Raw genomic sequence first — 72,089 nt, forward strand, 5'->3', positions numbered from 1 at the left:
AAATTCAGCCAATCGAACCCTGTTTATTGTTTCAATAATGGTTCGACGACCCGTTTAAATTCCGAAAAATGTTTAAAACTTCGTAATAAATATCCGAAAAATCATTTTAACATCAAATCATCTTTGAAAAGTATTTTCATCGAACATCTTACGTGTTACATGCTAAATGTGAACTAATTGATGTGTTAAATGCGTATGTGTATATTATATGTTTGTTTTGATTGTATCTTTCAATCCGTAAATCGGATTTGAGTGAAACGAAGGGTAGATGAAACCTTATGACGTCCATGTGACGATTAGAATAATTTGAGGTGAATATTGATAGATACTTATGATGCCTAGCAGAGTAAGAAAGGCGTAGAAAGGGAAGCAGGTGATCAGAAAATGGAATTGATGCGTAGAAAATAAAGCAAGTGATCTGAGATTAGAAGCGAGGCATAGGAAAAGTAGACGAGTGGTTGTTGAATAAAGTCATTAGACGAGTTCAAGTGAAGTTGGAATCAATTATGATAAGGCAAGTACTTCTAAATCTTTTTCGAGATATAATGCAAATATTTTTTAACTCTCTCGTGACATATTGTTAAGTATTCAAATAGCTCTATTTTATATTGTAAGTACTTTGAATCCTTCAGCCTTAAACCTGAGCCACATCATTTGATCTTTGACCCATAAGCCTTATTCTTTGTGAACTATTTCTTGTTGGTTTACCAGATACTAAACCACATAAATACGATACTACTCCACAAATATATACACATCATATACCAAATACTGCAACAGAATTGTTTAAACATACAGAAACTTTTATACTCCACCATACATTGTGACATCAAAGAACTAAACCTTGTAAGATCATTGCTCAGGGTTAGTGCGTGACTGATCAGCAGCCTAACCTTGGTTTTAAAAAAAAATCAAAATGAACATCCAATTCAAATGATTGTGTAACAAGAAACTTGATTCCTCTGAATCATCTCGTTTGATCATTGATTAACCTCAGTTATTGTTATTGTGACTTGCTGAGCTAGTTAGCTCACTCTTGCGAATCTTTTTATGTATTCTACAGTTAAGAAGGATACGGTTGATAGCGAGGTTTCCCAGTTTAATGTAGGAGCTAGGATTCCAGATTGAGTTGGATCGAGCTAGCAGGAGCTTGCTACGGTAGTAAGATAGTAAGATTGTAAGAATAATTTCATTATCAATTATAAGGTAAATTAGTTGGGATTTGGTACGTTATAATAAAAGTTAAGGTTGTGGCTTGTTTCATACTTTAACCTATTGCGATCCGTGGTTATGTAAAGCAGGGTCATTGCAAATAATATTTCATATACAGGTTTATATATTGTGTATGTGTTGTGGACCCCAAACTTCTGACCCGGGTTTAGAGGGCGCCACAGGTTGGTATCAGAGCTACAAGTTATAAGTCACTGAAACAAGCCTAGATTGTCGGGATTGGGTAGAGGGTTAGGATTAAGAATAGGAAATAGAAAGATAAGACGTCGTGAGGTTGAGTGCGACTGTATAGTAGGTCTCCGGCACGGTTCGTGTTGCGATTCGAGATTCCGTTTTAAAAAATAAATAAATTGTAAAAATTCCATCACTTATCCGTCGTGTTATGCTTACAATCTGTAAGTATACTCGATGGATAATGTTCAGGGAATTAATGGATAGGATTGAGACAATTCGACGGATGAGGATAAATCAGTTATCCGTCGAGTTATAAAATATTCCAGAAAAAATAATTGATTTTATTGACAAATTGTATTCCGACAGATGATCAAACTCGATGGATAATGATCATCCGTCGGGATGTAAATTTTGACTTAGCCAAAATTTCATCCAAAACAGAAAAGTCAATTAAATTTCTGGCTACATAACCACTTGCAAAAATATCTGAAATAATTCAAGAGAAATTAAGCATACCTAATTCACTTACCAACCTTGAAAAGGTGGATTCATCAAGTGGTTTAGTAAATATATCTGCAAGCTGCTTTTCACTTGGAACAAAATGCAGTTCCATAGTACCATTCATCACATGTTCTCTTATGAAGTGGTACTTGATATCTATGTGCTTTGTTCTTGAATGTTGTACTGGATTTTCAGTGATGGCAATTGCACTTGTATTATCACAGAAAATAGGAATCCTATCCACTTGTAGACCATAGTCCAATAATTGGTTTTTCATCCACAAAATATGTGCACAGCAACTACCTGCAGCAATATATTCAGCTTCAGCTGTAGAAGTAGAAACTGAATTTTACTTTTTACTGAACCAGGACACAAGCTTGTTTCCTAGAAATTGACAGGTTCCAGTTGTACTTTTCCTGTCTATTTTACAACCTGCATAATCTGCATCTGAATAACCAGTCAGATCAAAACCAAAATCTCTAGGGTACCAAATGCCAAGTTTTGGTGTTCCCTTGAGATATCTAAAAATTCTCTTAATAGCCACTAGATGAGATTCTTTAGGATCAGCCTAAAATCTGGCACAAAGACAAGTAGCAAATATTATATCTGGCCTACTAGCTGTTAAGTACAGAAGTGAGCCAACCATGCCCCTATAACTTGAAATATCCACAGACTTTTCAGTAATGTTTAATTCAAGATTAGTTGCAGTGGCCATGGGAGTTTTTGCAGATATGCAATCCATTAGAACAAACTTCTTTAAAAGATCATGAATGTATTTAGTTTGACTAATGAATATTCCATCACTAACTTGCTTAACTTGTAAGCCAAGAAAGTAAGTTAGTTCTCCCATCATGCTCATTTCATACTTACTTTGCATCAATTTGACAAAATTTTTGCAAAGTTTTTCATCTATAGAGCCAAATAAATATCATCTACATAAATTTGAACAAGTATACTAGAGCCATTAACATTTCTAAAGAATAAAGTTGTATCCACAATACCTCTTGTGAAGTGATTTTCCAAAAGGAACTTTGATAAAGTGTCATACCAGGCTCTAGGTGTTTGCTTCAGTCCATAAAATGCTTTCAAAAGATAGTAGACATGATTTGGGAAATTTGGATCTTCAAAACCAGGAGGCTGACTAACATAGACTTTCTCCTCTAAATCTCCATTCAGAAATGCACTTTTGACATCAATTTGATAGACCTTGAAATTGGCATGGGCTGCATAGGCTAAGAAAATTCGGATGGCTTCAAGTCTTGCAACAGGAGCAAAAGTTTTATCAAAATCTATTCCTTCTTGTTGACAATAGCCCTTAGCAACCAATCTGGCTTTATTCCTGACCATTATGCCAATTTCATCCATCTTGTTTCTGAATACCCATTTGGTGTCAATTGGATTCTTTCCTTTAGGCTTGGGTACCGGCTTCCATACCTTATTCCTTTAAAATTGGTTTAGCTCCTCCTGCATAGCTAAAATCCAATCAGGATCAAACAAAGCTTCTTCTACCTTCTTTGGTTCTTCCTTAGATAGGAAGCTGCTATATAGACATCCTTCTTGAGTTGCTCTTCTTGTTTGAACTTTAGAAGATACATCACCAATGATGAGCTCAAATGGGTGATCTTTTGTCCATTTTCTTTGTTGAGGTAGATTAGCTCTAGATAAAGAGGCTCATTATTGTCTTGATGTGTAACTGAGTTTTGATTATTAGAAACTCCCTCTGAGTTTATGGATCTTTGATTTGAGAAAGAGGAATTTTCTGTAAGTGATCTATTTTGACTTTCAGCTTCTCTTAATGACCCGACGAATGGTGCACTTTGTGTTCCGACGGATGAGGCTGATTGTCTCCCGATGGATAAAGCAGATTGTCTCCCGACGGATGAAGTATTTTGCAACTCGACAGATTTTGGATTTTGTGCTTCATTAGTAGTAGATTTTTCTGCATTATCTTTGGCCATTATTTCCTGATCACTCTCATCATCACTATCAACACTAACCATCTCCACATTATCAAATTTGAGACTCTCATGAGAATCTTCATCTTACAGTCCTTCAATCTTTTTATCATCAAACACAACATGTATTGATTCCAAAACAATGTTGGTTCTTAGATTGTAGACTCTATTTTTTTTTCCCACAGCATATCCAACAAAAATTTCTTCATCTGCTTTAGCATCAAACTTCCCATTTTGATCAGTTTGATTTCTCAAGATATAACATTTGCAGCCAAAGACATGACAAAAATTTCGAGTTGGCTTCTTGTTCTTGAACAATTGGTAGGGTGTCATACACTTTGCTTGACTAACCAAAGAAATATTCTGAGTATAGCATGCAGTATTTACAGCTTCGGTCCAGAAGTATGTTGGTAACTTTAAATCTTCAAGCATTATCCTTGTAGCTTCAATACGTGATCTGTTCTTTCTTTCCACTACTCCATTTTGTTGTGGAGTTCTTGCTACTGAAAACTCATGCATAATCCCATTCTCTTCACAAGATGCTCTCATAACAGAATTTTTGAACTCAGTTCCATTGTCACTCCTGATTCTTCTAACTTTGAAATCAGGATGATTGTTGACTTGCCTTATATGATTGATGATGATTTCACTAGCCTCATCTTTAGACATTAGAAAATATGTCCAAGAGAACTTTGAGAAATCATCTACAATAACTAGGAAAAATCTTTTCCTTGAGATGGACAACACATTGACTGGTCCAAACAAATTTATGTGTAGCAATTGCAAAGGTTCTTCAATTGTTGAATCAAGTTTGTTTCTAAATGATGCCTTGATTTGCTTTCCTTTTTGGCAAGCATCACATAGTCCATCCTTTATAAACTCCACTTGAGGAATACCTCTAACCAGTTCTTTCTTGACAACCTCATTCATGGTCTTGAAGTTTAGATGGGACAGCTTCTTATACCATAACCAACTTTCATCTTGACTTGCTTTACTAAGAAGGCAAGTAACAGATTCTGTATTTGATGAGTTGAAGTCAGCTAGATACATATTTCCTTTTCTCACTCTAGTGAGAACCACTTTGTTGCTCCTTTTCTTTGTCACAACACAGGCTTCTGAATTGAAGGTTACTGAATAGCCTTTATCACAAAGCTGGCTGATACTCAACAAATTATGCTTGAGACCATCCACTAAGGCAACCTCCTCAATGATGACATTGTCTTTAAAAATCAAGCCATATCCCACAATATAACCCTTATTATCATCTCCAAAAGTAATACTTGGTCCAGCTTTCTCCTTGAACTCTATGAGCAGGGTAGAATCTCCAGTCATGTGTCTTGAACAACCACTATCCAAGTACCACAGATTCTTTTGGTTTCTCTGCATACATCAAAACCAAATCAAGTTAATTTTGGTACCCCAAGTTTCCTTGGGTCCTGCCTTGTTAGCTTTCTTCTTTTTTTATTAGGTTTGATCTTATTTGACTTGGGGATATCAGATTCATCCTTAGTCGTCTGAGTTGAACCTTTGAAACCAGTCATTAAAACAAAATTATCATGTACATTTTGATTAACAGGAAAAGGCATGCTGTTTGCAAACATGTTATTCCAATAAGGCATGTTATATGGTATTTGAGGCATACTAAATGCAACATAATAAGGATTAGGTGCAAATGGCATATTAGCAAATTGTGCATTCATATTATGTGCAGACATAACATTCATAGGCATAGAAGGCATGGCATTCATGTTGGGAAAATAAGATGGTACATATATAGGAGTAGGCATAGCAAGTTTGCAATTAACAGACAGATGATTAACACTACCACACTTAACACAGATTTTTTTTGGAGCATATTTATCAGGTGTGTAGTTGTTATGTTTGTTAATCCCTACTTTTCCATTTCTATTGTTTTTCTTTTTAGTTTCTGTTTTAACCTCAATATTTTCTAATCATTCAATTGCTTGATAGACTGATGACCAACATTTATTTTCTTCTCCTTCTTCACTTGACTCGATTCTCCTGGAATAAAGTTTTTGGAAACTGATCAATACTTTTCATTTAAGTTGGCAAGTTTGGCTTTGCTCACAGGTTTGCTCACAGCCGACAGATGAGGATTTGTGTCACTTGACGGATAATCCTTTTAATTATCCGACGGATGACTCTCATCATCCGTCGAATCCACATTTATTAGCAATCCTTCAACTAAATTAGATTCCAGCTTCTCCTTACTCTTTTTCCAGGCTGCATCAGAAAAGGACTCAATACCTTGAACTTTGGTGATTTGAGCATGAACATCTCTAGATGATTTCCATGCCTTAATCACCTCCTATTCTCGTTCAATTGCTTCTTCAAAATCTCTTCTTTCTTCAAGGACTCAGTTGATTCCTCCTTAGCAATCTTACATTCTATTCTCAATTTCTCAAATTCAATAAACTGAGATACTAGCACATTATTCCTCTCACTTAAAAACAGATTATTTTCTTTGATTTTAGCATTTTCCTTAGTGAGAAACTTAAGTGTAACACGCAAATGATATAATTTTGTAGACATGTCATTAATTGCATCATTACTCTCAGCTTTAGATAAATGTGCTAGGTTAGTGGTGATTCCTTGATTACTTGAAGAACTTGTTTCTGTTTCATCAGATTTGGCCAATAGGGCTAGATTTACATAGCTGACATCTTCATCCTCATCCAAACCATCTGCTGCCCGGTCATTTTCTTGTGTAATAAAAGCCTTTTCCTTCTGTTTGAGCAACTCAAAATACTTCTGTTTATAATCCACAGGCTCAAACTTCTTCTTGTTGGAATCTGACTTTCTACACTCACTGGAAAAATGTCCTGCCAAGCCACATTTGAAATATTTGAATTTTGATTTATCCACCATGTTTCTATTTGGCTTAGTTGCTCCAAAGTTCTTCTTGAACTTGAGCTTGGAAAATCTTCTGGAAAGGAATGCAAGATGTTCATCAATATCATCCATATCATCTTGGCTCAAAGAATCTTCATTTTCAGCTACCAGCCCCTTGCCCTTGTTTTCACAGACCTTTGTAGTAGACTCAACAGCTTCTACCTTCAGTTCCTTCTCCTTCTCCAACTCAGCAACCAGTGCTATGGACCCTCCTTTCTTCCTTCCTTTCTCCATCCTCTCATCTTGCTCTATTTCAAGCTCATAAGTTTTCAAGATGCCATACAGTCTCTCCAAAGTAAACTCCTTGTAATCTTGAGAGTTTCCCAATGAGACTGTCATTGGTTTCCATTCCTTTGGAAGAGATCTAAGGAACTTGAGATTGTAGTCTTTTGCCTGATAGACTCTTCCATGCAACTTCAGAGCGTTTAGTAGTTTTTGAAACCTACTAAAAATGTCAGTGAGAGACTCACTATCTTCACAATAAAAGTGCTCATATTGCTGAATTAGCAGTTGCATCTTATTCTCCCTTACTTGCTCAGTACCATCACAGATAATCTGAATTGGGTTCCAAACTTTCTTCATTGTTTTGCAGTTAATGATGTTATCAAACATATCACCATCAACTCCATTGAATAATATATTCATGGCCTTCTTATCTTTCCTGACTTGCTCAATATCAGGATCTGACCATTCATGCCTAGGCTTGGGAACAGATGGTTCATTACCTATTGCAGCTCTCATTGGCACATGAGGACCTCTCTCTATGCAATCCACATAGGCCTCATCTTGAGTAAGAAGATGTAGGTGCATCTTCACCTTCCAGTGTTGATAATTGTCTTTGTCCAAAAATGGAATCTTCACACCAACATCCTTCTTATTCATCTTGCTGTTTGTTGTGATCTTTAAACTCTTTTTACTTCAAGAGCTTGCTCTGATACCAATTCTAATTCCCTAACAATACAACAAGAATTACAGAAGGGGGTTGAATGTAATTCTGGCTTCTTTTTGGGATTTATGAAAAATGGTTCTAATTTAATTTATATCTAACTGTTTGATTTGCAAAGTGCGGAATATAGAGTTAAGTAATTCAAACATAAAGTAATAAAAACTCAGGTCTTCAAAACTTTCTGGTGGATTTGAATGTATCCACCAGAGATATATCTATATATATCAAGTGAACCCTGTGAAGCTTGAATAGCTCACAGCTGCTTTACAAGTGAACAAAAAAATACAGAGAAATTCTACAGAATATAGCTTACAAATGTTTCTCTGCTAAAAATGTGTTTGCTTAGTTAGTTTGTTCTACTAGCTACACTTGGTTTATATATCACCAACTTTACAAGGTAATAAGACAAGATAATAAAACAAAAACTATCAAGTCTAATTCCATGCTACTTCACTACTCTATTCCAGCATCTTTGAATATCTTCATAATAGCGTGGAAATGGTAATGCTTCTTTGTTCTCATTTTCCTGCTAAACAGGCTGCCACATTCCTTTTGCAAACACTCGACGCATGTGACTGTGTTGTCAATGTCAACAGATATTTAAATTGATCATCTGTCGGGTACATGCTTTTTATCCGTCGGGTAGCCTTGTTGATCATCCATCGAGTAGCTTTGTTGATCATCCGTCGGGTAGCCATTTATCACTTGACTCCATTTGATTTGTGCAGAATTATAAGACATCTTATATTTACATTTAATCAACCTATTCTGCATATCTACTAGCAGTCTACATGATTCATAAGCTACTATAGAATCTATACAAAGTTGTTTGCATAAATGTGCTACAGTACTTATTGTTACATAAGCTACTCACCCGGTGGATATCAATTAGTCATCCGTCGGGACTACATTGAATCATCCGTCGGGACTATAATTGATCATCCATCGGGTGCTACATAATTCATTAAGTTAAATCTACTAAGGTGTTTTGTTTAGCTTATCATCAAGTACACAACATAATCCTAACAAGTTCCATTATCACTTCTGATGATCTTCACTTTGTATGTGGAGAGTAATAAACTGACCGCTATATCTATATTATATCTGTTAGGAGAGTAAAGATAAACAAACTATCTAAAAGAATATTAAGAATAAACTGACCGCTATATCTATATTATATCTGTTAGGAGTTTTGTGGGTTTAGCAGGATATTACCGAAGGTTCGTGCAAGATTTTGCTAAGATAGCCGGACCACTGACTAGACTTACCCGGAAGACAGAAAAGTTTGTATGGACAGAATAATGTGAGGAGAGTTTTCAAGAACTAAATAGGAGGCTGGTGTCAGCACCAGTGCTCGCTCTTCCCGATGGAAAGGGAGAGTTTGTGATATACAGTGACGCATCGCTTAAAGGATTAGGATGTGTACTAATGCAGCACGGCAAAGTTATAGCGTATGCCACTCGACAATTAAAGGAATATGAGAGCAGATACCCTACGCATGATCTAGAATTAGCAGCCATAGTGTTTGCCCTGAAAATTTGGAAACACCACCTATACGGTGAGAAATGCGAGATCTACACTGACCATAAAAGCCTCAAATATATTTTCACTAAGAAGGAACTGAACATGAGACAGAGGAGATGGTTAGAGTTGATAAAAGACTACGACTGTGAAATTTTGTATCACCCGGGTAAAGCTAATGTGGTGGCTAACGCCCTTAGTAGGAAGGAAAGGCTCAAGATGATAATGGCATCGGAGGAGTTGATTAAGGAATTTGACGCCCTTAGAAGGATTATTTGAGATTAAGCTAGTGCCAGAGCTGACTGAAAAGATACGAATATGTCAGGAAAAGAAGATGAGTGAAGAAAGAGGAACATTGACCGGTGAAGAAGTGAGATGCGAGAAGGATGAGAAAGGGATCATGAGGTATGCGTCCCGAATTTGGATTCCAAGTGTGCAAGAGTTAAAGGATGAGCTGCTACACGAAGGGCACAGCTCTAGATATTCAATCCACCCAGGAAGTACGAAAATGTACCGTGACCTTAAGGAATATTATTGGTGGCCTAACATGAAGAGAGAAGTAGCAGAGTGGGTTAGCAAGTGCTTGACATGCCAGAGAGTGAAGGCTGAACATCAGCGACCTAGTGGACTATTATAACCCCTAGAGATTCCGGAATGGAAATGGGAGCATATAGCCATGGATTTTGTGACAGGCTTACCAAGAACACAGACCAATCACGATGCCATATGGGTTATGATAGATAGATTGACCAAGTCCGCACACTTCCTACCAATCAACGAAATATACACCGTAGACAAGTTGGTGGATATTTACTTGAAGGAAATTATAGTAAGACACGGCATTCCTGTAGCCATAGTGTCAGATAGAGACCCAAGGTTTAATTCCCGATTTTGGAGAAGCTTCCAGGAATGCGTAGGCACCAGACTAAACATGAGTACCGCTTACCACCCCTGACTGATGGACAAAGCGAAAGGACTATTCAGACCCTAGAAGATATGCTACGAGTATGTGCCATTGATTTCAAAGGAAATTGGGATGACCACTTACCCCTGATCGAATTTGCTTACAACAATAGCTATCACGCTAGCATAGGAATGCCCCCGTATGAAGCTCTTTACGGAAGAAGATGTCACTCTCCCCTATGTTGGGATGAAGTTGGAGAACACAAGATATTAGTACCAGAGTTAGTCCAGCAGACCTGAGAAATGGTAGGACTCATCAGAAAAAGACTGGTAGCAGCCCAGGACAGATAAAAGAAGTACGCCGACCAGACCAGGAAGGATAGGGAATATGAAGTAGGAGATTCTGTGCTATTAAAGGTATCTCTGTGGAAAGGAGTGATGAGATTTAGAAAGAAAGGGAAGTTGAGTCCCAGATTCATAGGACCCTTTGAAATTTTGAGGAAAATAGGACCTCTAGCTTACGAGCTCGCCTTGCCTCCTAATTTGCAACAAGTGCACAACGTATTCCACGTGTCCATGTTAAGGAAGTACCATGCAGATGCACGACATGTAATAGAATACGAGCAGGGAGATTTACAACCAAACCTAACCTACATCGAGCAGCCAGTAAGGATAATGGACCAGAAAGAACAAGTGCTGAGGAACAAAACTGTGAAGCTGGTTAGGATCTTATGGAGAAATCAAAATGTCGAAGAGTCAACTTGGAAACTTGAAGACGCAATGAGGAATAGATATCCCCACTTATTTTCTAATTGATTCCGGGATGAAATCATTGTTAGAGGGGAAGACTGTAATAACTTGAATTTTTGAGACCTTGTAAAACGTTTAAATGAATAGTAACCCTGATGGACGGGAAAAACTTTTGAGCCCACAATATGTAGTGCATGAGAAAATGAGTTTCGGAGTTGATATTACGACTATACATATCAAATGTGTGTATGTAAACGCTATTAGTTTTCGAAGAAAACGAACTTTGAAAAATAACCGTATTTACGACTCATCGAGGATTACAGGAATCACAATATAATTACGAGATTAAAACCCTACAGATTTATATTTAAGTAGGATAATTAAAAGTATAAGGAATAAATACGAAAGGAATTACGTCGCGAACCATTTACGAGTAACTATTACGAAGAACGTTTAAGTAACCGAGCGAACGCGTAAATGATTAAATAAACGTAACGCACTAACTTAACCATGGTAAGGAAGTAACCATGGTTACTTCATCAAATAGTGATATTACCATAGGATGACCAAGCTAGCTAGCAAAATAGTGTGCTAAGGAAGCTAAACCTTGTAGTTAGCTTGTAAGCTAGCAAGCTACAAAGATTTGTCCCTAAGATTTGCAACCAAGAATCAACCTAGAATGCTATACTAGGAGAATAAAATCAATTTTAAGATATCACCCCATCTTCCTAGAAGTTACCTAGCAAATCAACCAAGCTAAGCAACCAAGAGAAGTATAAATACCCCCCTTGATGCTTCCATTCAGCCCTAATGCAAAAGAAGGAGAAATCAAATTCAAAACTTCAAGTTCTAGCTCTTGTAAAATCATCCAATTAATTCTCAAGCCTCCTAGAAATTAAACTAAGGTAAGAAAATTATTTCATCTCTTTTTATCAAGGTTTGATGGGTGAAATAAATTCAAGAAACTCACTAGTGAATAGTATGAATAGTAACCTCTCTTTGGTTTCTTGATTTCAATGGTGGTTTTAGGTTCTAAAAATCACACCAAGCACTTCCAAGCATCCACCATCCTCAAGAACACATTTCAAGCTTTCAATAAAGGTTAAAATCTTTGACCCAACTTTATTTAAGATTCATTTTTGAGATCCATTTAGTATGCGGTAGAAAACCTAGTGTAATGAGTGTTATTGAGGAAATCTTGATGATTAAGTTATGTAGATTTAAGGTTGGTTGTTATAGGATCAAGAACATGATGTTCTTGAGAGCAATTTTTGTGTTGATGATGATATAATTATTGTTGGTGGTTGTGTTAAGAGTTAGGGTGTAAACGAAACCCCGATCGTAAACGTAACTTCGTTAAAACCAACAAATCGTAACTTTAAGTTTCTGCAGAAAGTACCGAAGTAGTAAACTGTAGTTTCTTAAAAAATAACCTTTTTTTAGGATAGACAATTTTATAAGGATCGTTTAGGTGCTTGAATCGCTTGATTCGGATTTACGGATCAAAAGTTATGACCGTTTTAGTAAAAGTGATTTATGAGACAAAAACTGCTACGAATTACGAATTTTGAAAATATAAAGGATCGACTTAAAAGTGTTCATAAATCATGAAATTTTTACAGAGGGTAACATAGAGAGTTTCCTAAATTCCATAACAATTTCAAGTAAAAATAATGATTTCTCAATTTTATAAAAATATCGGAGCCGAGACCGCGCGAGTAAAAACCGTAAAAATCCATAAGCGGAGCCGACGGCGATAATAAGAATGAACCTAAGATAGTTAGGAAAAATAAAGTGACCATAATGTGAATATGACTTAAAGGAATAACAAGGGTAGTATAAGTTGAGAGGGTGCATAATAAGTAGCGCATGAGTGCGAGTTGCCGTAAATTAGAACGGGACCTAACGAAATGAAATGTGTTTATGGTTATAGATTTCCGAGCGGAACCTAGAGCATCCTCCACCTCGAGATACCCAGGAAAGTTTACGAACCCAACTCCATTTTTACTGTTGTGTTGTGAAAGGATTGTTTTACTATCATTGCATAAATACCATGCTTGCCATGATATGTAGTTGTTGAAATTTCGCATAATGTAGCAATGTTGTACGATAAAGTATATATCGTGAAATGTTATTTCGCTTTAAGCGTGACGTATTATATAAGACCGAGAGTCGGTCAGGATTTAAGATAAAATCCGGGAATCATTTCCGGTGATATTATAGGACGATTATAAGTCCATTATAGTACGTTTTAAAGGGACTCATTGTCCACTTACGAAACATTAAAACACCTCGAACTTTTGTTAAAACGATTTCCCAACGATCATATTCCCTCAACTATATTTTATTATTCGAATAATAAATACTATATACTTATTCCTTATTATGGGAGTAGTATACTCCAACGATTATTTATTTCAAACCCGATTAATCACTATAGATTATTAATTATGGAAACGCAAACTAGTTGAGGAATATTATTTTAAATATTCTTTTAGAGAGTAAACCCATTCGAGGTTTAATTATTTATCGACTATTATTTAATTAATTATTATTCTTAAAGGGTTTATTATTGATTTAAAAATCATAGATCCTGATTTAAAATATACTTTCTGATTTCAGAATATCATTCGAATAATTTCAGATCATCGGTGAATATTATCCCAACTTATTTAATATTTTGAATATAGTTTCAAGGAGAAACTTTTCCCCCTTATTAATTATCTGTTGACAACGGTCAACTCACATCCTTAGTACTTCCTCCAAAATTCTCGGAAGTACATATATATATACACTTATATCTTAGAGAGATAAGTTGTATCTATCAACAAGCAAAACGTTTGGGGAACTTCGATGTGGTTCGAGTTCTCGAGATTGATAGAATTCTTTTAAAGGATAAGGGAGGGGTAGACTCTGGTACTATGTGTGCTAGATGGACTACCAAAGGTACCGCAGGCGAAGGTACTCAGTGTACTCAGGAACTTGTGAAGTATGTGTATACCCGAAAATGGGACACGTAGCCCGAATGCGGCAAGGGTAACCGGGATACGAAGGTGTCATCCTTCGACTAGTAGAAAAGGTTACTATTATCGTATTACGACTGATCATCGTATATGGTGGCTCCAGCGAGTGTCCTAATTCTTCCAATTGGAATTGTGATGCAATATCGTAACCCAAGCCTAGGTGCTGGGATTACTATTAAGGTATTCGCATGATATTAAATCCCTTAAAGAATTGTTTTCATAAGAAGGTGTGTATCATCAAGGAAAACTATTTTCGAATAAAACATATTTATCATATATGATGTTATCATACAGTCATTTTCATACTGTACATTATTATGCTGGGCATTATAGCTCACACTTGTTTTCTTAAATTGACACAACATAACAGTGAATCAAGATGCCTGCCATGAGAACCACAGCCAGGAAACAGGTAGGAAATGGCCAGCTATTCTGTAGATTATTTGGTGTTGTACCACAGGTAGTCAGAATAAGCTGGATTAGTTTTCAGTTGTTTATAGTTCGGCTTATTTATAAGTATGACTTATGTAAGGTAATAAACAAGAAACGTATATTTGGACGGCGGACTAGCCTTACCTAAAGGTCACTCCCCGGTAAGATTAATTACTTTCGGGTTGTAATAATTATCACTTGATGGTTGACAATTACTCTAGTTATGATAGTTCATTTCGAAGACAGTAACCTGTAAGTGTGTGTGTGTGATAAGTGTGGGATCGTGAAGCGTGAGTATTTATATATTGTAGTGTGAGTTGTGTGAGTTTAGATGGTGTGGCCTCGGAGACTCCTGACCCCGGGTTTTGGGGCGCCACATACCATGTCTTACACCATTCAATGCAATCTTGCCATCAGACTTACTGACAATTTCACAATATTCCTCATAGATTTGACATGGCAATCTCTGTCACAGATTTGACTCACACTGATCAGATTATACTTGAGTCCTGCAAATAGAGCTACATTTTCAATGATGACATTTCCAACTTTGATTTTGCCATATCCCAAGATTTTTCCTAAGTTGCCATCTCCATAAGAAATGCTTGGGGCAGCCTTCTCCTCAAATTCTGATAGCAGGGATCTATAACCAGTCATATGTTATGAGCATCCATTGTCCAAGGCTAGAGCATTCCTCATGTCACCCTTTAATTCAACATTGTTATCCTCAACACCAGATTTTTCCATGAGAGCATAATTGACTCCATCATCTGAATCTGATGAATCATCCCAGTTTCTCTTCCTTGAGATCAAGGCTTGTTTCTTAGCAGCTCTGGGTTTTCTGCAGTCAGCTGCAAAGTGTCCATTTTCATCTCCAGATCTAGATTCCTTCCCATCAGCATTTCTCTTGTTGTTCCTCTTATCAGAGTTTGAGGAACTGGAATCTTTTCTGGAAAAATCTTCTCCCTTTCTTGAAGTTCTTGTAGAACATCTTCTTGAAGATTTTAACCAGTAGGGTAGCCATTTGATCCATGTCTTCATTATTGTTATGATCTCTATCAGTATCTAATTCAGTATCAGTATTTGAGTTATCATCAGAATTTGATGATTCAGTATCTGACTTTACAATCATGGCTTTCCCTTTGGAGTAGATTTTCCTTCTAACTTTCTCCTTTGTCTTCTCTTCAACCTTGATGCAACTGGTCTAAATTTAGAACATCTCTAGTTCATGAGTTTTTAGAACTCCATAGATCTCATCTAGAGGTGTGTTATCAAGTTGATAGTTATCCCTTATTGATATGACTTTAAAGTCCCACTTTTTAGGGAGAGCAAGTAGGAACTTCAAGTTTGAGTCCTTCAAATCATATTCTTTATTGAAAAGGGATAAGTTATTCAACAACTTTTGAAATCTGTCATAGATCTCAGTTAAGGACTCATTGTCCCTTGAGTGAAAGTGCTCATATTCTTGAGTAAGTACTATCCTCCCGTTCTTCTTGATAACTGTTGTACCTTGTCACTTTACTTCTAAAGCATCCCATATCTCTTTTGTTGTCTTACATCTAATGACTCTATTGGACATAACACTATCAAGACTGTTGTGCAAGATGTGTCTGACCTTAACATCCTTCATGATAGATGAGATATCTTCAAGAGAGTAGTCATTCCTTTCTTGTCTATCATCTTCTCTGGTTCTTTTGTAAGCGAAATAACTACCTTCATTGGTTTATGAGGACGATCATAAATCTTGTTCAGATATTCAGGATATGTGGCTTCCAAGCACACTACACCATATATGCGCTATTGCAACACCAAGAAAGTATAGTATAAGACCCCAAATATGTTACAATAGAAGCTTTTGCAAAATTTTACTAAAATTCGGCGTTACATTTGATGCCGTTGCAATAGACCCATGTAGCAACATTTTTTGGAGTTATTGCAACATTTTCAAAGTATTACAATAATTATTTTGTTGCAACACTTTTCTCTATTTTAGTAACACATTTATGATGTTACAATAAATCTCTGTAAAAAAAAAATTTGTAACATTTATTGAAGTAAAGTGTTGCATGGTAAATTTATTGCAACATTTACCTGCAATTTTTTTTGCCTATTGTAATGTATTTTAACTTTTAGCAACATTTATCTACAATATAACTGCAAAAAATTTTATTAGTCCATATTTTACTATCATGATTCATTTTTCATATATTATCACAAAATTATGCCAAAAAAGCATTTACATCCATATTTTTCTTGATATCAAATCCAAAAAAATAAATGTTAATACATCACAAATAAAATCATCTTATACCATTACATCAGCTTACATCTAGTACTTGAGTCTAAAGTCCATACAAGATTACGAAGAATAACACATAACCAATGATACAAGGGATTGCAGCTCCTGTTATAGCCAATCCCATGGCCTTTGTTGTGACGCCCCCAAATCCGGGGTCAGGATTGGGTGTCACTACATAACTTTAAATAATCATAAAACCTGTATATTAAAATAAATATACAGATAACCCCTCATATTCGGGATCGCTTAGAGGTTATAGTATGAAACAAGAATCTAACCTTCTAAAATTTACATTTTCTAAATACAATTTCATTACCTCCTTACTAATTTCCTTGTATTGATCACTCCAACATCTCCAAATTTCTTCAGCTGGAATCTCACCACTTTTGCTGTCTATTAAAAGCTATTCACTTTGCCCTTATTTGATACTGAAAGAAATAAGAGTTCATAAAGCAAGAGTGAGCCAAAAATACCCAGCAAGTATCATAAATGGTTTCCAGGTATCAAATCAGAAAACTCCTGGAAACAATTGTTGAATGATTTTAAAAACGTCTTTACATATTTAAATAGTTGAGCGAACAAAACATCGGCCCTCATTGGCCTTTAATCATAAATCGCATTTTTCCGAAAAAGGACAGTAATCGTTTCAATATTTCATCCTTTTGAAATTTGTAATTATGAACTATTCGGGAAGGAATGCCGTTAATGGCGATCGACAATAAATTAGACTGGACACTAGAAACCAACATATGCACTATACCCTGCTGATCAGTCAGGAGATAGTGCGGATCTATACCCAACTGCATAGACCCAACCAACATATGGGGCACCCAGGCAACTATGGCCTAAAGGGTCTGGTCCATCCCTGACCCATAGGATCCAGCTCATCACTGGTTCTCATAATAACCGTCCAGCCCGTAGAGTATTTTGATATCAAATCATTTTGATTTCAAAATAGCCCACATCAGGGTTCGCAAATAACCCGAACGAATGGGTATTTGCTCGAGAGAGCAATCAAATTATAGGAACAATAATGAAAAGAACTAGCATAATAAGAGTAATTGCAGCGAAATATAAAACAGTTAACTATTCTGAACTTAGAATAGGAGCGAATAAATATTTGCAGTATTTTAGGAGAAAGGTTAGGAATACTTGCCTTAATTGAGAATCCCTCTGGTCTTTAACTATCTGCCATATTACTCAGTTCTGATCTATCTGTATTTCCATTGACATGCCACTTGTCCTTTCTTAACAATCGCTATTTCAAGTTTATCTCTCTATTCTGAATCCACTCGTCTCATTACTATACGTACTCAGGCTTTACTTTAACAATCTCTGTTTGGCTTTGAACGTCTCGCATTATATGCATCTATCACAAATAATACTTTTCAATGAACTGACAATATATAATTGTCTAGTCTATACACTTATCCCTATCGTCTACCCACCCGATAATAACAGATAAAGATCACATCTCAATCAGATAATGTTTAAACACATAACACGTACTCATAGGGCATGTAATTATATTATCCATATAACACATAATCACGTAATTCATGTAGCACATAAGTTGAATCGTCAAAAGATAGGTCTCGATATGTTTAGAATTGAAATTGGGTCAAAAAAAATATTTTATCGATCAATTATTGACTCAGAATGATCTATAAAACAAACACCCTTTTGATACAAAATAATTTAGGTCTTGAAAATATATTTATTAGAAGCAGAATATTTTTCTGAGTCTAGAGGCGTTTGTTTCGTATTAAACGGACATACGGTTGATTTATTATGAATTTTTGAACATTTTTCGGAATTAAAACGGTCTCCGAATCATTTAATAATTAAATAATAGGGTTCGAATACCTAAATACGACTTAAAATTATTTTATAATAATTATCGAGCCTTAAAAATAATTTTAAATAATATTTTAAAGCTCAAGACTATTTTTCGGAATTTTTAAATCAATTTTAAATAATTAAATCTAATTAAATAATCAATTAAAATTAATTAATAACTAATTAGATTAATTAATCAATTAATATTTAAATTAATTTACTAATTAAATAATTAATTATCAACTAAAATTAATTAATTAATTAATTATTATTTATTTTAGAATTAAAAATAATTATTAGAAATAAATAATGAATATTAAAAACAGAATTTTTAAATTATTTTTAAATCAGAAATTCAGAAACAGTTTTCAGATTTGATTTTAGGGTAAGGGAAGATCAAAACCCCCTTAATGAAGAATAGCTGCCGGAAAATCTTTGAAGGTGACCAGAATCTGGAAATTTTTCCAGAAACCGGCGAACCTTCTGGCTGAAATCCGGCAGCCCCGTTTTGCCCCAAATCGGCATGGTTTCTTCTGTTTTTCCAACCAAAATCCATTATAACCTTGCCAACAGTCTTCATACATCAATCACACTAACACCCGGTATCGGGATCATCAAATCCGGAAAAAACTCGCGGCTAGCCGGCAAGCTCGAGCAAATATCCGGCGAAGTATCAAAACACGATCAAAATCACAGTTTTATATATGAATTTAAAGCTTAGATCATTCCCTATCTATTCCTAGGATCACAATCATCAACCAATTCAAGGAAAATCCAGAAAATTGAAAAATAAAAACTAAAAATTTCAAGAACTCGACTTAATACCTCCAGGGGTTTTATTTATTAATTTTATATCCCAAACGACTGCAAATCATGCAATAAAGCTTATTTACATATTCAAATCATCAAACAATTCAAAAACAAGAAACCCCCAAATCAAGCATAAAACCTAAAATTATGAATTTACAAATTACTAATCGTTTGAATGATTTGATGGCATAAACAGAAAGAGCATAAAAACCTGAGCATGTTGGTTACTCATACTTCGAATTCTGAAATCTGCATCACCCTCAAATTTGGGTTTGATTCTCAGAATTCTTCAAGAACACCAAGAACACATATTCAAATAATTTTCAGAAAATCAAACTTCAATTACTACATGATATTGAACTTTATTCTTGAATTATAATATATGAAATTGACCAGAAAAACATGCTCTACAACATGGAATCATCAAATCATATCAACAACATCAAGAACAAAAATTCATAATTTAATCTATAATTAATTCGAATTAAAATAATTAAATAAGAAAAATACCTTGATTTCTGGACAAAAACTGATGATTGATTCATAAAGATGATTTCGAGAGCTTCGTTTTGATATATTACACACTTAAATCGGAGTTCGGTAACGCCCTCGTTCGTGCGTCTGATTCTCGGGAACATATTGGTTTCTAGGGTTTTTCTCTGTAATTACTATGTTTTTACTGGTTGTAAATAAATAAACGAATAAAATGAAATAGGAAATATGCTATTTATATTTACGGAATATTGGTTCATTCTGGATCGTTTTGGATTGTTAAATTAGTTGCTTAGCCGCTAAGTAACTGCTATAACGATCCGATTTGATACCCATATTGGATAATTATCCAAACCGGGCTTTTTATAAAACACTTTATACGAAAATAATGTTAGAATATCTCGTCTTTCGAAAATACGGGTTTTGTTGATTTACCGAAATGATTATCGTATCGAAAATCTTGTGCCGGGCCGCGCACGGGTCAAACCGTAATCCGGATCGAAAAAGTCAAAACACGGAAAATGTCCGGAATTACGAGATTAGGTTAGGAAGGAGCTTTTGGAAGAGTTTCGGGTTGTAAAAACATAAAAACGGTTGAAGTCGGACGATTCCCGGCTTTATAAAATAATTTTGTAATTATTCAGAAAATAATTAATAAATTCATAAATCATTATAAAATCATATAACACTCCAAAAATTACCAGAAAAATACCTTAATTATCTATATTTTATTCTGGACATATTAAAATTAATATACTCACATTTTATCATATACAAACATCCAAATATTATTATTACTTATCAGATAATTCACCAAAAATCCATATAATATTCACATAATAATCATATACTGATACAAATAATTACACGATATTTCCCGGATGTTACATTTGTTCCAGAAGGCTTTTGTTCAACTGCTTCTTATTAACTGGTTATCGAGAGTTAAGCTTCTTGTCTTATGGTGATCTGAATGCTTCATCTGCATAACCAACATTTCCAAGTTCCTCGTCAATGTGCAGTAGTTGCAACACGTGATATTTAAATAGTAGGTTACAAAACCTGTTTGGTGTAACACCCACCAAACAGGTTTTATAATAACAATAAAATCCTAATAAAAACTTTATGTTCGTACATAATACATACCATATTTTCTTCCGAATCACCATTAAAGTAAATACACATCCCATTCATTACGTAAATCTGCACATCATTAACATCTTTTCATGGATTACAATTCAAATCCCCAGTTCAGGGTTTAAGAATATAACCTATTTATTTACTTTATTGTACGAACCTACACTCGAATTTTCCGCATCATCGTGGTTTGAGAATTTGGAGGGATAGCATTCCCTGAACGTCAAATTTGCCAACTTCACCTTCAACTTTAAGGGACTCCAGGAACTGGTTGGTCTTTTGTGAGCAAACAGTTCAGAAGCATACTCCCTTTCCTCCTGAAAAACATACATAATGTCAACACATACATTAGCTCATATATGATGTCAATTACATGGTTTCTTGACATTTTGGACAGGTACATTGTCAAAGGATCACTACCAAATCCTGGATGATTTTCCGAACTGATTTGAGTCACTTTAGTTGCAATCTGAGGGCTACGTAGGGATCCTGCCATGACGTTTTAAGCAACAATAGCTACTGAATGACTAATTGGTTGGTGGAGACCAGAACCTGGGTGTAGTGCTTGGGCCCCAACTTATTTTTAAGTATCTATGGTGAAGCAATGTATATGTATAAATAACTATTTGGGTGTATTAAGTGTTCTGCACAAATGAGCTAATAGAAGTTCCTAGAGGAGAGTAAAGATAAACAAACTATCTAAAAGAATATTAAGAATAAACTGACCGCTATATCTATATTCATTCCAGGTCCACCAGGATTTTGGTATACTAACAATACATTTTTCTGGTATCTAAACCATATAAAAGTAATCTTTTTGAAGTTTAATAGTTTATGGTTGCAAATGTGTGGTGTGCAGGTTGAGGTAGAACAAAACCTCATACCTATAATTGTCATCTATTAGATACTTCTGCAACTCTGGTTGCATAGGGGAGTTAAACTCGTCCTCAAGAAGGCGATATCTACTAACCAGATGAAGTAATGAATATAATCACACCACAGTGAAGATTTATCCCAAACATGTCCTGGACTAGGTTACACATCACCTTCAAGACTTGTTGGTTTAAGGACTACCCCTAATATTAGCCTACTCAGGTATGAAAGTTAAAAGTTATTGAGACATATTTTTATAACTCTTTTAAGACTATCTTTGCCTTTAGGCTACAATAATGCATACTTACTGCTAGCTTTCTTGCGTTTTTACAAAAGCTTTTTATTTTGGTCTTTGAAATGCTATTTGTATCTCTACCAATTTTCTTCAATATATCCTGTACTCGCTGCTCAACTAGGAGCACGTCAGACTCAACCTTTGCTTGGTAAATTTTCTGCAAGTTTACATACAACCTACAAAGCACTAATCAATACATCAAGACATCCAGAAATAATAACAAGCAAAAAAAAAGCAGCAGCAGGGACTGACTCGGTGGAAGATGTCATGTCTGGAATTGATCCCTCAAGTGGTGCCTTTCCGCCACCTTCGTTATTGATGAATTCCTAAAAAAAGTAAGAAAGAAAATACAGACAAGTTACACTTTAGTACTTGAGAAGGCAAAGGCTTCATTAGGAATAATAATAACAAAGCCTTAAGGAATAGCTTTGAAGCTGTGGGTTTCAGCCTCACCCGCTTGAAAAAAGGGAAAAAAGGTATATATATCTAAAATATATATGCATCAAATGTTGACATGCACCAGATATAGCGGAGCCCTATATTACTCAATAAAGGATACTTTATTGTAAAATATGATTCTTAGTTGTAACTTGACTACAATAAACTGTTCTGGAGACGATCATGTATGAGAATGTAGCAAAATTTTCTATATGAATATTATACATAAAAATGAATTCCTACTAAGTTTTGAACTGAACAGAAAAAACAATGGCAGGTGAGCTACTGCCAAGTTGAAATATCCTGGTACATGATTTCAGCAAGCCTATGACATGATTTAAAAAGAAAAAAATGATCCAGTTTTCGAAGAGGTATAACTAAATTGGTGACAACATAGTCTTATACAGAGCGGCAAACTATAGAATCCACAGAACACAACCTAGGATGGCTAAAGGCAGTAGCAATGACTTAACATATCACAAAATAAAGGCAGATCACTTCAAAACGCCTGGAAAAGAGAAAGGTGATATGCATTGTATGCCAGACTCTTCATTAATTCATAGATTCTTTATAGCCGCTGCTTACTTTATGGAGTAAATTTCTCTTTATTTAATGTACTTAACATTGTTTAGATTAACTAATTCAGTCAATCTGTTAATTTTTTAATCAATTAATTTACTTGATATCAGACATTCTTGATATGCATCTAATTCAGTCAATCAGTTAATTTGTTTACTTGATAACATTGTTTAGATTAACTGATGGACAAGTTAATTACTTCACCGGAGCATTTTCTTCTTTCCTTATGTCATACTACTAATATACATGAGATTATATAACTGATTCTTACTAACATTCTTCCAATCTACACTTGTTTAAGAAATCAATTGAATAGGGTCTAGAATATGGACTAAAATAATAGTTTTAACTTGTAAAGTCCATGAACTACTGCAATGCGCGACGACTATGACACTGCAACATGAATATAATAATAGATAAGGTAATACATCAGGCATGGTAAAGAAGAGTAGGGGAAGGCCAAAAGTAGATTAAATATTGTCTCTGCAACTTTTGATTCAACACCAAGTGCAAGTTGACAATTCTCAAACAAATTTGGATACTCTTCAGGATCAGCCAAAGATTCTGCAGCTTTTTGGTTGATCTGCATTAATTTTAAAGGCAGATGGTTAAAGTTTAGATTTAGGCAAGGAATGTAAAGCTCAAGATGCAAATAAATTCAATCATAAGTGTCTAGGAATTATAAATAATTTAATGGAAAAGTTGCAGTGGGAAAATAAGAAAGAATATTGGATATGTTACAAGTTATATACTATTCCTGCAAATAAATGAAAATGCGTACATAACTGTGTCAGTATGAAAAATATTTAACATATCATATTGGCTATACTCAAGGAACTTCAACCGTTACATTTGATATGCATCTCACTAGTTTCTCTTAAAGCATACACCAACTTTAGAAAGTCCAAATTAAAAACTTCTTTAAAGAGCCTTAGGCAACCATATTTCTCATTATAGTACTAGCATATGCTTAAGAGTCAATAAAAGTAAGATATAATAATTAAAAAATATAATCAAAATGAAAATAACCTTGACCAAAGAGCCACTATTTCCGAAACTTTGCTAGGTTGATAAAGCCATTAGAGCAACTTCAGGTATGTGATTGCTGCCAGAAGATTGTAGTTTGAATTATTATCACAAGCAGGAGCAAAAACTGACCCACAAAATCTGCTTCCTGAATCAGTAACCTGTCAATTAAAATTTGTAGGTACTCTTCCACCTTACCAAGCCAGTGTTTTTTACTCAAAACATAACAATATTTCAAATTAGTAACAAAAAAATCATAATAAAATAAATTATTTAACACTGAAATAAAATACATAAACAGTTACCAAGGTTCAGGAAGTTCCATTGTCCCAATTCAACTAGTCGCTCATCCAAAACTATTAAAAAAATCTAATAGCATATTAATTAAATAAAATAATAAGGAGATGATGAAAAGCTAGGCCGAGGAGATTATACTTTATCTAGGCCGATGAATTTTTTGACAAAAAGACTAAAAGAGACCGAATTTATAATTCAGTATAATCATAAAAGGATGATTATTTTACCTTTAATTGAATCTTTACTTTGATTGTTACTCAAATATTTTCTCAATTAGGGTTGGGTTTTTGGGGCTTCTACTCAATCAGAGATGAGAGACGTGTATTTAGAGAAGGAGTTGGAGGGAGGGAGTGAGATAGAGAGAGAGAGAGAGGTTGAGAGAGATGAGAGAGATGTGTTGTAGAGAGAGAGAGACGTGATCGGGAGAGAGAAGAGAGATAGTGAGGTAAAGAAAATGGATTTCGTGATATAAGAAAATATTAAAAAAAATGAAATATTTTGGTAACAATTTATCCCGCCCATTGAAAATATAGGATTGCTTAAATTTTTTGATAAAAGAAATGAAAAGCATTTTGGCTATTCTAACACTTTGCTAAAGTATTGCAATTGTTCCCAAAATTTTAAAACTATCTTTCCCTTGCAACACTTTTAGATTTTATGTAACATTTTTCAAAATATTGCAACAGACTACCAAATTTTATATTTATAGCAACACTTTATGTAACACTAATATATATTGGGCTTGCAATAGCCCATATATGGTGTAGTGGCACATGACCATCCTGACTTTCCATAATGGATATTCATGTATCTTCAGGATATGCACCTTGATTGCTTCATACCTACTCATGTTGCTGCTTATCTGTGACGTGGTTGGGGGTGGTGGCTTTGGAATCTGTGATTCTTCTTCTTTGTCTGACATGGTTGATTGCTTTTCAGATCTTAAACTATTTGTATGTTAACAGCAAGCTCTGATACCAATTATTAGGCCCTTAATCAACTGTAGGAGGGTGAATACAGTTAATATAATCAATTCGACAAAATTTCAACATAATCAACAGTTTTTATATTAACTGATAAAAACTTATTACAAATGTACTCTCTCGAAATGATGAACAAATATCCTTGAGAGCTGTTAGGTTATACGAAACATATAACAATGTCGCAATGCTTATATCATGAACCTAATATGTGCTTTATATAGAGCACAACTACACAATGTATAAGGAATCTTATTCTATTAACAACAAGGAAACCTATACAATGCTTCTGAGATAAAGTCCTTCACCGCCTTGAGTTCCTGTTTCCTTTTCCTTATCGAAGATCAACTGATGTGACAAATATTGATTATATCATCTGTTGACATCATCATCCGTCGACATCATCATCCGTCGATATCATTATCCGTCGATGTCATCATCATCCGTTGATGTAAGTTCTGATATGAACTTTTGATAGTTTCTGCTTAATATCATCAATTGCTCGTAACACATATCAATTTCAACTTACATAGAATCATCAATATCAGCTTGAAACCCATTCATAACAGAAAGCTCTGGGAGTACCCCCACTTATCATCTGTAGACAATAAATCATTAAAAACTCCATTGATAGTCCAAGACAGTTGAATCATACCAGCTAGCGCACGAATAAGATCCCAAGAGTTCTTGCTGCGATCAGCCTCCGGAAAACCATAGAAGCAAGCAAGAGTCCACACAACAACGCCTTTATTAAGAAAATTAACACTTATACAATTTTGGGAATAACCTACAAGCTCGCAATTAACATTATTTTTCTAAAAAATTGCCAACCTTCATTACGCTTAACTCTGTCAACTGAAAAATATTGAACAAAACCAAACTTAATTCGCAAATCTTCAATTTTATTAACAGAAGAAATAGTTTCCGATAAGAAAAGAAACGCAGGATTATACGCCTTAACAAGGTCACCAAGAACTCGAACTGTGCGAGGCGAATCCAAGCCTTTGACGATTCCAAATTTCCAATAGCACTTTAGTTGACGATTCCAAGAGCACTTTAGTTGGTTACAAGAATTTGTTTATTGATGATTTTTTAAAAATTTATGTGATTATTTTCGCTAGTACTCTTTGAAATTTACACATTATGTTTTTTTGACCGATGAACTGTACACGTGTTTTGCAACTGCAAACACAAATCCAGGCAAGTGAACTTGTAAAGTTCAAAATACACACTATCACACAGCTAAATTGTGTAATAACAAGAACACCATCATGCCAAACAAAACCCCCCAAACCCAAAACCCTAATCCCCCAGCTCCCAGCTCCACCGGGTCGGGTTATTCAGGTGGGCCCCATTTCCCTCACCCACCCGACCCATTTAATCCTGACCCAGAAACTCTAAGACAACAATGGAGATATGCAATTAAACAGTACAGTAAATGGTATTCTCAAGCTTGGGGCACTGCTATTCTTGCTGGTGTTTCTTTTTTTGCCCTTGGTTGGCTTGTTAAAGGCTCCAATCCTCTCCCTTCTTTTGGCAAGAATGATCAAGATGGTCAGAAAAATCATGGGTCTGAGTTGGGTGGTGCTGATGCTGATGGGGTTCAGAAATCTTGATGGTTGGTGAGTTAAAGTTGTGATTTTTACTTGTTAAATGTGTAATCTTTACTTGTTATATGTGTAATCTTGATGATTGGGTTGTTAAATGTGTAATCTGGAAAAAAATATAGCTTTAAATAAAATTTGGGTTGTTAAATGTGTAATCTTTTACTTGTTAAAGGTGTAAATTTGATCATTGGGTTGTTAAATTTTTTAAACTTTACTTGTTAAATGTGTAATGTTAATAATTGGGTTTTTACATGTGTAATCTTTACTTGTTTAAGGTGTTACTTGATGATCGGGTTGTTAAATGTGTAATCTTTACTTGTTGAAGGTGTTATCTTGATGATTGGGTTGTTAAATGTGTAATCTTTACTTGTTTGTCTGCTAGTAAATATGATTTTGTGCATTGATTGTTTAGGCTAAATCTTGGACTTCGATTATAATTGATGTAGAAGCTAAAGCGTGTAAATTATTAAATAAAGAAGTCAGTTTAGGCTATATCTTGTTTTAAATGTGTCTCTGTCGGGTCATTTTTGTGTCTTCTCGCTGTGATAGGAGTGATTATGTTGATACTTTAGTTACGTTAGAGATTGGTACTAACATGGTGTTTGAAGATATTTTGTTCTGTAATTGTGCTTATTGATTTGTGAACTGTTGCTGTTATATTGTTTACAAGTTATTTTAATTTTTTATAAGCTGATTTGGTGTTGGTTTAAGTTTATCTTTCTTTTAAAAGTGTTCAGTGGAAACCGCGCTGCAGTGATTTACCATCTAGCTTCCTGTATGTATGATTTTTCTAGAACTTGATTGTTGTAAGCCCTCTTGTTATACTCTTTTCAAATGAAATAGTTTCTTTATTGGTTGTTGGTTCTTGTGATTGTTTGCGTAACCACAAAGTATAGCTCCAAGTACTTTTTGTTAACACTGTATAACATCGTACGTCTAGATTTCGAACTTCTTAAACATGTCAAATTGAATATTCTTTTGTTAATACAGTGACGAGGGACTCGTGTGATTGGTACATCATACTATGGAGGACACATTTATATATTCAGTTGAATAGTGATATAGCATAGTTCCTTTTATAAAAGAAATCACTTTGCTCTCTTATTAAGTGTTTAGAACCTGCTTCGTTTGAAACTTTCTGTCTCAGATTTATTTTTTACCCTTTTTCCTACCTATTAATTTTTTAATTGGTTTGACATGTGTAATGTTAACAAAAGAATTATGTTCAAGGCGATAAGAAGAAATAAAAGGCTCAAACTTGAGCCCTGTTAGGAAGTTAGAAGCCCAGACACAACACTTTCATATGCGATCTGAGACAAGCCATGCAGGAAAAAGCTCCCTACAGACTAGCGTATGGCGCTTAAACTACTATTTTGGTACCCCACTGTCCAGCACCAAAGATATTAGTTATCACGCTAAAAGTTTTCCAAAAACACTGTCATCATTGGACTTGGTTTTTTAGAAACCGACTTGCATCTAAACTACCTCCTTCCTGCCAACCTTGAAGAACTTGAATCCGGATAGAGTTTAAAGTTATCATTGGTGTTAGAAGGTGGGCTTGAACCTCCAACCTGTGCAGTTAACACCCATAAGTTCCCCAATTGCCTATCATCACTACAAGCTTGTTTTGTAGGACACCTTTGTATAATCTCAAAACACTCTAAAGCAAAGACACTGGAAAATAGAAGAAGCCAAAACATTTATATATCACTGAAATGAAAATGGTGAACAAGTGATAACACCGGAAATACCAATAATCCAGACTCAACAGCTTAGAGGGTCCAGATGTGAGGTCCATTCGTGTTGGGACTTGTGGTGTTTTGGTGCTATTTACTTGGTCATTATTTCCAGGTTAAGCGATATCAAGAATATTTTGACTTATTGGCTTTGGTTTAGTAGTTTTCTGGGGTTTTCCGGTGTTGGTTCTAAGCACAAGCTGGTGGTGATGGTAAGCAGTTGGTGGAGCCACACTGTAGCTGTTAAATATATGACATAAGATGCTCAAGACTTCTTTCTAGCGTCAAATGACAACCCAAAATTCTATCATTGCCCAGGTTCCCCATGGTAGGACTGAAGTGGTTTAGTTGTAGGTTGTGCTCATATAAAAAAATGCCCACAGAGGGAGGTGGTGATTCACTCCAGCAGAACTCTGGCATGATAATAGAGACATGAATATTGGTTGTGCAAGTGTGTGTAACTCTTTCAACCCTCTTCTTTGGTCAAAGGCAAGGGTTGAACCTTGAAAGTCTCACCTTCAAAGATCAAGCTAATTGAATTCAGCCGGCTAGGAGCTCCTCTTGGTTTTTGCAAGGTTTGACTCTGGTACTTGTTGGGTTCGATGCGCATATGGGTGTCAATGACCTAGTTCAGCGTGTCTAGGCTATTCCCCTGATTTTTTTTGGTTCTAGGTTTCTTGTAGTTTGCAGAAAGTTAGTTTGTAGGGAGCTTCTGCGTGCCATGTATCCAGGCACGTCTAAGATTACCTATAGTATAAATCAGATTATCTCTTGTATGATTGCACACATGTTAACATGAGTAGTTGTAATAGAAACCTTACCTTGTCTTGCAGAGTTTTCTATCTGTCATGGTGTTTTTGTTGGTTAATGTGCTTTACTGGGAACAATACTCCATTTGTTTGCTGAACCAGATTACCAACTAGAAACCTTCACACTGCACTCTTATTGCTTTTAACACATTACTATCTAATCTTAATAGACTTTTCTGCTTTGGATGAATTTATAATTCAGTGAAGCTATCCTTCTATGCTACACTATAGCGGCGCTGCTTGTGTGAACTATCTCTGTTGATTTTTCTTAATCATGCCTTCAATCCAGTTAAAATGTCCTTGTATGTAACTAGTTGCTGTAAAAGACTAGTCTTTCAACAAATAATAAGCTAAACTTTTCTCAGTACAGTTGTAATAAGCTCATTCAGTGTTTTGTTCCATGCAATAAACTGGAATAAAGATTATTACTAGCAGAATTTTATTGGTGGCTATTAATAATGGCTGTCTTATGGATGCTGTGGTTTGCATATTATGCAGATGCCATAGGCCCGGCTGTAATAACATGGCAGAGTACATGAAATGCTGGCATGCAAGATTCTCCTTTTCATATTTTCGCGAAGAGACAGATATGCCCCTCCCTTTTCATCTTGGCTACTTCAGTTTTATGTAGATGTCTTGAGCTTGTGAAAAGTCTACCTCTTAATTGTAATGCCGTGAAATTTTGTATCCTTGTTTGTACCAATTAGCTGTGGTTGGCTGTTGAGTTGACTGGTGTTTTGTATATATTTCATTATCTCAACCCCAGTTTTGTTATTTTAAGGATGTGTATTTGCTAGATCGTTGATTGGTTTAATTTTAAATAAAAATAGATGTCGGCAACTGTAGTAGTCGGCTGAATAATTTTAATAAAAATAGTTATGAACTTGGGATGTCAACATCAAAGAAATTATAATGCAGAAAACAAGGTTTTGTCAAAGGCTAAAATTTGTGCCATGCCGAGAGGTTGGATTGCGATAATACATGAATAGGAAATCTAATACAAAAGCAATCTATGAGATAAGTTTAACAAAATATATAGCAGCAATAAATAACAAATGGTAAAGTACATAAAGGTTAGTATAGCAATGAGGCTCAGAAAGATGTATCCTCCTCTGGAAAACTTTGCATACATCTCATTCGCTTGTGTTGTAAATAAAGCTTCTTAGATTTACGGACAAGAATCTTTGAACAATGCCCTATGAAGAGCAACATCCAGCTTTCTTTATGGCTGATACATCATCCTTGCCACCAACATTAATAGTCTGTCCCTTGGGTAAAACAGTCGGGTCCTCAGCCATGTCCAGAGACTTCCTACTTACTACGCGGTGGATTTGGGTTAGAACTTCTGTGAAAGCATCTTCGACGTTTAAAGACTCAAGAGCAGATGTTTCGATGAAGAAGTTATTTTCCCGTTCAGCAAAGACTTTAGCATCATCAGTTTGAACAGCGCGCAAGTGACGCAAGTCTGCTTTGTTCCCTACCAGCATGATCACTATGTTGGCATCTGTGTGATCCCTAAGCTCCTTGAGCCATCTTTCTACATTTTCAAATGTGACATTGCGGGTAACATCATACACTAGTAAAGCGCCAACAGCTCCTCGGTAGTAAGCACTTGTAATTGCACGATATCTGCAAGCAAAATAGCATCAAATTATTGATAAAATTGTACATGCTGAGATTTATGTTACAAAATGTAAGTTAAACAAAACCAAATTATATCAAGCAGAGCTAATATATTCTACTAAGAAGTAAGCACACAGATTATTTGAAGAGCTTAAGTTAACCATTTATAAATGAAAAGGGAAGTATCGAAAAGTGAAGGGGCATCAAGAACTTATAGACAAAACATGAAATCTTGGCATTCTAATTTCCCCATACCGTATAATCAGTGATTAAAGAAAGACCAAGTCCATACATTTGCATTTACAACCAAGAGTAGATCAACCAATCAGTGATTGATTGTAGTCCAGCAGATGTTTCAAGTTATGAACTTATGAAATCTCGATTTCACAGGACATCAAAGTGATCATTTATCACGATGTCCTTGGAAGCATTACGGTGTTATTTCCACACAACCCTCCTAAAACAAACAAATAAGCAGTTCGGTACACCAAAAGCATAGCATAAACAAGAAAAATTAAAAAAAAAAAAGAAAGTACAAAACTCAAACATATCAAAGCTCAAATCTAAAATGCTAAACTAAAAAACACCAGAAAAAGATTTCTTTAACATGTTAAATCAAATCTGTGTAGTAAATGAAATCAGCTAAACAATCCATTTTATGTATCAAACACATAAAAACATCAATGTACTCAACACCTGAGGTATTTCCTTTCCCTATATCATATCTCGAGGGTTTGAACACTGTCAAAGACAAGGTGTGCGTGTGAAGGGGTAAATAGTAAAAAAAAGACATTTATGCACATATAGGATACCTTTCTTGACCAGCAGTGTCCCAAATCTGAGCCTTAACAACCTTATCATCAACATGAATACTACGTGTGGCAAACTCAACCCCGATGGTAGACTTGGATTCCAAGCTGAACTCATTACGCGTAAATCTCGACAACAAATTTGATTTACCAACGCCAGAGTCACCGATCAGCACCACCTTAAACAGGTAATCATAATCCTCGTCTGCTCTATACGCACCCATTTGCCGAAAACTAATAAATATTTTAGGTCTCTGTAATGTGATGTGAACAATGTTGATAATGTAGATTTACTTTGTTGAAAAATCAGAGAGAGGGAGAGAAGGGGTTTGATCATTAGCTGGAGATATTGGTTTCTTAGTTGTCAAAACAAAGACAACAAAACAACAAAGTGGGTCGGTGGGAAACTTTTAAATTGCATTTTTTTTGACTTCCTTTGTTTTTTCGTATATATTATCAGGTAAATTAAGGGGTGATTTGCAGTTGGCCAAAACTCAAAACCTCATTTTTTTTATTTACTTCGATCACAGACTTAAATGTTCTAAATCAAATCTATTTATTATATATACTAGTCTATAACACATGCGATGCACAGATTACTTTCAACTCGCGAATAATTTATAATAATATATTTTATCTTTAAATTATTAATATATTAATATAAATTTTCAATAATTGAAAAATAAATTGAAGAACATAATATGTTTTATGATAATTTGAGACTTAACTGAAAATAAGTAATATATAATATAATATGTTGTTCACGAGATTCGAATCTTGAATCTGTTGACGAGATTCGAACCCTCAAACCCATGAGAGCAGTTTAAATATTAATATAATATTATTTTATTATTACATCAAACGGTTCTCATCTATCTGTTTTTAGATCCGACGGTTGTTATTTACCGTACCAAACAACTGTACCAAACAACTGATCAACTACCAAATAGAGGGTGTTGTGCTTATAATAATATAATATAAATATAATAAAGGGGTGGGTTAAGTCAATTTATTCATGTAAAATGACTAAATTACCCCTCATAATTACATTTTCATAAATGTCAAATTTAAGAGTTTATATTAATTACATCTGCCTAATTAATTATTAATAATTTTATATTTATTACAACTTCATTATTATATATTAACAGCTCATACTATAAATAAAGTTGTTAAATGTATATATTAATATGTACAAGGATCTAATTTATAACTATGTATAGATAAGTTAAATACATTTTTTAGGAAAAAAAATAAGATTAATATATGAAGCCTAAAGCACGAATGGAAGAAATATTTCTTGATTCTAAGAATATGATGGAAGAATTCTATGGTCGGTCTGCGACCCCTGGATGCCGAACTATTACAAAAAGCATAATTTTCATAAAATGGTTAAAATTACATGTAAATAAACATTAGATTGAAAATTTTAAAAATATATGTTATATAATGCTGAAAAAAATTTAATGTATTTTTATATAACATATATCGAACTTTTATGTATAAGAAAAAATAATTTATCAAACTTGAGGATCATTAATATTACGATATTAACTTCGATTTGAGGGTATCATTAATTAACAATCATATTTACGTCAAAATCAACATTCATATACCTCACTTATCGCGCTTTTAATATTCAAATACATTATTTATTTCAAAAAATTATTTATTCGTATTTTGAAAATGCCTGTGCAAGGCGGTGGCTTAGAATACCACTACAAAAATTTATTATTCAACTTAATGTTAAATGTCGGAAAATATGTTCTTCACCAATAATTAACACCCCAAAAAAGTTACAACTACTCGTATACAAAATTTTTTTTATTAATATCTTCGATTTACCGAAAAATAACATGAATATAATATCAATAATTATAATTAAAAAAATATTAATTCACGCAATCTAGAGTAATTGCACGCGTTATAGAGTTAGTTAATTATATATATATATATATTAGGTTTGATAGTAAAAAAATTTATATACAAAATTATTATTAGAGTTCTGATACGAATGAAAAGTAATCCGTAAAAATATAATTAACGTTTAATTAATTATGTCCTAAGTTGATTAGTCAAAGCCCGTAAACATCACGACCAAAACTGGTCGGGGCGATCACTATCCAATATAAGTCATGATTACTCACGTAGGTTGTGACGACCACGACCCAAGATGGATCGTAACGTCCACGGCTCAAAATCAGCTATATAATAGGCCCGCCGAGATGACCTGAAAATGAGGTCCATAATGACACCAAACCGATGTCCAACATGGAAACGGACTCTTATAAGAAAGGATCCAAAATTCACCGTCTTGAGGAGTCCTTGTAACATCCCAGTCCCACATCGAGGAGATTGGAAACTTCTGTTCATTTTATAAAGTAAAGTACTACTACTATACACATAAATAAATCATGATCTTTTGGGAGTCTGTGGTGGGCTTGTATTTACCCAAGTTGGTTGCATTTGGATCAATAGACTTCGGCTTAGTTCGGACTCGAAATCGGGACTTGAGCCTTTTTTCGAAAAAGACTCGGGATTTAAACCGGGTTGTCACATATAATATCAGAGCCGACTCTCGAAAGCTTGATGCGTCAAGTTTCCGGAGGTGGGGACACGAAGGCTGGTGGTATTATCCCGCAATGGAAAGAAATCCGAAGGCGGGGACACGAAACCAACTGGTACTATCCCAAAATGGCTAGAGAGGACCGATCCGAACCTATGGGCTGTCTGTTCTGGCCTAACAAGGATGTCCATATTTTAAGTGGGTAAGTTTATAATACCCCAGTCCCACATCGAAGATATTTGGGACTTTTATTCAGCTTATAAGAAAAAGTACTACTACTATTTGCATTAAAAAATCATGATCTATTGTGGGCCTGTGATGGGCTTGTGTTTACCCAATTTGGTTGTATTTGGATCAGTAGACTTCGGCTTATTTCGGACTCAAAATCGGGACTTGACCATTTTCTCGAAAAAGGCTTGAAATTTGACCCCAGTTGTCACAGTCATACTTACCATCTAAGTAGGATACTTGTCCACCAAGTCTCCCAACCCAAATTTAATCCTAGACTCAACCTCTATATAAAGGGCTCTAGCCATCAACCTAGAACTACATTTTTTGCTTAATTATTTACAAGACAGAGATACGTAGGCCTCTTATGAGGACCGTATAGTCTCAAACACAAGCTTAACCATTAAAGCTTAAAGCTCAACAATCCTAGCATTAAATATAAACGAAATCCTAGTTTTTATTCCACAATATTTGGCGCCGTTTGTGGGAAAAATTATCAACCATGGTAAGCACACGGAGCATAAGTCACGATAGGACCGATAACCCAAAGCCCATCGTAGATACTCTCATACCATCGGAGGAGGAGCTCCTGTGGGGGCAACTGAGACTCAGACTCAAGGGGAAAATCCTCCAATCTAAGGTCCGCTACTAAGGACGAATCCCCCCATTCTAGATCCGCTCATAGGGACAAATCCCAAATTTCAACTACTGCAGGAACCGCTGAATTCTCGACCAGCTGGGTATGAGTTTTCTACTGTCGTGATACCATGAACCACTAATCCTCCTTACGGGATGCCCTTGTATCCGTGGCTTGGCCCCCATCCTTTAAAGATGAGACTTTTCTGGACCTTACCCTGAAAGAGATTCATATTCTTCGTATGAGGAAACCGCTCACAGGAGGAGACGTGCTAGTAAGGAGCCTGAACCAAGAGTTTACCATTAACCTCAAAAAAAGATCTAATACATGCCTTTATCAAATAATTTATTAGTGGCAGAGTGCATGAAAAAGTCCAGCTTCTCTCATGAGCATTATGTAAGGAGCGAAGGAGTCCCTCAGAGATTACCAAATCGATTCACGAAGGAGTCCCGAACCTTGATCATAAAGTGGCCATGATAGCTCTGTAGCAAGAAACCAAAGATGAATTCTTGAAGATGTCCCTGGCCAAGCGCCCCTTGAAAGAATGCTACAGCTCCAAGATAGGGCCGGTAAGTACATCAAGGTCGAGGAAAGAAGAAGACGATTATAAGCAATGAGCCCAATAGTAACAAGAAGCGAAAGATGGAACAAGAGTATGACATCAAGGATAAGTATCCTCGAACTGAAAAGAACTCCGATTCCCCCTCTAAGAAGAACCAATTACTGAGGTCTATTGAATACACAAAATTGAATGCTCTAAGGAGCCAAATCTTTTTGAAAATTAAGAAAGATAAGAACTTTAGATAGCCGAAGCCGCTAAGGGGAGACCCCGAGAAGAGAGACTAAAATCAATTTTGTAGGTTCCATAAGGATGTTGGTCCCTTGAAAGAATGCTACAACTCCAAGATAGGGTCGGTCAGTACATCAAGGTCGAGGAAAGAAGAAGACAGTTATAAACAATGAGCCCATTGGTAACAAGAAGTGAAACATGGAACAAGAGTATGACGTCAAGGATAAGTATCCTCGAACTGAAAAGAACTCCGATTCCCCCTCTAAGAAGAACCAATGACTGAGGTTTATTGAATACACAATTGAACGCTCTAATGAGCCAAATCTTTTTGAAAATTGAGAAAGATAAGGACTTTAGATAGCCGAAGCCGTTATGGGGAGACCCCGAAAAGAGAGACTAGAATCAATTTTATAGGTTCCATAAGGATGTTGGTCATGATACCAATGACTGTAGACAACTCAAGGACGAAATTGAGTATCTGATCCGGAGAGGAAAGTGTGGAAGATTCATTAAGGGTGATCATGGTGGAGGCAAGAAAAAAGATGATGATCAAGGGGAAATAACCGAGGATAAAACCCGCAGCCTCGAGGGTCAGCAATCAACATGATCTGTAGAAGACCAACAACCAATGGGACAACAAGAAACTCTCGAGAGGCCTATACTAGAGAAGTAATGAACATAGTTGGAGATGCACTTAAGCGTGCTAAGACTGAGATAACGCTTGAGTTTGGAAGACCTGATCTCGAAGGTCTGAAATTCACATAGAATGACCCTCTAGTTATCAATAGTAATTGGAAATTATCCTGTTAAGAGGGTCATGGTCGACAATGGAACCTCTATGTACATTCTATTTATGATATGTTCTTAAAGATATAATACACTCGCTCCCAACTAACCCCTTTAGACACACCCATTTATGGGTTCAACGGAGTGGAGTTCCAAGTAGAGGAACAATTCAGCTTCCTAAATAATTGGGGAAAAGCCAAGAGAACCCACACCGATGTTAAACTTTTGAGTTGTCAAGACAGCCTTTACTTACAACGCAATCATGTGAAAAATAAGAACTCATGCGTTTAAGGCCGTGCCCTCGACCTACCACATGATACTCAAGTTCCCAACCAGAAACGATGTCGGGGAAGAGAAAGGAGATCAGAAAATGGTTTGAAGTTGCTACGTGGCTTCATTTAGGCCGGATCGAGCCAGGGGAAGGTCCTCCCAATAGAGAACATGAATGTCCACGAGAATGAAGTGCATTGAGGGAATTTAGCTGAAGACTTGGTCCCAATTCCCCTAGACCCGTTGGACAAGGAAAATGTCACCTATATAGAAGCATCCTTGGAAAAGCCCCTGAAGGGCCGATTGTCAAAGTTCCTACAGGGGAACAATGATGTGTTTGGTTGGATAATAGTTGACATGATTGGGATCAAACCCAATTTTATAACTCATAAGTTTAATGTCAATCTGACTTTAAAGACCGTGCAGTAGAAGAAGGGAACTTATGCCCCTGATAGGCTGGAAACAATTAAACATGAGGTCAAGAAGCTCCTAGAAGCGAGAATCATTGAGGAAGTTCAATTCCCCGGATGGCTGGCTAACCCCGTGATGGTCAAGAAAGTCAATGGAAAGTGGAGGATGTGCATTGTCTTTAATGATTAGAATGATGTATGCTAAGCTTCATGGATAGCTCCAGCGGTTAAAATCAGATTAAAATACACAAGGAAAACACCCGTAAGGTATCTTTCATAACTGACTTTGGTATTTTTTGCTATCTTGTTATGGCTTTTGGACTAAAAAATGCATGAGTCACTTACCAAATATTGGTGAATAAGATATTCGCGCATCTAATCGGAAAAACCATGGAGGTCTATGTCGATGCCATGTTAGTCAAAAGCCTAGCCAAAGCTGATCACATTAATCACCTGAGAGGCGTTTAAAGTGCTTAGACACCAGAAGATGATGTTAAACCCTTCCAAGTGCACCTTTGGCGTTGGGTCTGGAAATTTTTTGGGTCATATGGTCTCAAAAAGAGGAATCAAGGCTGACCCCCCAAAAAATCAAAGCCATTCTGGACATGGAGCCACCACACTCATTAAAAAATGTTTAAAAGCTGTCAGGGAGAATTGCAACTTTGGGGAGGTTCATCTCCAAGTAAGGAGACAAATGCCTACCCTTTTTCAAATTCTTAAAGAAGGTGAAGAATTTTGGGTGGACTACATGTGACGCCCTCCAAATTCGGGGTCTAGATTTGAGAGTCACTAACTGATAAACAATACTATAATATGCACAACATAATAAAATAATAAATATGACCCCTTGCATGCAACTGGATCGATCACATGTTATAGTATGGAATAGTCACTACTACAAATCAGAAGTTATTACAACCCATAAGTCTATTTAGTTTTACAAACTATTCAAATTTTATTACAAACCACTAGACTAGTGAATCGTCTCAAAATAGACTACTTGGAAAGGCACACCAAAAACTATTTACAAGCACACGACTCCTGATCAAACCTGGAACTCAGGCCTGCTCTGGCCTAGCTGAAAGATTAGAATAATAAACAAGTATGAGCGAATTAAATGCTCAGCAAGCAATATATAACTTATGATTGAAATAACCACAATATATCTGAAAAATAAAACTAAACAATAATATCTGAGTAAAAACAAAAGATAATATATGCTTTAATATTTAAACAATATTTTAAATAAACTCAATTATACACTATGGTGTTCTTGATGATCAGTCCCGAAACAACACCGGTATCTCTCAGCCATACCATAGCACCGGTATCCCGCATCCATACCGTAAATATAGGATATCCTAAAAGGCATATATTCGCCTTGCAAGATATTACACTTTCATATAATAACTCGCTCTGGACCTATGTTTCGGCCTCTTACTCTAGCCATTAACCAGTCCATAAAACATTTTTATTAACGGAGTGGTACCAATGACATCCTTATCAATTTAACTTCCCATTTCGCACGGTCCGGAGTAACCGTAACAACTGATGGTGAAATAACTAGAATAAATAGTTATTCGCTAATCTAATAACAAAGTTCCATTTTATATAGTATACTTGGATAGCATAGTTATTCACTATCTATCAACTGAAAAATTCGTTCTTGTTAGGTATGAATACAACACAGAGGGGGGGGGTGAATGTGTTTTGGCTTAAATATTTGATTTTCGATCTACTTAGGCTTTAGCAGTTGGTAGTTGTTAATGACTTAGTAGAATGGATGTTAAACATAAATAGTTGTGCAAATATGTAAAACAAAGATCTTCAAAACTCACTTAATTTTATATTAAAAATCAAGCAGTGTTTTGCTACAAAATCCCTAAGTTCTTGTTTTAGAACTTAGCTTCTTTCTTGAGAGAGAACACACAATTTTCTATTCTGATTGTCCTTATTAACTAGAGGACCAGTGTTAACTTTATAACTCAGTTAACTGCTGGTTTACACGGTGGATAATAAACATGCTATTAGCTTTTCTAAACTGTCACTTGTCATTTCTATTTATAGAAAAGCAAATCTTCCATTTCTGGCTTAACATATCTTTAGCTTCCCGTGATTACTTTAATCTCCTCTGTCAGTTAATCTTTGCCATTGATCTTGCACATCTCTCAAGCTACTTTTTGTAGACTTGTCAATCCAGCTGTGTGAATTGTTTATTGATTTGCAACCTTGGATATTAAACTGTTCTGCAATTCTGTACTTAGAGAAATTTCTTCACTTCGAGATCTCCAATTAAGCTGTAGAAAACTCGACATCTCGATAGGCATGTTGGCTTGTCGATATCTCTAAACTTCATTGTTAACTTAACTTATCGACAACTCTGAGTTCTCTAGTGAATTTTGGTTTATCGATAACTCGGAGTTCTCTAATGGACTTTGGCTTATCGATAACTCAGAGTTCTCTAATGAATGTATACTTGTCGATATCTCTGAGTTCTCGACAGACAATTCCTGAGTTCTCTACACCCGGTGGAAGTTGCTTATCCGTCGGGTAGACATTGCTCATCCGTCGAGTAGATATTGCTCATCCGTCGAGTGGATATTACTCATCCGTCGAGTAGATATTGCTCATCCGTCGAGTAGATATTTCTCATCCGTCGGTCGGTACTCTCTGGAGTTTAAATGACTTCTCGATAAGTCATTATGGAATTCTCGAATGATTTCTCTATAACACTAATTCTGTGACTTGTAGAGATCTTGACTTAGAATGTTTTATACCAAACAGATTTATTCAACTCCAAGCTTCTTCATAATCCTTCTGAGGCATGATCTTCTTGATCTTCTTCCAGATAGAATTCTTAGGCTTGACACTGTTTAGAGAAAAATGCTCCAGTCTGCTCCATTTACATTTTACAGATATTAAGTGTTACAAGTATGAATTATAGATTAAGGTTATAATACAACTAATCTTAGGGTTGTCAGTATGACTTAGTCTTGTTATGATACAGGCATGTCTCGCACAACAATCTCCCCCAATTTGTGAGAAGATTGCTTATCACAAATTCATGCCTGTTCACAAGACTAACCCCAAGTTAAAGAATGAAAATAAAATAATACAAAAGCTAATACACACTTGTACAATCAATATTTGACAGTTTACAATAATTAAGTAAAGACTGAGCTGTCTGATTCTTTCTCAATTATGTTCCTAATTTGCACAAGTATTTCCAATTATTCTAGGATGGGGGTGTCAGTTAGAGCCTCTATTAGTTTCAGAAAATCTGGCTTAGGATATCTAGCTAACATCCCTATCCTATAACTTGACAAAGAGCCAGCTTTTATATTCAGAAATCTTCCATCCTTTGATATTCTGCTCTTGCCTGTTGCCTTCAACTCTTCTGATCTTCTGATATACTCATCAATGTCATGATCATACTTTCTCCTCCTTTCAGCTAGCAACTCTTTATGCTTATCTCTCATCTCCTCTCTGTTAACCACAAACACTGCCAATACTGTTCTCCATGCCTTAGTGGCTGAATCTTTACCATTTATCAAGCTTATCACCCTTTTCAGTTCAACAATTGAGAGAGAGTCCTTTAGTCTATCTCCAAGCTTTTTAAAGGACCCATCATTGTAGTAGATTCTGACTTCTCTAATGTTAACAACCCAAATTCTGACAATTCTTTCAGCTAGCTTTTGGAAGTAGTCTTCATCTGAATCAACAACATTTAGAGGTTTGAAATCATCTTGATTATATCTGTTCCAGATGGCCTTTTCACCGAATCCATGATCATTGAGAAATTCAGCTGTCAGTTGTCTTCTTTGTCTTCTGATTCTTCTCTTGACCTTGGCTTCTTTTGGACCTATTCCAACTGTTTTGAAGTGTGTTTTATGGGGTCGCTTGAATGAAGGTATAGTTTTGAGTCTTTTCAGAGAAGTATGGCTGTGAGTGATTTGAGTTTTGAGGAGAGAGTTTGTTGTGAGCTTGTAGAAATATTTAGGCTTTGAGGTTTGAGGTTGAGCAGTTTTTGATGAGATTGAGTGTGAAGGTTTAGCAGTTGGTATTTGGATATTTAGGGTTTTGAGAGATTGTGAGGTATCATTATTTTGTCTTTGCCTCCTTCCATCCCTCCTTTGAGTCTCAGATCCACTTTTCTTCTCCTTCTCTTTCTCACTATCACTTTTTCCACCAATTTCCTTACTAGATTGACTTGAGTTTAAGCCATAAGGATTTTGACCGTCTTTCTTATGCTCATCATCACCCAAGTCATCTGTGTTGATTTTAGTTTTAGGCAAATTGGCTTCAGAGTTATCAATGTATCTCCTCAGAATCTTGATCATAGCTTCATCTTCACTAGTCTTCAATTTCTTACTTTTCAGCCCAGACTCAAGCTCCATTATCAGTCTTCTGTTGGCCATGATACATTTTTAGGTACTTGGAAATGTTTCAGTTGCTTGGTTGTAGAGCAGATATAGTGCACCCCTTTGCTTGGATGTAGATAAGCTTCTGGGAATGCAGCTTCTTGAGCCTTCTTCAACTCTGCTAGTAGCATTTTCTCTTCATTGTTGATTATTCTGACTTTGCTCTTCTAGAAATCAGATAATTGAAGTTGATTAGCATACATCTGACTATACCAGAATCATTAAGATTGATCACTATCCTTTTCTCCAAAAACTGGTCCTTGACTGGGATTTGCAGCACCCTGATATAATTGATAGTCTTTTCCAAGGTCTTTCTGTAAGTGAAGAAATTGTTGTTGAGAGAGTTCCTTAACCCAGTGAGCAAGTTGTCAAACTCTTGTGTCATTCTTGGACCTTGAGCATCCATGAGGAGCCTCTCTTATTCTAGACCTTGTTCTTGACTTTTGAGTGTTGATTGTGCTAGTGTTGATTGTGCTAGCCTTGCATATATCTCCCCCTTAGTCTTGGTGACAGGCATGAGTAGGGGAGTATGAATCTCAGGTCTTACAGCTTCAGGCAATGCTAGCAGTGGTATGTTGAGTTTTCCCATAATGGCTCCCAAAGCAACTGTATTCTGCATTTATAAATGCTTATGGGACTCCACTAGGGCCTGAATATCATGATGTTGACTCTCAACCAGTGCAGTTAGAGCTCTGACTTGAGAAGATAAATATGAGTTGGAAGCTTGAAGTGAGGAAACTTGATCTTGAAGTTCTTGTGTCTGAGGAGTAGAGGTTTTGGCTGAGAAGGACCCAAGGTGTTCATCAACAGCTTTTCTGACACCCTCCATGAGAAGAAATGAAGGCTCATACCTAGCAGTATGCATTTGATTTAGCTTGACCCTGGTATCATTTGAATTTGTCATATAAGCTTGAACTTGATCAAACAGGGCCTTGAAAGAGCTCCTCATTTTTGACACTTCCTTCTCTAAGGAGGCCAGATCCATCCTTGACATTTGCTCAGTGAAAGACTGGAATTGATTTTTGATGTCTTTTTGAGAAGGCCTAATGTCATCCATCTGTTCCTTGATCAACCTCCTAACTTTATCTTCATGACCAGTCAATTTTACTTCAAGGGCCTTTCCAAAGAGATGGAAAGCCTTGAGTTGAGCTTTATGCACATCCATAATGGCATCATAGACTTCAGGAGGAGTGAGAGTTTTGGCATTGCTGCCCAAGATAGTTATGTATTCTCTCCTGAATCTAGCCAAAACTTCATCCATTTCTGCCACATGGTCACCAGACAACCAGGCATCTACATTTCCATCCTCTTCAGCCTCATCTACTATCTTCTCCTTCTGTTGTTCAACCTCTTCATTGAAGCATAGCAGTATAGCTTGATAGTCCTGGTTCCCCATGTCTGAAGTGAGCAATTGCTGAGAAAGATTTGCCAAGCCTGAGATTTGATCTACCAACATGTCTTCAACTGTAGAAGGATGAGCTTTCATATCTTTTAGCCATTGTGCCATGACATGTGGTTGGTTGGGTTGAGATGTGGATGGCTGTTGAGAAATGTTCACAGTACCACCTGTGACTGAAGTTACAGTTTGACTCACAGATTGATCTGTGGTTTTAACAGTTTGTTGTTCACCACATGTAGTAGGAACCTCCATTAGAATTGAAGAGGATTTGACTGGGTTACTGTCATGTACACAAGCCTCAAACCTTTGTGCACCTTGCAGAGCACTGTCACATAAATGTGATGAACTTGCCTCTCCCATAATAGGGTCATTGGCAATTATACTCCTAGCTTCAACTGTGAAGGCAATTTCACCTAGGGTTTTGAGGGGAGTTGTTCCTTCTAGAGGAACCTCCAATTAAATTGGAGAGGATTTAGATAGCTCTCCTCAAGAGTACTACCCTCAAACCTATTCATCTGTGAAGATGATTGTGCACATGAAGGTGGAAGAGTGACCATGGGGTCTTCAGTAAAAACTGATGAAATCCTCATGTTTGTGATGGTGTCATCAAGGTCTACCCCAGCTAGTAGCCTCTCACCATCTAGATGTTGGTTCTGGGTGGTGAGCACAGTTTCATGAACCATATCACTTGAGTGTTGGTGCACTTGAGAATCAGATTCAAGTGCTCTATATGATGAAGAAATTTGGGAGATTAGAGAAGTTTGCTCAGTTGTGAGTGTTGACAGCTCCCCCTGAATGGTGAGGGAGCTTCAAGTGATGTGCCCTCACTGTGTGTGCCATCCTTATTTCTTCTACCATACACTCTAGGCGCAGGTTGTGCTGACTCAGTACAGGATGCATTGGGGTGAATGCTCTTTTCAATAGATACACCTTGTTGAGAGGATGCATCTAGTAACTGTTTACTCCCCATTTGTTCAACTATGCCCTTTTGGGAGGACACAGAGGTGTCTAGAGTGGTCAACTCTGGTAACTTACTCTTCTTTGGTTTCTTGACCAAGGGTGACTCTGGTTCAGTTTGAAGTGTTTCACTTTCATTTATAACAACAAGGGTTGGTTTCTTTCTCTTCTTTTTACTCACTTCAGTCTTTTGAGAGACTAAAGTGGTTGGTTTGCTAACATCTAGCGGTGGAAAAGAAAGGGTTGCAGCCTTGGAAGGTCCCTGTTGGTGTGCCTGTGTTTGTGCTTCCACAGGCTCAGGAACCATAGCTGAACTAGCAAATTTAGGAGCCCTCATGTCTGGCACAGGGTAAGGATAAGTCCTGAATCTCTCCAATATAAATGGAGTGATTCTGAGACTTACACTCACCTTATTCTTTGAAGTAAGTGAGCTAAATATGATTTTGGACACTTGCTTGCAATTTCCAATTCTACTACTATCAATACCAGCTAACAAATGTATGTCATTGACTTTATGAGCTAAAGTAGACATAATAAACCTTGGCAAAAAGATTTCTTTACCTCTATTCTTCAAAGGCGTAGTAAGCCTGGTAGCCAGTTCCTCCAGAATTAGACCTCCAACATTCAGATGCATGTTGTGAGCTATTGAGAACACCAGCTTCTGCACCACACTTGAGATGTCGTCAAAGCCAGTTTTTCTGCAAGTGAAAGCCCTTACTACAGAATCAAACACAAAGGACCATTCCTTCCTAAGGTTTGGTCTGTTCAGGCTTGCCAAGTTGATTGAGCCACTGTAGTTGATGAGGTCCATGAATTCACTCAGCTCATCTGCAGTTAGCATCTCTCCATAATTCTCAGTTGGCAATCCCAGGGCTGTATTCACATCAGCAGCTGAAAACTCAATTTCCTGGCCTCCAATTGTGCATGTGACCACCATATAAATGACATTCTCTAGAACAACTGTCCTAGTTATAGCTGATGTCCAAAATTCATGAAGAACGTCCAAATACAGCACAGGACATGCAGTTAAAGCGCCTGCAATGTAGGATTCAGAAGGAAACTTCACAAACCCCTTGAAACTATCAGGGGCTTGGTTAACATCAAGAAAAGCAATAAACTTAGTTCCCTTCTCTGGAATGATAGCTCTAACAATGTTTTGTGCCATTGTAGTGTTTAGAAGTAGTGGGTAAGAAAAACTTTTGAGAAAAGAGCAAAAACGAGAGAGAAATCGCTTTTTGTCTGAAAGCTAGGTCACTTGAGATCTCGAGAAGGTGTAAGTACAGTGTGTGTATCGAGAAGTCTGGGTATTTATAGAAAAAGTAAAGTACTTATCGAGAAGTCAAATAAACATTTGATATTAAACTTATCGAGAAGTCAAATATGACTTATCGAGAACTCTAATAAATACCCAGTCTGTCCAAAAAGGACTGAAATAATTATAATTTATTTGAATTGAATCAAATTGAAATCAGAATAAATTTTCCAAAAGTATTTGTCTAAAATAATTCATTGAATTAAATTATTTTAGCTCTGAGTTATTAATAAGTCTCAAAATATCCTTGTCGAGAACTCTGTGAATTAACATTATTAGAGAACTCTACATGGTCTTATCGATAAGTCATAATAGAGCTTATCGAGAAGTCATTCGAGAAGTCTGTAAATAGACTTATCGAGGACTCACTCGAGAACTCTAAAATGACTTGTCGATAAGTCATTTTGACTTATCGAGAATTCAGTTCTCTATACCTTTGAGTACTATTTTTCTGCCTTGTGCTAATTTTTATACATTTAAGATGTAAATTAACAACTAAGCAGTTTACTTAGAATTTGAAATATTCTAAGTTAATTTTTGAGTTTTTTTTAAAAAATAAATATACAGAGATTCTGAAATATTTATAATTCATATTTCAGTTAATTTCCAATTAAATCAAACTGGGTTGATTTATTAGAAATTAATCTGCTGCAAAACATTAGCTGAGTTTTTGCCTTAGGATGAAGAATTGAGCATTCCAATTTCACTCACAAGTCTAGTGAAGGTTGCTTCATCCAAAGATTTAGTAAAAATGTCAGTTAATTGTTTTTCCGTTGGAACACAAATGAGCTCAATGGTACCATTTGCAGCATGTTCCCTGATAAAATGGTACCTAACATCAATGTGCTTTGTTCTAGAATGATTAACTGGATTAGCTACTATAAAAATGGCACTAGTATTGTCACACATAATAGGAATTTTGTGTAACACTAGACCATAGTCCATTAGCTGATTTCTAATCCAAAGCACTTGAGCACAACAACTTCCAGCAGCTATATATTCAGCCTCAGCTGTGGAAGTTGACACAGATTGTTCTTTCTTACTATACCAGGACACAAGTCTTTGACCAAGAAATTGACAGCTTTCACTAGTACTTTTCCTATCAACCCTGCATCCAGCAAAATCTGCATCTATGTATCCAACAGCTTCAAAACCAGTTCCCTTAGGATACCATAATCCCAAGTTTGGAGTTCCCTTTAAGTATCTGAAAATCCTTTTGACAGCCATCGAATGTGATTCCTTTGGATTGGCTTGAAATCTGGCACATAGACAAGTAGCAAACATGATGTCTGGTATACTAGCAGTCAAATACAGTAATGATCCAATCATCCCTCTATAGCTTGAAATATCCACACTTTTGCCTTTCTTGTCTTCTCCAACCTGGTTGCAGTAGACATTGGTGTAGATGCTGGTGAGCTATCCACCATACCAAATTTCTTCAATAAGTCATTCACATATTTGGTTTGGCTGATGAAAATACCATCACTTCTTTGACTAACTTGAAGGACAAGGAAGTAACTCAATTCTCCCATCATGCTCATTTCATACTCACTCTGCATTAGCCTAGAGAATCTTTGACAAAGCTTTTCATTTGTAGATCCAAAGATGATATCATCCACATAGATTTGAACTAGGATCATATCTTCACCATGCTTCTTGTAGAAGAGAGTCTTATCAATAGTACCTCTGGTAAAACCATGTTTGAGTAGAAATTCTGACAGTGTGTCATACCAGGCTCTTGGTGCCTGTTTCAATCCATATAGAGCCTTAAGTAATTTGTAAACAAAGTTAGGAAATTCTGGATCTTCAAAGCCAGGTGGCTGTTTCACATAAACTTCTTCTTCTAGTTCACCATTGAGAAAAACACTCTTGACATCCATTTGATACACCTTGAAATTTGAATGTGTAGCAAATGCCAGAAAAATTCTTATTGCTTCTAGTCTTGCAACAGGAGCAAAAGTCTCATCATAGTCAATTCCCTCTTCTTGTGAGTAGCCTTTAGCAACCAGCCTTGCTTTGTTTCTCGTAACAATTCCATTTTCATCCATTTTGTTCCTATACACCCACTTAGTTCCAATTATGCTTCTGTTTTTTGGTGCAGGGACTAATTTCCAAACTTCGTTTCTCTCAAACTGATCCAGCTCCTCCTGCATGGCACATATCCAGTCAGGATCCAATAGGGCTTTTTCAGTTTTCTTGGGCTCTATTTGAGATAGAAAACATGCATGAAGGCATTCATTAGCAGTTGCACTTCTAGTTCTCACACCAGCTGAGGGATCACCAATAATAGCTTCTACTGTATGACTCCTATCCCACTTTCTGGTGCGTGTCTATTGACTAGTGCCTTCATCATTTTCTTCAGTATTACCATGACTGTCATTTCCATTTTCTCTTTCTCCCCTGAGTTTGTGCCCTCAAATTCAGGTGCCTAAAGAGAGCTTTCATTTCCTTGATTTTGTTCAGAGGTTTCTTGTTGTGTCACAACTTCATCTTCCTCATCAGAATCACTATCAATGGTTAGATTTCCAAATGCAAGGGCTTCAGCATCATTTACATCAAAGCATTCCAAACCTGGACACTTGTCATCATCAAAAGTCACATCTGTGCTTTCCATAATTTTCTTTTGATCAATCACATAAACTTTATAGGTTGTTCTTTCCGATAAATATCCCAGAAAATTGTTTTAAAAACTTTAGAGTCAAATTTTCCCACATATTCAGAGTTGTCTTTTAGAATATAACACTTGCTTCCAAACACATGTAGATGCTTCACTGTAGGCTTCCTGTTAGACATGATTGAGTAGGGTGATTTTCCATGAGCTTTGTTGATGAGATATCTGTTTTGAGTGTAGCATGCAGTATTAACAGCCTCTTCCCAAAAACTAGTTGGCAACTGAGCATCTTGTAGCAAAGTTCTAGCAGCTTCAACCAATGTTCTATTTTTCCTCTCAACTACTCCATTCTGTTGAGGTGTTCTAGCTGCTGAAAATTCTTGAACAATGCCTTTGCTTTTGCAGAATTCACTTAATGTTGAGTTTCTGAATTCTGTTCCATTATCACTTCTCAATCTTTTCACACTAACCTTTCCTTCAGCTTGCTTCTCAATTTTCTTGATGTGCTCAATTATAATGTTTGAAGTTTCATCTTTAGAGTACATGAACTCAACCCAAGTGTATCTTGAAAAATCATCAACCATGACAAGGGCATATTTGTTCCTTAAAATGGACAAGACATTTACTGGCCCAAATAAGTCCATGTGAATAAGTTGCAGAGGTGCACTTATGGAATTCACAGATTTTGACTTGTGACTTGATCTTTTCATCTTTTCTTTCTGACAAGTTTCACAAACTTCCAGTTGAGTAAATTCCAGACTGGGCATGTCTCTCACAAGCTCCTTCTTGACTAAGGTGTTGATTGCTTTGAAATTCAAGTGAGATAGCTTTTTATGCCACAGTTTGCTTTGCTCTTCTGATGCCTTGGTGTAGAAACAACACACTCCTTCCTTATTTGTTGAGTCTAAGTCTGCAACAAACAAGCTTCCCTTTCTTACTCCCTTAAGAGCAATTTCACCAGTCTTTTTGCTAATAAAAGCATAATCTTCTTTGTTGAAAACAACTTGAAAACCTCTGTCTGCAAATTGACTAACACTTAGAAAATTTACTTCTAATCCAGCAACTAGTGCTACATCTTCAATGACAACATTTCTAGAAATAATCTTGCCATATCCCATTGTGAATCCTTTGTTGTTGTCTTCAAAGGTCACCAAAGGGCCAGCCATCTCCTCAAATTGTGATAGCAGGGCCTTATCACCTGTCATATGCCTGAAACATCCACTATCAATGATCCATATGACCTTCTTCCCTTTGCCTTACACACAATGAGGATTAAGTGTGTTTAGCTACCCAAGCTGTGTTGGGCACTTTCTTCTTGTTAACTGATTTTGCAGAAGTAGAATGAGAATTTTGAGATAAAATGGAATTCATAGACTGTTGAGCATTTTCCCTTTCAGATATAGAACCAACTTTTGATTCTATGAGATCAATTCTCAATTTGTAGCAACTCTTCATCACTTTCATGTTGCAGGGAATGCAGTCAAACTTGTCACATAATGAATAGGGATCATTTGCCTTAGTTGCAGACTCCTTCAGATGAATTGCTAACAGTCTTTTTACAAAGATGAGTTAGGTGATTCATTGATCCACAATTCTCACACCTCTTTCTAGGAGCATCTGCAACATAAGCAAAATTATTGCTTTTGTTTTTCCCAATCTTTCCATTTATATTCTTCTTTTTCTTTTTGACCTGTTTAGCTTTAATCTCCTTCACAGGCTCCTTAGTTTCTTGATTGGCTTTTGGTGTTTCAACAGAGATGGAAGACTGAGTTGTCTCATCATTTTTCTTTTCCTTGTCCTCATCAGCTATCTCCTGTTTGATGATCAACTCTTCTTCACTGAAGTTCACTTCACATGCCTTGAACAAAGGTGATTCAACTTTCTTCAAAATAATTGGAACATCTTCAGTTTCAGTTGATTTCCCTTTTTCACTGACAGACATCCTCTTGTTGTTCAAATGCTCATAATCAAGACCAATGGCAATGTTTGCACATGGCTTGTTCTTTTCATGATATTGGCCAATCAAATCAGAAGCATTTTTGAAGATTTCAGCTTCACTTCATTCTTCTCCAGCTTTTCTCTCAATACTGCTTTAATTTCACTTGCACACTTTAATTTGTTCTTTAAGTATGCATTTTCTTGCTTAGCAGTATCAAGCTCAACCAGCAACAATTCAGTCTCTTGTTTTTCACTCTCAAGTTTTTCATTGATCTTTTTCAATCTGCTAACTTCCTCATTTGCAGCAACCATGCTTGTATGAATGTGGAACATTTCTGTGCTCATCTTTTCAACAGTTTCCTTATATTGACTCACATTTAAATCAATTGTGGTAAGAGTTGGTACCTGTCATTTAGATGATGAAGAATCTCCTTGCTCCAAGGCCATGAATGCATAGTTTCCAACTTCTTCATCTTCATCATTATCTGAATCATCCCAGCTCTTGCCCTCAGCAATATAAGCTTTCCCTTGTTGCTTCTTTAGAAGAGCATCATACTTTGCTTCCAATTCAAGATAGGCTTTGTCTTTCTTTGCCTTCTTGGGTTTTCTACATTCTGTAGCAAAATGGCCCAACTCATCACAGTTAAAGCACCTTATTTTTGATCTATCAACATATCCAGTTTTGTAGCCAGTTTTGCTATCAGGAGTGTACTTCCCTTTTCCTTTCCAGCTGCTGTCTTTGTTGAAGGACTGTCCTTTGCTCTTGAAAAATCTTGGTTTCTTTACTCTAATATTAGAGAATTTTCTGGCCAAGTAAGCCATTGATTTGTCTAGCTCATCAAGCTCATCAAGAGTGTAGAACTCATCTTCTTCATCCAATTCTAGTATAACTTGCTCTTCAGTGTCATTGACTCTTTTCTCACTTGTAGAAATTGCTGGAGTTGGGGATCTTTGCTCATCATTAGAAGTCTGGCCATCATTCACAATCAGTGCACTTGAGCCATCAGTGCACTTGAGCCATCCATTACATATCCTTGACCAGCCCTTAATTATTTCCTTTGAATCATTTCAAGTTTATAAGTTTTCAGAATCCCATAGAGCACTTCCAGTGTGATTCTACTCAAATCCCTTCCTTCTCTAATTGCAGAGATCTTTTATTCCAAATGGTCAGGGAGAGTGAGCAAGAACTTCAAATTCACTTCTTCAACATCATAAAATTTATCATGAAGCTGCAAGTCATTTATCAGCTTATTAAACCTTTCAAACACATCAATTATACCCTCCTTTGGTTTAGCCATAAAACCCTCATACTGAGAAATCAATATCCTTCTTTGATTTGACCTAACCTCCTCAGTTCCTTCACAGAGTATTTCAATCTATTCCCAGATCTGTTTAGCAGTGTCACAGTTGACAATGTTATTATACATTACATTGTCAAGTGACTCAATTAGTATCAGTTGCAAAGCACTGTCTAGGGAAACTTTCTCTCTTTCAGGTTCAGTATACTCAGAAGGATCCTTGGGAGCATAATGAGCTGGAATAACCATATCTCCACCTGTGGTTTCCTCAACTCTAACTACAGGAGTGAAGGGCCCATTCTTGAGGATACCAATGTAAAGATGATTGGCCATTCTTATAAACAACAACATTTTCTTTTTCAATAAAGTGTAATTGGCCTTATCAAAGGGAGGAATCTTGATACTGCTGATTTTCTGTGTATTCATTTTTCTAAGATCTAATCTGTTTACTTTCAGATTTTTCTCTGATACCACTTGTTAGGTATGAATACAACGCAGAGGGGGGGGGGTGAATGTGTTTTGGCTTAAATGTTTGATTTTTGATCGACTTAGACTTTAGCAGTTGGTAGTTGTTAATGATTTAGTAGAATGGATGTTAAACATAAATAGCTGTGCAAATATGTAAAACAAAGATCTTCAAAACTCACTTAATTTTATATTAAAAATCAAGCAGTGTTTTGCTACAAAATCTCTAAGTTCTTGTTTTAGAACTTAGCTTCTTTCTTGAGAGAGAAGACACAATTTTCTATTCTGATTGTTCTTGTTAACTAGAGGACCAGTGTTAACTTTATAACTCAGTTAACTGCTGGTTTACACGGTGGATACTAAACATGCTATTAGCTTTTCTAAACTATCACTTGCCATTTCTATTTATAGAAAAACAAATCTTCCATTTCTGGCTTAGCATATCTTTAGCTTCCCGTGATTACTTTAATCTCCTCTGTCAGTTAATCTTTGCCATTGATCTTGCACATCTCTCAAGCTACTTTTTGTAGACTTGTCAATCCAGCTGTGTGAATTGTTTGTTGATTTGGAACCTTGGATATTAAACTGTTCTACAATTCTGTACTTAGAGAAATTTCTTCACTTCGAGATCTCCAATTAAGCTGTAGAGAACTCGACATCTCGATAGGCATGTTGGCTTGTCGATATCTCTGAAACTTCATTGCTAACTTGACTTATCGACAACTCTGAGTTCTCTAGTGAATTTTGGTTTACCGATAAGTCGGAGTTGTCTAAAGGACTTTGGCTTATCGATAACTCAGAGTTCTCTAATGAATGTATACTTGTCGATATCTTTGAGTTCTCGACAGATAATTCCTGAGTTCTCTACACCCAGTGGATGTTGCTTATCCGTCGGGTAGACATTGCTCATCCGTCGAGTAGATATTGCTCATCCATCGAGTGGATATTGCTCATCCGTCGAGTAGATATTGCTCATCCATCGAGTAGATATTTCTCATCCGTCAGGTAGATGTTATTCATCCGTCGGTGCTCTCTAGAGTTTAAATGACTTCTCGATAAGTCATTCTGGAGTTCTCAAATGATTTCTCTATAACACTAATTCTGTGACTTGTAGAGATCTTGACTTAGAATGTTTTACACCAAACAGATTTATTCAACTCCAAGCTTCTTCGTAATCCTTCTGAGGCATGATCTTCTTGATCTTCTTCCAGATAGAATTCTTAGGCTTGACACTGTTTAGAGAAAAATGCTCCAGTCTGCTCCATTTATATTTTACAGACATTAAGTGTTACAAGTATGAATTACAGATTAAGGTTATAATACAACTAATCTTAGGGTTGTCAGTATGACTTTAGTCTTGTTATGATACAGGCATGTCTCGTACAACAGTTCTAGCAGAATAATTACTAGAATAAAAGGATTTAAATAATTCACTGACTGTCTGCATGTAATGCATCACGAGAATATTTATAAATAATTCTAATATTTTGAATATGTAAAATAATAAACTATTCTGGAATTAAAATATATAAGGAATACTTGCATAATTATAATTAAGAAATCTGATATGTAAAACATTAAGCTATTCTGAAATTAGAATAGTGTAGGGATACTTGTATAGTGATAATTAAGCAGTCTGATATGTAAAACATTAAACTATTCTGAAATTAGACTAATATAGAATACTTGCCTGGTATGCACAATAACTCCTCACTGTAATCTCAGCTTATAACTGCTGGCTACCAACTCAGTCTAACACTTGCCTGCGCTGCTTGCTACTTGATTCTATAAACAAAAGTACTATTTCAATTAATAAAACAAAACTCAATCAACGTGACAATACGTCTCGATGTCTACCCGGTTGTTTTATATCTAATCATGGCATTGAAAACTATAAACAGATAACATGCGTGTCATATAGCACGTAATCATCTTATTCATATAACAGGTAAACACATAATTCATGTAATATGTAAGTCATATTGTTAAAAGATAGGATTCAGTACTTTTAAAACTGGAATTGGGTTAAAAATATGATTTAACGATCAATAACGACTCAGAATGACTTGCAAAATAAGTGACCTTTCTATACAAAAAGATTTAGGTCTCAAAAGTATTTTTATTGGAAACTGAATATTTTTCTGATTCTATACGCGTTCGTTTCGTATTAAACGGACAAACGCTCTATTTATTATGAATAAAATACGAATAATTCAATTAATAATGATATTAATTGAATAGTTAATATATATATATACATATATATTTAAAAGATAAAAATAATTTTTAGGAATGATTTGGCTTAATTGTAAATAATTATATTTTATTTAACTATTTATAAATAAAATTAATTGATTAAATGAATTAATCAATTAATTAAATTCATAAAAAAAATAATTAAAATAAATTATAAATAATTAAATCAAATTTGAATTTTAAAAATAATAAAATAAAATAATTTTTGGAATTAAAAATAACTTAGTTAATTATTTAAAATAATTAACTAAATTAATTTTAGAATTAAAAATAATTTTTGAAATTAAAAATAATGAATTTTGAATTATTTTAAATATAAATCTGCATAAACAAAATTTTGAATTGGGTCAGGGTTTTAGAGGATTAAAAGGTGGTTGTAGAGGGAGGAGGTGTCACTGGAAAAGAAAGAAGATGACCGACAATTCAAGAACGTCGCCGAAAAGTCTAAATTCCCAGAATCCGGTGACGTGCCCAGAATTTAGGCGGCCATTCCAACCACTCTGATCTCGCCCTAACCATCACCCATCAACCTTGATTTTTATGCCCACACACTCCAAACAACTTCTACAATCTCACAATAATAACAAAAACATTAATCTGTCCCCACATATCAAACTCCGGCATATTTCAAACCCATTTTCGGCGACTAATCGAGTTTAGCAAAAACTCGATCAAAATTCGAGTTCTATATATAAAAACGATTCTCTGATTACATATAATCTATTACTACAATCAAAATCAACCAACCTAACATCAATAATTCAGAAAATCGAAAGTAAAAATGAAAAAAAAACAAAAACTCGACTTATAACATCCGATAATTAAAAGGCTCAAATAATACATGAAAATGATTCTAAATCCATGTTAAAGCTTTTTCTAACATCAAATTTAATCAACAATCAACAGAAAGAAGAAACCCAATTCGAACAAAAACAAAGAACATCATTTTTGCTAAATATTGAACCTTAGAACGAGTTCTTGGTGTCAAAAGATCGGCCTCTTCACGGGGTTTGATTTTATATATAGAACGCAAACAATGGATCACTTTAAAGCCTTCAATTGATCGATTCTTCTCAAGAATAAACCCTAGCCCTTAATTTTTGATAATCTGAATTTTTATTTTTTTCTAATATTTGGATAATTAAGAAAAATAATAATAGAAAATCAGCTATTTATACCCCAAAATCAATTAAGGGTGTTTTTATCTCTTAATTAAAATAATTAGGCCCCAAAATAATAATTATGGGGAATAATTTTATAAATAATATTTTTCAATAAATTCTATATATATGCCAAAATTTCCCAAATATTATGAATAATCCAAAATTGCAAAAATAATGGATCTTAGAAATATGCATGATTTTATAAAAATAAAAATATGAATTTTATGGGCTTTGATGTCCGGTGGGGTCCTAGTCCGTTGATTTTTGAGAAACCGAAACATTTCCTAAATTAATAGAGAATCCCGAAAACACATTAAATGAATGCAAATACACATAAAACGAGATAAAACAAGTACCTCGATAAAAATGCTAATTAACACGCGTCTAGATCACAGATTCTTTCATACGATTGTATTTTAAACACGTAACAAATAATAGAAAAATTTTCTGGTCCTTACGGGACCGCAAATAACAACCACTACATTGCATAACATGGCAATGAAAATTTTAAACTTATATAAATTCCATATCCTTTCTAGCAGGATCAGCATATTTGCACTGACAATCTTGAGCTGCCACTAATCTTTTCAGGATAAGTTCTACTTTCTCTTTTGTATGCTGGAACAATTCTAGACCCAAAATCTTTTTTTCACCAACTTTATCCCAACAAATTGGAGATCTATATGTTCTGCCGTACAAGACTTCATATGGCAGCATTCCAATACTGGCATGATAACTGTTGTTGTAGGAGAATTCGACCAATGGTAAATGTTCGTCCCAACTTTCTTCAAAATCTAAAGCACATACTCTTAACATGTCTTCGATTTTCTGAATTATCCTTTCATTTTGACCATCCGTCTATGGATGATACGCAATACTCATATTCAACTTCGTTCCGAGATAATCTTGAAATTTTTTCCAACATCTTGAATTAAATCGAGGTTCTTTATCTCAAACTATGGAAATTGTAACTCCATGTCGAACCACAACTTCCTTCAAATATAGCTGAACCAATTAATCCAATGAGAATCTCTCATTGATAGGAAGAAAGTGTTCTGACTTAGTCAATTTACCGATAATAACCCAAATAACATCATGATTCTCTTTGGTCCTCGGTAATCCAACTACAAAATCCATCACAAGATGTTTCCACTTCCATTCTGGAATGTCCAATGGATGTATCAATCCACTGGGCCTTTGATGTTCCTCTTCAACCCTTTGGCAAGTGTAACACTTACTCACCCAATTAGCAATCTCTTTCTTCATACTTGGCCATCAAAAGTTTTCTCTTAAATCTCTATACATCTTCGTACTTACGGGATGAATTGAATATCTGGAGTTATGAGTATCTCAAAGAATTTTATCTTTCAGTTCAGCCACGTTGGGTATTTATATTCTGGAAGAAAATCTTAGTGTTTCTTCATCATCCTTTTGATTACCTTGCTCTTCTCTTGTTAACTTTTCTTGTTCATGCTTCATTACATCTTCCTGACATCTTCTTATTTTCTCCAATAATTATGGTTGAAAAGATATAGCACACAACATATCTGTAGACATACTTGAAATACAGATCTCTATTTCAAGCTTCTCAAATTCCTTGATCAATTCCTCAGATGAAGTGATCATGTTTAACCTCTCTTTTTTGTCTTAGAGCGTATTCCACCACATTTTCCTTGCCTGGATGATAGTTAGTTGTACATTTATAGTCCTTAATCAACTCTAACCATTTCTCTACCTCATGTTCAGCTCTTTCTGGGTGAAAATATACTTCAAACTCTTGTGATCCATTTAGATCTCACACTTCTCGCTATAAAGATAATGCCTCCATATCTTCAGCACAAACACTATAGCTGCCAATTCAAGATCATGATTTGGATATTTATCTTCATGCACATTCAACTGTCTTGAAGCGTAGGCTATTACCTTTCCATGTTGCATCAAAACACATTCCAAACCTTTATACGAAGTGTCACTATAGATAACAAAATTTCCTTGATCATCTGGTAAGACTAGCACTGGAAAAGATACTAATATTTTCTTTAATTCCTGGAAACTCCCCCATACCTATCATTCCATTCAAATTCCTGATTCTTCCTTGTGAGCTTTGTCAATGGTATAGCTATACTCGTAAAATCTTGCACAAACCTTCTGTAGTAACCTGCTAATTCTATAAAGCTTCTTACTTCTGTTGGTGTCTTTGGTCTCCCCCAGTTAATCCAATCCTTCATTACTAATTATGTGCCCAAGAAATCGTACTTCTTTTAACCAAAATTCACACTTTGAAAACTTTGCGTACAATTTCTTCTGTCGCAGTATCTCCAGAACTATGCTTAAATGCTCAGCATGCTCTTCTTCTGTCTTGGAATAGATCAAAATGTCTCTATGAACACAATCACAAATTTATCCAAATACTTCTTGAACACTCGATTCATCAGGTCTATAAAAGCTGCTGGTGCGTTTATTAATCCAGATGCAATCACCAAAAACTCATAATATATGTATCTGGTTCTGAATGCTGTCTTCAGAATGTCTTCTGGCTTAATCTTTAGTTGATGATATCCGAATCTTAAATCAATCTTAGAAAACTATACAACGCCTTTTAATTGGTCAAACAAATCATCAATCCTTGGTAAAGGATACTTATTCTTAATGGTTAGCTTATTCAACTCGCGATATCAATACACAGTCGCAGACTTCCATCTTTCTTTTTAGCAAACAAAATTGGTGCGCCCCATGGGGATACACTTGGTCTTATAACTCCTTTCTCCAAAAGATCTTATAACTAAGTTGCTAATTTTTTCATCTCCACTGTGCCATTCGTATGGAGTTTTAGATACGGGTTCTGTCTCGGGTGCTAAATCAATCGCAAACTCAATCTCTCTATTGGGAGGTAACCCTGAAAGATCATCTAAGAAAATATCTGGAAATTCATTGAAGATTGGAATTGCTTCTGGCGCGAAAATTTCTTTGTTGGTGTCTATCACATTGGCCAAATACACCTCACAATTCTGACGCAATAACCTCTTCACTTGAGCTATTTTTATAAATTTCTTTTCTTACTTATTCCCTTGGAATTCACCTTTTTCTTACTATCCAAAGTCTGAAGTCTCACTTTTCTATTCTTAGATTCAATCTGAACGTTATTTTTGGACAACTAATCCATTCCTAAGATAACATCAAATTCTCCCAACTTAAAAGGTATTGGGTTGGCATAAAAATGATGTCCTTCTATCTCAACGTCACACCTCAGAGATACTTGGTCAACAAGAATTTGGTTCTTATTAGCTAATTCTATCATTAACCATTGTTATAATAATTCAACTTCACAATGCAGTTTATCAACAAAATATTTATAAATAAATGACCTTGTAGCTCCAGAATCAATAAAAACTTTAGCATCTACGAAGTTTACTAGAAGCGTACCCGCAATAACGTCGAAACTCTGAACAACATCCTTCATAATCATATTGAACGTCCTGGCATTTGGCTGGTTCTTAGTTGGTAGTCCTTCGATCCTTGCCACATTATGGGATGATGGTCCTGCAATCTTTGGCACATTTTGTAACACCCCCAAATTCGGGGTCGGGGATCCGGGTTGTCACGAGTTCCATTTCCCTTAATAACACCCAATCTTAATAATTACTCAACTACCCTGTACTGTGACCCCACAATAAATACACACACCACACGTTATAGTCTCAGAGATGAATATCCAAAATAATCACAAGTCTTTGAATCCACAATTTAAAGTTATTACAACCCAAAATGATTACTTGATAAATTTACAGTTAATTGCCATTATCTGTCACAAGTTATAATTATACATAATTTGATTCTCAAAATAGAATGCCTGATCTACCAATAGATCTACCTCTGCAGCTATAGCAACTACAACATCATCGGGAAGACGCAGGACGCTTCCCACGCGCTTGCGCTGGGTCTGCTGGAGTCCGGCCATCTTTCCTAACTGTTGTTGTGTGATGAAGAAATAAAGCAAGAGTGAGCCTGACAGCTCGCAAGATAATACGTAGTGATAACAATAATATAAGTATCTAAATGGATACTTACTAGAATCTTTTATCAAGTGTAAGATAATTACTTACTAGATATAAGTAAAAACAAGGGATGAAGTTACCAAATACTTCCCTACACTTATGTCATTTATAAAGCTACTTGAACTACCACTGTTCAAAGTATTAAGAGTTTTCAACAGTTCATCACATAGATGAGACTATAAGACAAGATTTGAATAGATTAAATCTTTGAAATATTATTAAAGGAAATGAAGTCATGATATACTTCATTAAGTTCTGATATATATATATATATATATATATCCACATATACATCTTCTTTATACAATTTCCTGAAAACCTCTGTCATGTAAAGTATGAACAGAATTGCAATATCCAATAAATTTGGAAAGGAAAAGAATTTGGCATAAACCAGATATCTTGCTGATCAGGCAAAGATACCCATAAGTAACCTTTTCTACTAGTAGATGGACGAATTCCCCACTAGTCATCACCCTGGTCTCAATAGGACCTTATGCTGGACTGCCACTCAGCCACTTATGCATTTGATGGACTCCCACTGAGCCACTTACACTATCATGGACGCCCACTGAGCCCATATTGCTTATGCCGACTCAATAGATGCACTTACTTCCCGAACGTTGGGTAAGTAATCAATTCATTTACCAAAACTGCAACCGTGTTGCGAATATAAAATACACCACAGAGCCGGATCCCTCAGGTTTTGAGCGAGTATTTTAATCCCCTTAAAAAGGAAGATCTTAAATATAAAAATGAGTTTGGGGATCCGCTCTAACTTTTAAAAATCATTTTGAAAACTCGAAAACACTTTATAGAGTGTTTGGAGTAAAGCTGATTTAATGAAGTAAATCAGTCCCCAGAATATTTAGAAAATGACTGAATATTATTATTTAAATAATATTCCCATAAAGAATAATCTTTATAAAAATAATTGAAGTAGAAGTATTAAAACTTATACTTGAAACGAGTATTAAATAACCAAAGATATACTTATATGAAAGTACTATCTTTATTTGAATAATCGAAAATAAGTTTGATTATTTACACCTTATTCTTTAATAAAATAAAGAAAAAATCTCAGCAAATAATCGGAGTCATAGATCCTCAAATGAATATTCAAAAATATTCATTAAATAATATAAACTGAGTCATAAGCCCTCGAATGAATATTCAAATAATATTCAGATAATAAAATAAAAGGAGTCATAAGTCCTCGAAGGAATATTCAAGTAATATTCATTAAATAAAATAAAGTGAGTCATACATCCTCAATTGAATATTCAAATAATATTCATTTAATATAAAGGAGTCATACGCCTTCGAATAATATTCGAAATAATATTCAATAATAAAATAAAGTTAAAGTTATCGAATAAACCTTATTCGATTAATAGTTTTGAAAACTATGACCATATATATATATAAGTATATATATATATATATATATTTATATCCATATATACAAAATCTACTCGGGATCCTCGACTCCCGGTTTTAGAAAATATTTCCACCTTTGGGTCCCTATACTAAGGGTATATGCAAATTACCGCTATCCTCTAGCATAGGTATTATCAACAATTATATATGGAAAGAATACGAAACAGGCATGCATATATATATATACCATAGCAGCATGCTTCAATATATAACAACATTTGCTAATTAACCAGCATGCATCTATCGGAAGATAATGCAAATACATATACTCATCACCACAACAGTTATAACGGGTAGAAAACTTGCCTGAGTGACTTGGGGTGATAAAAGGCTCGGGACGAGTCTGGTAACCTATAAATAACAAGTAAGTTGGAATTAAACCAAAGTCACTTGTAAATCTATACTTTAACTAACTTAGACTCTAACGCTTGCTTTGCGCTTACTGATTTGCTTAAGTCACTCGGGTACCCTCGGCCCCACCATTTTTAATAATTTAACCTTTTCGAGTTTTAAGGCGATTCCTTCGCGAGTGTCTTACCAACTGCCTAACACACTTACCATAAATGTTTCATACATTAATTAACCCTTTTTGGTCTTTAACCTATGTTTCTAAGTAAGGCGAGGGGAAAAGTTTCGTTCGTGAAACGCCGTTACTTGAAATGGTCGTTTCTCCTAAACCGTGCATCGGAATCGAACGAACTACATATCAAAACGAAGCTCGTAACATGAGCTATCTAAATATGGCAATGGTCATAATCTAGCAGGGGGTTCTCGGGTCCTAATGTTATGCACAAAAACAGTCTAAAGAAAATCGGACGTTACGACGGCTATGTTTACGCGATTACCAATGTTTAAACTACTCCAATTAACCACCAACCAACTCATAACCATCAATACAACAAAACTACACCGAAACCATACCACATCAGTCCATAATCTCCAAGGTTTTCAACTCAAACAACCACAATCAAGACCTATGAACTATAATCAAGCTTCAATTACCAAAACACTTCCAAATCAAACCAAACTACTAATAATCACAATCCATGCTTCTCATTTCACAAAACCAACCATTAAACTTACTAACAAATAAAGTAAAGGCTAGGGTTTGAAGTTTATACGTTCCTTGGGAGGTGTTAAGTTGCTAGGAAGCTTTAGGGAGCCTCCTACAAGCTTGATCTTTCCAAAGAAATCAAGAACACAAAGTTAGACTTTGAAGTTTCTAAAAGTCCGATTTAAAGAACTGTAAAAATGAGGGTCTTACCATGATTATTTGGACGAGACTTGTGAACAAGAGTTGTAGGTCATCTCAATACCTTTCCAATGAGCTATAGAACACAATATTTGAGTGAGAAATGAAGGAGATACAGCAGTTGTAGTGTGCTGGTTATGTTTTGGCCGAGAGCATGAAGAACAATGCCTTGGTTTCTTTTTGATTTTGATGAAAAATGATTTGCTTGGCTTGGTTGGTTTGATTTTTGTGTTTGTTTTAGTAAATTACCTAGTTGCCCTTGATTTTGTGTGGTTAAAAAGCCACCACATCTCCTTCCTTCCCATGTCATGCTTGTGTCATGCTCATGATGTCATCCTCCCCTCCTTGTCCTCTTCTCATTGGTTGGGTGACATCATCCTCTCTAATCCCTTTGATTAACTTCCTAATTGTTTGCCTAATGACCGCTGATCTGTTATACTGTTCGCTTAACTTTCATTTTCGTTTATCGTTTGAGGGATCATACCCGGGATCTTATTACTTAGGTTCCCTTAACCTTTCTCAATACATTATATTCCTTTTTATGATCCTCTATTATAATCCTTTAATTTAAATCCTTTTATTCTGTTACCTTATACTCAATTCTTTCCATATCTATTGGATTTCCGGGAAAAATCAAAGTGTTCGGATTTGGATTCTGACGATCTTTATATACACTTATATCCCATATAAAGTACTAATAAAATCTCAGAATATCCATATCAGAACCCCTATATAGTGTGGCATGAAAAGTTTTCTCATTCAGCAAAAACACTATTCATAAGGGTTTCAAAATTTCCCAAAAATTGGGGTTATTACAGTCTCCCCTCCTTAAAAGGATTCCGTCCCGGAATCAGATAGAAAATGAATTGGGATACTTTCTTAGCATTACGCTTTCTAACTCTCAAATAAATTTTCCCACATTGTGGTTCTTCCATCAAACTCTGAATAGTTTGATAACCCTTCTCCTAAGCACTTGTTCCCTTTTCACTCTACAACCCTTCCTGGTTGCTCCATATAGGTTACGTCGGGTTGCATATCTATGCGCTCATATGCCCCTATTTATCTGGCATCTGAATTACACTTCCTTAACACTGATACGTGAGACACGTTACGACCTGCTACATGTTCGGGGTTAGGGCTAGCTCCTATGCTATCCTCCCAATACGTATTAATATATCCAAGGGTCCAACAATTCGTGGACTTAGCTTTTATTTCTTTCCGAACCTCATCCTTCCTTTCCAAGGAAATACCTATAACAACACTAGGTCCCCTATTTCATACTCTTTTTCCTTTCGTGTCAAATCAACATACTTATCATGTCCATCTTGGGCTACTACCAACCGTCCTCTGATTAGATCTATCATATCCTTGGTCCTTTGGACTACTGCGGGTCCGAGCATCTTGCGCTCTACAACTTCATCCTAACATAAGGGAGATCGACATTGTCTTCCCTCAAGGATCTCATAAGGCGATACCTCAATACTGACATATGATCTATTGTCGTAAGAAAACTCAACCCGTGTTAAGTGATCATTCCAATTTCTTTCAAGTCTATTGCACAGACTCTCATTATAGCTTTTAGCATTAGAGCTTTTGCTTCTCACTACCCATCCTTTTTCCCAGTTCGTAGTCGCTACTATCTTCCGTTCCTAATATTATACTAGTTATACTTTTGCTCGTTAGCGTTCTATAACCTTTTAATAACCACGTCAACCTTAGTATCACGAATGTGTTTCCATTCCGAATACTACCACAACTTTATTACTCCTTTTTCAGCTGTTTCTATTTCCCAAAGTTTGATCAATCATATAGAAGTAAAGGAATTTGTTGAGAGATCACTATGATCATGAACACTTGTTATCTCGCATAGTTAGTACAGAAGGTGGCCAGCCTTTAGTACTTGACAAACAATTAAACAATAGTTGGTATCCTACTAGGCTTCTATCACACAGATAGACAGTCATTCGGCAATACCTCCCCTTCTGGAAGGGTTGTTCTTCTCAACTTACATGAAATGAAAAGAAGAGAAAAGAACGAACTGAAGAGAATTGTATATATAAAAAAAAATATACTGCCACAAAATATCTGGCTTGGAACCTACCTCTGAACTATAGAGGTTTGTCATAGGAGAACAAAACATATATGTATTTATATCAACATCAAGTATTATAGCATCCTATTTCACATGCCTAAATATTTTTGCTATTCCGTCCATCATTCTATGGACCCATGCTCTTCCTCGAGCTTATACACAATCACCTTTGAAACTCCCTCGACATCGAAAATCGAATCTGGGATCTCATTCTATACATCATCGTTACTAGAATTCTATGCTTGCACCGCAACCTTCCTCGTATAATAATACGACTCTCTATTGATAAGAAAGAATAATAATTCACTAGGTAGATACTCTACTTAATTAGTCTATCAATGATAACTTATACACTACCACGACCCGATCAGTGGTACTCAATCTCAACACCCATTCCAATACAACTCTCACGGTTGTAATCAGCTCATTACTCGCAGAATCATTGCTGCCTTACTATGGTCCACCACTGACCTACTGTAGTCATTCATTTTCCATGAAGTCTTAATAGCTAACCATACGGAGTCAATACATCTCGTACCTAATTCTCCTAAGGAGTTAACATAATCACCAATCACAATTCATGAAGAACACTCCAAACTCTGGCGTACTTTCATGACATGAAGTAGATAAAATTGCAGAAGAGTTTCAATCAAAGCAACGATAGCAGGTTAATACCATTCTTAATCATATGCCTTAAATAGAAGACTTAACTCAAAGGTTCGTCTAGTCCTTTTTGAAACATGGTCCTGGCTTATCTCAAGATAGGACCTCCTAAGATAGATAGCCCGCTCATGGCGATTACACGAATTAAACCTTTACCAACTACTATTACGGTTGGGTATTGCACAGTCATCAGAAGGAATGTCAATCTTCCAAACCATAATACAACCTTCACAGTTTTAACCATCCTCACTGTATTATTTTGGCACAAGCGCCTATAATGATCCTCTTACCTTTAAAGTGTCGGCCACCTCTTTGGCCTTTCCTGATAGTAAAATTTCCTTACAGTCAATTTCATTTTAACCACTTTCACAAATTTTCTACCCTATTTCCGATCACTGCTTGAGTGAAGATGTTTTCCTTAAAATCTGATAAGTAAAAAAAAAATCACCATTTTTCCATAAGTTATTGCCTCAGTCTTTAGAGGTTAATCACTGTCATGACTGACTCTCAATCATAATTAGAACATCTTTTATCTTAAGTCCTAATTGCCCTGAATAATTTCGACCATTACTGGTTCGATCCATACTTTCTCGTGGTTTAACACGTGCCCCACTTGGCAACACTATAATTATGTCATATTTCCTTTATCCATATTTCTATTCTTGAGAATTTTGAATATTACCTTTCTCCTTGTAAAACCTCTAAGGTTATCCTTGAACCGTTCCTCCTGTATTCCCTAGATACAGGGCATATCAAAATACCATATACTAATACTAGAATCATTGTCTATATACTTTTGAAAAAAAATTTCTCCACTGATTCTTTAAAGGTTGTTATTACCTTAATCCTTTCCAATTCATACTGTCAAATTTCATACTATCCCTATTAAGGGTGAAATGCCAACCTTTATGCATTCCCCTAGGATTCATTTTAAGTTACCGATGTTCTATCCTTAATTCCACCTTTGAAAAGGTACATGCATCCATCCATAGATAAACCAAGTCATATATCCATGATAGATTATCTTCTTCATCATTCCCACCTCGATAGTCTATACCTAACTTCATAATAGCATCCTTATTCAAATTGAGGTCAATCCATATGGCCTCCAAAAGATAACAATGGTCATCCGCTTTTCTTTCCTGATTTGGTAATGATAACATGGATGTTCTGGAAGATATTGGTCATGTTCAACGTGAACTTCTTCTTAATAATTCCTTATTTACTTTTGTTGTTTATCTCAACAGTCACCTCAATGTTGGGATACCTCTCATACCTGGCGTCTCCCTTTCTGAGTATCGAGCCACCGGTCTTACATTTCACATTATTGAAGGTCACTTCCTTCATCCAAATTTTCCTACTTTCTTACTTTCTTGTCTCCTTAGTCTATCCGCGTCTTATTATTTATCCTTCAAACTATCTAAAGGTTTCCTTGAATCCTCCCAACTTAAAGGGGATAAAATATATGTATCTCTTATGCCCTCAACCATCAATTTTAACTCATGGTGAATCACCCTCATCCTGACGATTACATACTCTTCTATTTCTATTTCTACGAGTCTTTAGGGTTTCCTCATACCCAACTCCCTTATCATTCCTCAAACTCTATTACCGTTATATTCCTTTCTCTTATTATTATTTCATGAACTAACACAACATAAGTATTGATTCCAAACATCCCGTCATTCTGGATTCGTGTCCTCAGAACGAATCTTGATAACTTTTACCACTTAGATTCATAATTCATCATACTCTTCTGCCTTTGTTCTGTCTCTAAAGCTTTTACACTATCTCCCTAACCTTGGGAAGTACTTTCCTAAAAACAATTGACTGAACTTAAATCAGTTTATTATAATCTCTTGCTCCGTGCCTTCCTTGGTCTTTCACTAGTGGGTGGCCTCTCTCTTAGGAGGGTAAGTGACAAAAATAGTCTTTTGTGATTCGTCAATCATTTAGAATCTCAAATGATTCCTGTATTTCCTTTAGCCAGGCTCTTGCCTCGACTGGGTCAGCTTGTTCCTTGGAACTCTGAGAGCTTAGCGACTTAAAGGTCCTGAAAGAATTTCTCACCGCATTGTTTCCTCAGGGTGGTGGTTGGGGATAATAGTCTAAGTTCTGTCTAGACAGGTCCATAAATTATCGTATAGGAGTACCATCTCGGGTCTCTTTTCCTTACTCGACTTTCTGTTTCCTTAGTATGAAATGTTTCAACCTTCTCCCATAATCGGGGTTATCTTATACATTAAAAACCTTGTTTTCCACTCTATTATGTTATGGGTTCTTTCTTTCTTGATGGCAACCTCCCTGACTATCACATTCAGGGTTTGCACTAAATCTTATTCCTCAAACTATGGCTCTCATCTAAGTTCTCATCCTTAAGCTCTTGAACTTTTGGAACCCAATTTCTGTAGGAACACCTCACTATCCCCTTATCATCTTTCTCGGTGTGGATCTCTTCTCCAGTCATTGACTCTCTGCCTTCATTCATCACTTTTTCTGGCACAATATGTTCTTTTCCAAAAATTCGGTCTGTATTGCAATCTCAAACAACTTTTTGGTACCGGCTCCGGTTACCTTCATATATATTTCCATTTTCTCAAAATCTCTTATCAACTCTCCCAAAGACATTATCATCTTGAGTCTCTCCTTTACACTAAGGGCATCAGCCGCCACATGGGCTTTCCCCGAATGATACAGAATCTCCCAATCATAATTCTTGATTAGCTCTAACCGCCTCCTCGGGCGTATGTTGACCTCTTTCTACGTAAAAATGTACTAGAGCTCCTATGGTTTGTGAATCTCGCACTTCTCTCCATACAAGTAGTGCCTCAAATCTTTAGGGCAAAACTATTGCCATGAGCCCAAGCTCATGGGTGGGGATATCGAATTTTATATTCCCTTAATTGTCTTGACGCGTACGCGATTACCTTGCTGTGCTGTATAAGAAGCACCCTAATTCCTTATGCGAAGCGTCACTACACTTCACAAAATCTCATTTTCCATCCGGCAACGCCAACATAGGGAACGTCACCAACCTTTGCTTCGGTTCTTAAAAGTTGTTCTCGCATTTCTCTGTCCATTCGAACTTCTCAGTCTTACGAGTAAGCCGCGTTAAAGGGGCTACTATCTTTACAAACTGGAACGAACCTCTGGTAGTGTCCGGCCAATCCTACCTCTGGGAGTTGCCCTAACCATGGTCATCAATTCCTCAGTGGTCCTTTATTCATTCTTGTTAGGATCCTCCATGGGATCCTCCTCAACAACTATCCCTTCTAGGACAACATCCTCAACCGCTACATCCTCAATATCAACATCATCCGGTCCTGCATTAGGACACTCTATCGGATCCACAATCCGATCTCCAATTAGTAATAAAACATCATCGCGTTGTTGCTCCTCAACCTCAGGGTTCGGAGTCCCGCTACCATATACGATAACGAACTACGCTCCTATCACGATATTTATAAGGGTTCCCATAAGGGTTTTAGCTGTCAGTACTACGTTAGGTAGCCCGACTATGAACTTGGCGAGAGTTCTTATTATCTTTGTGAACTTATTATCTTAACGTCACATCATCTCTGAGGTTTATAACGCTTAGCTCTGATACCACTTCTGTAACACCCCCAAATCCGGGGTCGGGGATCCGGGTTGTCACGAGTTCCATTTCCCTTAATAACACCCAATCTTAATAATTACTCAACTACCCTGTACTGTGACCCCACAATAAACACACACACCACACGTTATAGTCTCAGAGATGAATATCCAAAATAATCACAAGTCTTTAAATCCACAATTTAAAGTTATTACAACCCAAAATGATTACTTGATAAATTTACAGTTAATTGCCATTATCTGCCACAAGTTATAATTATACATAATTTGATTCTCAAAATAGAATGCCTGATCTACCAATAGATCTACCTCTGCAGCTATAGCAGCTACAACATCATCGGGAAGACGCAGGACGCTTCCCACGCGCTTGCGCTGGGTCTGCTGGAGTCTGGCCATCTTTCCTAACTGTTGTTGTGTGATGAAGAAATAAAGCAAGAGTGAGCCTGACAGCTCGCAAGATAATACGTAGTGATAACAATAATATAAGTATCTAAATGGATACTTACTAGAATCTTTTATCAAGTTTAAGATAATTACTTACTAGATATAAGTAAAAACAAGGGATGAAGTTACCAAATACCTACACTTATGTCATTTATAAAGCTACTTGAACTACCACTGTTCAAAGTATTAAGAGTTTTCAACAGTTCATCACATAGATGAGACTATAAGACAAGATTTGAATAGATTAAATCTTTGAAATATTATTAAAGGAAATGAAGTCATGATATACTTCATTAAGTTCTGATATATATATATATATATCCACATATACATCTTCTTTATACAATTTCCTGAAAACCTCTGTCACGTAAAGTATGAACAGAATTGCAATATCTAATAAATTTGGAAAGGAAAAGAATTTGGCATAAACCAGATATCTTGCTGATCAGGCAAAGATACCCATAAGTAACCTTTTCTACTAGTAGATGGACGAATTCCCCACTGGTCATCACCCTGGTCTCAATAGGACCTTATACTGGACTGCCACTCAGCCACTTATGCATTTGATGGACTCCCACTGAGCCACTTACACTATCATGGACGCCCACTGAGCCCATGTTGCTTATGCCGACTCAATAGATGGACTTACTTCCCGAACGTTGGGTAAGTAATCAATTCATTTACCAAAACTGCAACCGTGTTGCGAATATAAAATACACCACAGAGCCGGATCCCTCAGGTTTTGAGCGAGTATTTAAATCCCCTTAAAAAGGAAGATCTTAAATATAAAAATGAGTTTTGGGATCCGCTCTAACTTTTAAAAATCATTTTGAAGACTCGAAAACACTTTATAGAGTGTTTGGAGTAAAGCTGATTTAATGAAGTAAATCAGTCCCCAGAATATTTAGAAAATGACTGAATATTATTATTTAAATAATATTCCCATAAAGAATAATCTTTATAAAAATAATTGAAGTAGAAGTATTAAAACTTATACTTGAAACGAGTATTAAATAACCAAAGATATACTTATATGAAAGTACTATCTTTATTTGAATAATCGAAAATAAGTTTGATTATTTACACCTTATTCTTTAATAAAATAAAGAAAAAATCTCAGCAAATAATCGGAGTCATAGATCCTCAAATGAATATTCAAAAATATTCATTAAATAATATAAACTGAGTCATAAGCCCTCGAATGAATATTCAAATAATATTCAGATAATAAAATAAAAGGAGTCATAAGTCCTCGAAGGAATATTCAAGTAATATTCATTAAATAAAATAAAGTGAGTCATACATCCTCAATTGAATATTCAAATAATATTCATTTAATATAAAGGAGTCATACGCCTTCGAATAATATTCGAAATAATATTCAATAATAAAATAAAGTTAAAGTTATCGAATAAACCTTATTCGATTAATAGTTTTGAAAACTATGACCATATATATATATATATAAGTATATATATATATTTATATCCATATATACAAAATCTACTCGGGATCCTCGACTCCCGGTTTTAGAAAATATTTCCACCTTTGGGTCCCTATACTAAGGGTATATGCAAATTACCGCTATCCTCTAGCATAGGTATTATCAACAATTATATATGGAAAGAATACGAAACAGGCATGCATATATATACCATAGCAGCATGCTTCAATATATAACAACATTTGCTAATTAACCAACATGCATCTATCGCAAGATAATGCAAATACATATACTCATCACCACAACAGTTATAACGGGTAGAAAACTTGCCTGAGCGACTTGGGGTGATAAAAGGCTCGGGACGAGTCTGGTAACCTATAAATAACAAGTAAGTTAGAATTAAACCAAAGTCACTTGTAAATCTATACTTTAACTAACTTAGACTCTAACGCTTGCTTTGCGCTTACTGATTTGCTTAAGTCACTCGGGTACCCTCGGCTCCACCATTTTTAATAATTTAACCTTTACGAGTTTTAAGGCGATTCCTTCGCGAGTGTCTTACCAACTGCCTAGCACACTTACCATAAATGTTTCATACATTAATTAACCCTTTTAGGTCTTTAACCTATGTTTCTAAGTAAGGCGAGGGGAAAAGTTTCGTTCGCGAAATGCCGTTACTTGAAACGGTCGTTTCTCCTAAACCGTGCATAGGAATCGAACGAACTACATATCAAAACGAAGCTCGTAACATGAGCTATCTAAAAATGGAAGTGGTCATAATCTAGCAGGGGGTTCTCGGGTCCTAATGTTATGCACAAAAATAGTCTAAAGAAAATCGGACGTTACGACGGCTATGTTTACGCGATTACCAATGTTTAAACTACTCCAATTAACCACCAACCAACTCATAACCATCAATACAACAAAACTTCACCGAAACCATACCACATCAGTCCATAATCTCCAAGGTTTTCAACTCAAACAACCACAATCAAGACCTATGAACTATAATCAAGCTTCAATTACCAAAACACTTCCAAATCTAACCAAACTACTAATAATCACAATCCATGCTTCTCATTTCACAAAACCAACCATTAAACTTACTAACAAATAAAGTAAAGGCTAGAGTTTGAAATTTATACCTTCCTTGGGAGGTGTTAAGTTGCTAGGAAGCCTTAGGGAGCCTCCTACAAGCTTGATCTTTCCAAAGAAATCAAGAACACAAAGTTAGGCTTTGAAGTTTCTAAAAGTCCGATTTAAAGAACTGTAAAAATGAGGGTCTTAACATGATTATTTGGACGAGACTTGTGAACAAGAGTTGTAGGTCATCTCAATACCTTTCCAATGAGATATAGAACACAGTATTTGAGTGAGAAATGAAGGAGATACAGCAGTTTTAGTGTGCTGGTTCTGTTTTGGCCGAGAGCATGAAGAACAATGCCTTGGTTTCTTTTTGATTTTGATGAAAAATGATTTGTTTGGTTTGGTTGGTTTGATTTTTGTGTTTGTTTTAGTAAATTACCTAGTTGCCCTTGATTTTGTGTGGTTAAAAAGCCACCACATCTCCTTCCTTCCCATGTCAT

The 72,089-nt window shown here is 35.7% G+C and overlaps 2 protein-coding genes across 3 annotated transcripts; one reads left to right on the forward strand and one right to left on the reverse strand.

Annotated features, from left to right (window-relative positions):
* Positions 1-26,418: 26,418 nt before the first annotated feature.
* LOC141677431 (uncharacterized) lies at positions 26,419-30,360 on the forward strand. Of its 2 annotated transcripts, none has more exons than XM_074483365.1 (2): positions 26,419-27,028; positions 30,061-30,360. In XM_074483365.1, exon 1 carries the CDS (start codon positions 26,682-26,684, stop codon positions 27,024-27,026), a length of 345 nt encoding a protein of 114 aa, XP_074339466.1. In that variant the 5' UTR covers positions 26,419-26,681; the 3' UTR covers positions 27,027-27,028; positions 30,061-30,360. The 2 variants fall into 2 exon arrangements, with proteins under 2 accessions (XP_074339466.1, XP_074339465.1); XM_074483364.1 differs by having other exon boundaries at positions 26,426-27,032.
* A 219-nt stretch (positions 30,361-30,579) lies between these two features.
* LOC141677430 (ras-related protein RABA1f-like) lies at positions 30,580-32,371 on the reverse strand. The gene is made up of 2 exons (XM_074483363.1): positions 31,998-32,371; positions 30,580-31,191 (listed from the first exon to the last, which is right to left on the reverse strand). Exons 1-2 carry the CDS (start codon positions 32,216-32,218, stop codon positions 30,759-30,761), a joined length of 654 nt encoding a protein of 217 aa, XP_074339464.1. The 5' UTR covers positions 32,219-32,371; the 3' UTR covers positions 30,580-30,758.
* Positions 32,372-72,089: the final 39,718 nt, after the last annotated feature.

Source organism: Apium graveolens, chromosome 8 (assembly GCF_009905375.1).
Source record: "Apium graveolens cultivar Ventura chromosome 8, ASM990537v1, whole genome shotgun sequence".
NCBI lineage: Eukaryota > Viridiplantae > Streptophyta > Magnoliopsida > Apiales > Apiaceae > Apium > Apium graveolens.

What these genes read in the sequence shown, in the direction of transcription:
- LOC141677431 (XM_074483365.1), top strand. Translation starts at nt 26,682, where the DNA reads ATGCCAAACAAAACCCCCCAAACCCAAAACCCTAATCCCCCAGCTCCC.
- LOC141677430 (XM_074483363.1), bottom strand. Translation starts at nt 32,218, where the DNA reads ATGGGTGCGTATAGAGCAGACGAGGATTATGATTACCTGTTTAAGGTG. An exon ending in GACACTGCTGGTCAAGAAAG is followed by an intron (nt 31,192 to 31,997) that starts GTATCCTATATG and finishes TTTTGCTTGCAG; the next exon opens with ATATCGTGCAATTACAAGTG.